The 72,089-nt window shown below is 38.3% G+C and overlaps 1 protein-coding gene and 1 non-coding gene across 2 annotated transcripts; both read right to left on the minus strand.

The window, feature by feature from the left end:
- Positions 1–3,299: 3,299 nt before the first annotated feature.
- Positions 3,300–15,452, minus strand: LOC136203781 (uncharacterized). The gene is made up of 7 exons (XM_065995009.1): positions 14,044–15,452; positions 10,846–12,208; positions 7,337–7,616; positions 6,498–6,605; positions 6,135–6,413; positions 4,659–4,802; positions 3,300–3,858 (listed from the first exon to the last, which is right to left on the minus strand). Exons 1-7 carry the CDS (start codon positions 15,131–15,133, stop codon positions 3,670–3,672), a joined length of 3,453 nt encoding a protein of 1,150 aa, XP_065851081.1. The 5' UTR covers positions 15,134–15,452; the 3' UTR covers positions 3,300–3,669.
- A 23,598-nt stretch (positions 15,453–39,050) lies between these two features.
- Positions 39,051–39,157, minus strand: LOC136204933 (small nucleolar RNA R71). The gene has a single exon (XR_010675744.1). It is a non-coding gene; the product is annotated as a small nucleolar RNA R71 (small nucleolar RNA).
- Positions 39,158–72,089: the final 32,932 nt, after the last annotated feature.

Raw genomic sequence — 72,089 nt, forward strand, 5'->3', positions numbered from 1 at the left:
TTCATTAAATAAGCTGTCAAGAATATAAGTCGTATGTGACTATTTAGATTATTAGATGACAGTTGTTTTTTTCTTTTTTGTCATTGTAATGTATTCGTATGACACTATGTAAAAAATTCTTCGTCGCATTACCCATTTTAAAATGACATTTGTTTTATATTGACACTAATTTGATATCATATTAGACGAACTATTTTTTATTTCAATGTGTCGCATATCACATGTACATATAACCTTTTTCATGAACATGTACATATAACCATTACAGTCCTAGTATAGTACTGTAAATACAACAAATCTGAAATATCGAAATAAACCTTATAGATAACCACAAATCTGTTATTTACATGAACTAAACTATATATACACCAAAATATGCACAATTTGCACTTACAACCAGTAAAACTTAATATGCATAAAGGTAGCCAATATTCACAAAACATAACCCCCATATTAATATTCATTGTACGAAACATTCAAATATGTACACTCTTCATTGTCACTTGAATCACTTTAATATCAGTACTTGCTCTACCCATTTTTTGTGGACATCATGTGTGTAACTTAATCCAACTTGTATTGCCACTACAAAATATAGCTTTTTTAATATTATGATGCATGTAATGTACGTTATCTAAAAGATGGTACCTTCTCGATGAACTTTAAGTTCTTATCAATGAGGATGTGTCGCATGTATCGCATGATCCGAAATCCACAGGTTCTTCCATTCTTTTGCTTAGATATGCTCTGTGGCACAAAATATACTAGTTAAACCAAGGTTTTCAATATCCACAACAACTATGCACTAATGGTAACTTGCAATAAAACAACATGCTAAATTATAGAGAATAAAACATCTATATCAATACACATACAAAAGCATAAAAACTCACTAGCATCAGTTTGTTGCAATATCCTCCACTGAAGCTGAATCCAGAGCTCTCACTACTGGCACGTCTGAAATGGGTTAGTTTCACATCAATGAGCTCGGATTTCCTTGTCTTGACTTCCTCGCATGTTGTGTGACAATATTTCAGCTACTTATCTTACGGTGGATCTGATCTTTCATCGTGGCAGTAAACATATTGAGATCGACTTTTTCTTTGTTCGAGATCGTGTGTCTAAGCGGTTGTTACAAGTTCAATGCATTTCTACTATTGATCAACTTGCTAATGTGGATAACCAAACAGTTGTTAAAGATAAATTTTATTTATTATGCTCCAAGTTGAGCATTTGTAATACCACTGCGCCACTTGATGAAGGGTGATAGGTTTATATATATTAGAGTTATATTTGTAATTATACACTTTAGGGTTAGGGTTGGGTTTGGCTTACACTTGTATAAATATTTATGTTTATTAATACATAAAACTCTGGCTGCAAGAGAAGATGAGTTAGACATAATAGACCAGTCCTACTTCGCTATGAGGCTTAAATTGAATTTATGGAGTTCGCGAAAACCCAAGTCTCTAAACCCTTTAGAAATAACAACTAATTTAGAAAATAACTTCAGAGATGAGAATAACAACTAATTTAGAAATATAAATAATAGAATAAATTTAAAATAAATTCTTTAAGAATTATCACAAAAATACTAAATTCGGACATCAACACTATGTATCTAGTAACACAAAAATAAGAGGGAAATTTTATTTTCTTTCTTTCTTGGTTTTTTTTTTTATAACTTTCTTTCTTGGTTACTATAGCATCAAAAGTAAATATATAGTTTGTTGATAAATATAAAGTGTGACCTTTATTCTAGAGCAGAAAATGTAGACTTTTGTAGGTTATGTTGTGAAACACTATTAGAAAGTAAAACAAACAAAAAGTGACCAAAAAGAAGTAATAATGGTAACTCCAAAAACAATAAAGATAACAAAGGTGAATACTTATTATTTAAACAAAAAGAAACTAATTTTTATAGAAGAAAAAAAGGCTTTTCTTTGAGTTGACATATGCTTTGCAAGGAAAGATCTAAAGAGGTGGGATTTGCTCTCTCTTTTTTATTTTTATTATTAATTATATCTTGATCAAGATTCATAACTATAGAATATACAATTAATTGAATTACAAAAAAGAAAAAAAAAAGGTTGGACCAACAAACCCTAATCATCAATTGGGATGTTGGGTCCCCCTTAATTTAATTTAGGCATCTTTTTCATCCACAACTTCTTAAGAAATTTCACTTAAAGTTTGAATAGTGATGGCTCAAGAAACAATCCATGTGAGGGTGAAAACTTATCTTTAAGTCCAAAAAGAGAAGTTTTCCACAAGTCAAAGAATCAAATCCAAAAGATCAAAACCCTTTTTCTCTTTATTACCAAAAATAATATTAATTAATAATTGGAATTAAATTAAATTAAACCCCATATCACATACTATGAAATTCATCTTTCTAGTAACCCATAAAACATGATGACTTCAAGTGCACAACTAAACAAACAAAAAGTGGTAATAAAATTAGTATAATATATTTCTGTAAAGTCTTCAAGTGGCCTTATTTAGGCATAGAAAAGTTTATTATAATCTAATAATCCTCCATGCTTGTAATATTGCAACCCAAACTTGCTTTGTCTAGTTGAATTTTCACCTTCCATTTATGAATCTTTAAGCTTCTCTATAAATAAATAAATAACATCAGCTTGTCTAATTAAATTGAAAATCTAACAATTTCAGAAACTTATTTCCAGTTTCTTTCTTTGTACAGTTTTTTCTTTTTTTCTTTGGTAGTACTTGTTTCAGATCAAAGCCCATCAAAAAAAAAAAAAAAAAAAAATAGTGATACAAGGATTACAATAGAATTAGAGTTATTTGATAAAAGAATTCATTTACAAATAAATTCATGGACATTTTTTAGAAATTTAATGAAACTGGGCTTTTATAATTAGATCCAAAGTTTCATACTTGCCAAAAATAAAACAGTTACAACCAAAAGGTGAAATAATAATAATAGTAATATGTACAATTTCATTACTATCTGTTTTGGTGAATTTAAGTTTTAACGAAGATCCTTGGATCCATCATATTCTTTCTGATTTTACACTTTGTGCAGAAAATGTCACAATGGCAATAATATTCATTTGTAATCAGATTTTGCTCAATCAGTAGAAAACCCCAACCTAACACAAAAACAGCAGTAACCATGAATCAATTTAATACACCATCACACTTTTGTGGTGAAAACAATCTGAATAGTAACTTGTCTTTTTTTCTGATTCAAGCAATCTACGGCTGTTTGCGTGTACATGAGCTCCACATTTTGTAAGCTTTAGCGATCACCCGAGGAAGCTTGTAACAAATATCAGAAAAGCAGGCAGCTACTTCCATATGCTATTACTAAATAACCTAAAATAACACTTATCATACTTCATTTACAACAAAGATTTCAAGGTTCCCTTCCACCGGATCAAACAGAACGGAGAAAAGAAAGAAAGAAAAAAAGCCTAAGAATAGAATGCGTGCAAAAATTACATTCTTAATTATAGCAAATTTAAAATACAACTTGGTAAATTAAGTAAAAATAAGTAATTCACCATCAAACTGAACACACCTTTCAATGTATGCAGGTCCCTTCAAGGAGCAAATACCAGTTGCTCCTTACCTAAACCAAGCATTAAAGGACCTGCAGTGCAGCATTTTTGTCTCAACCATTGAGATTCCTCAATCAGTTTAGGCTGATATTGGTTCATACGGGTATGATAGCCAAGGGTGCTTCAGCGCCTCCAATGCAGAAGGCCGTTTCTTCGGGTTTACTTCAAGCAAATGTCCAACAAAGTCAATGAAACCTTGATCCCCCATTGGCAATCGATGTCTCAATGATGTCTTTTTTGGTATTAGGTATTCTAGTCTGCTGGTCTCCTGAAGATAACGAACAACGTAACTTCAGCCATACAAATGAACACGCGAAAGTACTGAATTGTAACCATTTAGCTAAATACTTAACACCACGAAAGAGCATTTCAGCATTAGAACACACCAAATATGCCCCTTCAAAAATATGAAATAGAAATACTATGGTCTGTAAAATATTTTGTTAAATTTAATTTCTAGACAAGGCAATTGCTCATCAAGGCCACCTTAATGCTCCATTGAAACCCAAAATGTAGCTAATATGAACTAGACGAAGTTGCAAAAATGTACAGACAGGTCAAAATTGAATCATGTTAAGAATCTTGTGGTGCAGCAAACTGCCGTTCACCAATAATGAACAGAAGTAGAAACACTTGTACAGTTGAAGTAGAGGGAATTCAAGCAAAGGACAAGGAACCATAATAAAAGGAATCCGTACGGAAGAGCACAAGAAGATGCGATCAGAAAGGATTTAGCATCTTTAGATTTCTAGGGTTTAAAACTCAGGAGGTTGATTTAAGTCTGAGTAGTGTATAAAAAATGATTGCATATCACAAATATGCTTGCAACAACAATAAGAACTTCAAAGCCAAATGATGGTTGATATAAATTTTAAATCTATGCATATTTATTAGCACATTAAACTCCATCTCAGTCAAGCAATAAAACATACAATAAGAGTTGAAGTATAGCCCCAAGTAACACAATAGTAAGTTTGTTACACGATATAAGTTAAGCAGAATGAAAGAATCCAAAAGTAAAAGCATAAAAAGAAATGCAAAAGAATAAAAGGTGAAAATAAATGTTACCTGGTTCCTTTCATAAAGCATGTGATTTTTTGTAAAATACTTGTATGTATCACGTCCTTTAGCAAGCATAACTTGATCAATGGGACCAATAATTCCAATAACTCGTGCCAGTAATGTTGCTGGTGAATCATTTTGGAAGAGTACCTAAAACAGAAGTTATATTGAAGTCAAGTTCCCATGAGGATCACAAAATTGCAACTGAAATTTTTTGCATAGCTAATACTTCAAATTATATGAGAATTATTCAGTACAAAAGTCCGTGAATTACCACTAAAAATGGAATTATTATTCTATTGACACAGATCTGTCATTTCTTGAAATCTCTCTTCTGATTCAAAATCGTTCATAATCCTATTATGATTATACTAATTTCTATTACAACAAGTGATTCTGTAATTTATGATTTCACTTTTATTATAAGGCAATTAGTTAACTATATTGATTATAGATTTCACTTTTAATTGTTTTATAGTTAGTTGAAGTGTTTTTAAAGCATTGTAAAATATGAGAAAGGTTGAGAAATATATAACACTAATACTACCTACTATGTTTAACTACCTTAGTAACCACTTGAACCAATTATAAATTAAATCTAATCTGAATTTGCAGTTTAATTTGCTCTAAATCTAATGAACATTAGTCAGATCACATAAACAAATTATATTGATGTATATGATCCCAATCATGATTAACAGTTTAAATATATATGATCCCAATCATGATTAACAGTTTAAATATATATTTAGGGCCATACTTAAAGCACTTCTACTTATTCATGTGAATTTGGTGTTTGTGTGCTTATATATATATATAAATAATACAAAACAGACATATACGCATGCAATTGTGCTTGCTTCCATATATACATGTAATCCCTGTGAAGAACACATTAGGTAAAAGCTTATAAATCCAAAACGCCAAATAAAGCAGCATATGGAAAAGACATAATAGCTTTTTTATCAAAAAAAATTCTGACAAAATAAGAGGTCTGCATCATTTAGTTTCATCTTTTATACTTCAAGAAAAGTGAAACATTCAGAACAAATCACGTATTATTTATCTGGAAAATTATAAAACTTTATATTTTCAAATGATACTGCTTCTAATCTCTCCTCTACATGTTGTTCCTTTGCGGGAAAACACTAAACAACCCTTCTGCCCACCACCCAAAGAGTACTAAAACCCCATCCTCATTGTTACGTCAAAATCCTCGTTCCACAATCACAAACCTTAATCTCTAACTGATACATAAACCACAAGTGTGGACTACTTTTACTATGCCAAATTTTGGGGACGAATAGTCAGAGTTTAATAGTGGAAATGTCCAGCCAAATCATGCCATTATTGGGCAAGTAAATATAATTGCATAGTACCCAGTCTTCAAGAAGCAAACAAAAAGTATTGAAATTAAAAAGGTTACAAGTGGAAAATGCAGTTGGATAGAGCTAGGAGCAGAAAACAAATGCAAAAACTTACATTGCCTGTACATAGTTCTGCCAAGATGCAGCCAAGTGACCAAACATCTATCTTCTTATCATATGGAAGACCTAAGATAACCTCTGGTGCACGATAGGATCTCGATTGAACATAGGAGCAGAGATGATCAGTCTCAAAACAGCTACTCCCAAGGTCAATGACTTTCACCTCACATCTGCTATAGCTTTTCACTAATATATTCTCAGGCTTTAAATCACAGTGTATCAGGCCAAGACCATGCAAAAACTGAAGTGCTTCCAAACATTGAATGGTAATTGACTGCATATAAGGAATTAAAAGAATATTATGTCAGAGCAAGTATGATATATAAACATTTGATGAAGAAAATGTCAAATCACAAACCTGCAATCTTGGCATTGTAAAGTAAACCTCTCCTCCTGATTCTCTATTGAACTTATGGAACTCGTATAAATTTGCCTTGAGAAGTTCACAAACAATTAACAAATGCTCCTGCATATAAACATACACTTTATTGTAAATGTTTTAATCATAAATTAACATCATTAAATTTGAATCTTATAAGAAATTCTCTTCCTATAGGACGCTCGAATCCTCTGTTTCAAATATTTATGATGGTTTGAGGAAAGTGGTAATGTGCACAGCAAGTACCCAATCTCAGGTAAAGCCATTACCCTAAATGATTATTCCTTTTCCACCAAATGTAACCCATAAGGTTTCAGTATTTACTGTTTCATATGATGCCATATGTTTACCAGTTCATAACTATATGACAGTAGTTTAGACTATAACATTCCTAACAAGCATTCCTTTTAGTTGATGTCAAAAGCTGGTACCACGCTTACTATAGAACTGGGTACTAATAATAAACATTCCTTTTAGAAGATAATAAAAACTAGCGCCATCCCTATCTTATAAAACCAGGTAGTATATGCATAGCCATATCAAATGCTACCCCACTGCTTAGAGCCACCCAAGAGGTAAAAAGATGAAGAAAATGCATAGCAATCTGATTCCAGAGAACACTAATTTGAGACAATCAATGACTAAAAAAGTTTGAAAAGTGAAAAGCAATGATTCATCATACAACAGAAACAGTGACCCAATATAAGTAGTTACAGAACCTACAAGGGTAATATATCAATGCAGTCGGGTCATTGACGGCCATGCTAAAACCTTTATGGTAAACAAATTATCAAAATAAATAGCATCCTTCTACTTACTCGGTAATAGAAGTAATCATACAATCTGAGAAGGTGGTACTTGTCAGCAGGATCATGCTTGTTAACATACTTTAGAAGCTTTATCTCGTCAAGACTCTGATCGAAGAAGTCCTTGTTGTTTTTTATGATTTTCACACATACGTCCATTCCTGTATGCAGGTCATGGGCTTGGATAGCCTTACTGAAAGCAGCTGATCCAAGATACTCGGTAACATGATAGCGTCCAGCTAGTACAGAATTTAGAACAACATGGAAGTTTTTGTCCTCCTCAAAGCCAGTTCTGATCAACAGAAGGAAGAGTTCAGGTGAAGTCTGGTAGAATCAAGCACACATGATAAAAATCAATACAATGAAAAGAGTTAAAAGTGAGAAGCTTGCTTGATATTTGGTATTAAACATTAACCAACAAAAAATAAATGGGTGTACAACTTTTCAGTATGTCCAGGACAGAGTGGACAGCAAAGAGATAGAGGCTAGCAATGAGCTTACAGAATAACACTACATCAAACTCAAAACAACTAATCATTTCTAGTTATTTCATTACATGTCTTCTTGTACAGGAGCTCCCACTGCCATCTGTATTCTTTATAAGCATTCAGGGAAACCAAACTAGTACATTTATAATGTTAAGTTCGTTTTTCCTCACTCTCTCACTCAATGACTTCAAGGACGCGGTGCAGTGATCCCTATAGGGATGTCTGGTCTTTTAGTTGAAATGCAATATTTTTGACAAGTGAACCAGGATTCTACTTCACTGCGTTTAGGAATTCAATTACATTAAGAGAAATAAACATTATCCTTGCACATTAACTGAGGCATCGGAAAGAGATGTTTAGTCCATCAGATTCAAGGGTAGATAGATTGCAACAGGATGGAATAGAACTTTCTTCCTCTATAAGAATAAAGTTTGGTGCGAGTCAACTTAGAACATCAATGATATTGATACAGTTGGCCATTTTTATGCTATTTCAAAAAAATTAAAATAATAATAATATAAGATAAAATAAAAAAATTACTCACTCCATTCCCTTATATAAGTCATTCTAGGGTATTTCATATAAATTAAGATATACAATTAATATAGAGTCAAATTAATGAATTTACATTGGTTAACTAAAAATAAATTCTCTCTTCTGTCATGGTTGGGGAATAAGCCTTGGAATGTTAAAAAAACACATGGATCAAGACAAAAAATTTAATGATTGGACCAAAAAACTAAACTAAAAGTTCTTAGAAAAATGGAAAACTAGAATGACTTATATTTGGGGAAAAAACTAATTTGCTAGAATGACTTATATAAGGGAATGGAGGTAGTATCTTTTTTCATTCTTCTAAGCTAAGACGGCTTGTGGGGCCTGTACACTTTTACATCTATATAATGGCTAGAATGGGTGAAAAGTTAAGTGATCAAACAAAAAGAATAATGAGGCTGGTTTACAGTAGATAATAGAGGTTAGGAAACAGTATTAAGGTTTCACGCCTATTTATTTAAGGAGTGAAGAGAATTGTATTATCACACTAGTTGAAGTACAATAACCTGTCGAAAATTTTACAATTTTGATTGAAAGCTGAATAAAACATTACAAGATTATAAATATATCCTAGACTTGTAAGCACTGGACTCGTACTAATCCTAGTCCTCTTTAGGATGTAAATTAACCGAGAAAACAGTATAAAATAGGACAATGAAACAAAGACTTGCATATATACCTTAAATGATGATTTGCATAGCGAGAAATAGAAGTAACTCTTAACCTAGAACACCAACCAGCAGTTAATTGGTTAATGAAAACGGATTCTTTTTGGGTTACTCAGAGTCTGCATCAGCTTATAGAATAAAGCTGAAGTTACAGCAGTCAAACCAATTTCTGGCCCTGAAAACATAGACATGACTGAAAATCCAAAGAGCAATCAAGCATATGACCACTTGGTCGCTGAGTAAATCCTACTTTGGGTTATTATTCCCCTATTTCATGTATGTTATATCATGTGATAATCTTCAAAACATTTAAATTATTCTACTTTGGGCAATTTTCCTCCTATTACAAGCAAGGTTCTGGAAATATATATATATATCATTAATACCTATGAATCAGGGGACTTCAAGAGTCTTGAGGTATAGAATCCTTGATTTAACCTTCTTAATAATCTTAATTCTATCTTTTATTACATTAAATAACTCCAGTAACAAGGATTTGGGCAAAGTCTTCAAACTACTATATTACACGTTATGCAAAATACATATCACAAGATACCTAAGGAGGAATGGAGAGAACTACAAGAAACATCTTTGTAAGAAGAGTTCAACAACATTGATTTCTTCCTCCCTCCTCTTTATGCTCATTATCTCAAAGAGACACCACAGGAAGAAGTAAACTTGCATTACCTAGATGCATTGCCATGTTTCAGCCCATCAAAACAGCTCCTCAAAAAAATCATATGGCTGAAACAGAGTCCTAGTTCTTTATACTCAATATTTCTTATCACCTTCTTACTATTCTCGGTTTGATCATTCCAATTCTCATCCAATATTTGGCTCAAGAGCAGTGGCATAAACTCATCTTATGGACCTTCTAATTTTACCTGGATAGAATTCATTTTTATTAGAATTGGCAGAAAATTAGCAAATCTATGTTCAGAAATACTCTAGCATGATTTGCTGGCACTTCCCTAGTGCTTTCTGATTTCTGCAGGTGGACTAGTTACCGTAGTCAAATGCATGGGAAGGATTACAACCTTCAATTATGCGTCTTTTCAGGCACTTCCGAATGCAGTTACATAGCACAAAGTCTCCGTCCCTGACTTTAGGTTTTTATCGAAAGTCGTTGAGGGCCCCACACAGGTGTCGCACCTTGGCTTTGCTTGCTTTGCATTCTATTCCATAATTCATTAAATATTATTATAATATAGACTGAGAATCCCAGTTACAAGAGGGACTCACTCAACCGGGTTTTTTATCTAATTTGATAGATTTAGCCCTGTAAGCAGATCCTGAACGAGCAAAGGAGAGAGCTGGAATAGAGTATGTTCAAAGTCTGGCACAAGCACGCTGCAATAGTTGTCTGTAATAAGCCTAGAGGTTTCTTCTGTCCTACTTAGCCTGATGTCCAGCTATGATATGTACCTTCCTGTAAGAAGCATCAGCAGATCCCGCACTTCCAAGAACTCAAGGTAAATGGAGTAAGCAGGCGATTATGGGACGATCTAAGAAACAGATTTTTTTAATAGCTGTCTATGAGTGCAAAAACTGAGTCGTTTTATTCGCTCTCTAATCTATGACAGAGTCGGGAATTAGAAACTTCAAAAGAAACAATTAGAGCCTTTAATATCACCAATTGCAGATTAGAAGGCTTAGATAAACTAAGCAAAAATATGGCTAATGTGTGAATGTAGCACCACAAAGAAGACAGGACATTATGGCCATGTAAGTGAATATAAGTAAAAGTTAGCAGACCAGCAAACACCCTAATTATATAAGTTTATAATTCAAATAAGTTCAAAGGACATGCCTGTTTTTCCTGTGCACAATCTTAAGATTGAAAGTTTCAAATTCCTCCTCCTGTGACTTTATTTGCCTGACTTGCTCTTGCACAGCGGCTGCCTCTTCATCCTCAAGAGATACCCCAGGGTCCTCTTCCCTCGCACTACCTATTCTATCATTATCTTCCTTTTTGTCATGCTCTTGTTCTGCATAACCATAATTTGAAAAGGAAGAGGGAGAAGAAGCTGCAGATCTAACAGCACTAGCATTGTTTTCATCCCTGGAACTTTTGGCTGTAGAAGAATCGCTGCTTTTCTGCCTCCAGTCAGCAATCTTGTTATCCGTTGCCACTGAAGCATTCATATGGTTATCAGTTTCAACAATTGTTCTACTGTTGTTTGACCATAAAGGCTTGCTAGACTCTGCCTGGACCAGCTGGCCATCTCTCAACGGTGGGGGAAATGAAAATCCCCCATCTCTATGATCTTTCACTTGCGAAGATGAAACTTTGTCAGATCCAGGAATGTATTCATTGCATTCTTGTTTACCAGTTCTCCTTTTATCCCTGTTTTGTCTGTCAACATATTTCTTGTCTGACTCATGGTGAGAGGATCTTGACCCACCAATCCTACTGTCACGCTCGTGAAAGTACTCTATATCTCCTTCACTACTACCCCCGACCAAACTTTCCCGCACTTCACTGCCAAAATCTGCTGCATCACTATTGATACCCACACCAATTGATCTAACTGAACCATGTTGATCATCATCTGCACAAATATCATCCAGCTGCGGTCTTCTACAGTCATCCATGGCCTTCCCATCACCTAGCACTATAAGCTCATTCGTTTGGGTGACAAATCCCTGCCAAACAGGTTCTGCACGCATCAAATTTAGTTCTTCTACATCCATTAAATGTCCATCATACTGAGCTATTAAATCATTGTCATTAGTCCTCCTATACATTTCAGTCAATGAAAGCCCTATAGGATCATCTGAGGCTGCAATTGGTTCGATAGTTTTTGATTGAAAATACTGCTCCCCAGAGAAGTAGGAATCCTCCTCAGCAAAAGATTGATCATCATCCTCATCTTTGGCAGGACCTCTTTCCTGTTGGTCTGGAACACTACCATGCCGTGTCCCCTTTTCATTGTCACTTGGGTAATCAATTTCATGGGCCAGAAACCAGGCCTCATCTTCAATCGGTTGTCTCATATATCCAACATCATCATCATCATCATACTCATCAGAATCCCAATATTCATTTGGATAATCAATAGATTCACTTAATCCATCACCAACAGTAGCAAAACCAGAAACTAGATCAGATGCATCCTCAGCTATTCCTTGACTCACAGATAACCAGCTGCCTCCCGCATTTCTTTTCCCACCTAATTACCAATCCAAATATAAGATCACAACCAAAACTGTAGCAGGGAAATTTAAAAGATAAGAAACAAATGCCCTATAAAACAATAAAAAGAAAAAGAAAGCTGCTAAAATCAGAAAATCTTGAAACTCAAGGAAAAGCGAGTTAAAGAATAAAGAGATTAAACTAGAATGTCAAGACGTGTTAATAATACTTCACAATAATTCTAGATTAATGAGATTAAGAAGATGCAAGCATAAAGATTTATTATGATTCTGTTGTTTTAAAATGCAATTTTCCCTTGTTTTTCAAGATTAAAAAAAAAATCCGCATTTTATGTCTTCTAGTAATAGAAATAAATTTTACTCGTTCAACATGTTATAATATTTAACAATGCTTCTGAAATTTCCCAACTTATGGAAATGAGGAAGTAGCATGTTATGAGACACCGCCATAAGAGCTCAAGTTCTGCAACTATTTCTTATTATGGAGAAATTTGCTTTACAATATTTTTTTTCCTCCAATGTAAGGGTTACATCATCTTTTCCCTGTGGAAGAAGAAAGTAGCGGTGGGGATTAGGTATAGAATTTCAGCACAGTAGACTACTCTAGCGTTGGAAATGTGCTAATAGAAGTGGAGATGGATACTGGTGAACCAAAAAGTGAACCGCTGTAAAATCCCACAACTCCACTCAAGTAATTTATTTGTGAATTCTTCATTTTTCATTAAATAAAGTTTCTTCACCAGTATCCATCTCCACTTCTATTAGCACATTTCCAACGCTAGAGTAGTCTACTGTGCTGAAATTCTATACAGCTAATCCCCACCGCCACTTTCTTCTTTCATAGGGAAAAGATGATGTAACCCTTGCATTGGAGTAAAAAATTATTGGGCAGGTAATAGAAAGGGAAATATATTCAGTTTGGACAAATGGGGAGATGAACAAAGTATATTGGCCATGAAATAAAAAGGTTGTTCTCTTTCAAGTACTAGGAGAGGAGGTCAATACACATTTTTTCCCTCAATTAATCTTGTATACGGGAGCATACTCTTTAACTCCACTTGACCACATCTATGCCACATAATTATCTCAGTAATTTGTCTCTTTTTTGTTGCCCCTATACTTGATGTGACAAGCGATAATGTACAGGTCATTCTAGGGATTAAATTGACAACATAAATACTAGGACAATGTTAACAACATATACCTTTATTATGCCTTATGCCTGATTCAAGACATGCACCTCATAAAGAGAGCCTGCCTCTCATAAGTTGAGGCACTGACACTCCAACTTGATGACGAGGCATACTTCTTAACAACTATGCTTTAGCCAGTCACCAAATCTAAGAAATCCTAATGCAAGGTTCATCTAGGTCCAAAGGCTGCTGGGATGAATAAAAATGAAGGCCATAATTAATGCTATAATACCATATTCATTTCTCTAGCAAACACAAATTTTTCGATTTAAGTCATTAAAGCCATACTGGATTTCAGCATGGCAAAATGAGAGAAACGGGAGAATAAAGTCATGAGCATTTTGTTGAAAATGAATGTAATGTATCATTTCTTCGCAGAGGTGTGAAATGGAGCTGATTGGCGGGAAGTGGAACACCTAAATTAACATCTTAAGAAGTTGTATCAGCAACCACTACTACGAGTTGTAGTGGATGACAAACAATTTCATAATTTCCATCCTTTCTACTTTCGAAAGGATTATCCTTGAGGCAAATGAACAAATTAAAAACTCCAGAAGATGGCAATAAAGGAGCATACACATTGTCATCTTCCCAATCAGAAAACAAAACATTATATGACTTTCATTTCTGTATAGTAGGAATTCATCAAAGGAACTGACCTGAGGAGCCGATTTCTTGACCAATAGGGACATCAAGATATGATCCAATAACGAAAGCATTATCAGCACTGTTGTGCTTCTCACCAGACACATCACGCTCAAATTTCTCCTGCCAACTGACATTCAAAGGCTTGTCCTCTGACTTGAGTTTAACGGGTGGAAGCCTTGGAAACTCCTCCTTCTGATTATCAGATGCAAGAGAAAAATTTAAGCTACTTAAATTCCTCTGCTCTGAACTCCCTTGAGACTTCCCATAGTATAAGGCTCTTCCAACCTCATCTACCTGCTCTTTGATTGCAACCCTAACATCAGCCATATCTGTTTTCTTTTTCCCTTCCCTTTTGTCCAATCCAGCATTAGTATCATAACCGGTTGAGACAACCCCCTTGGCAAAAGGAAAAACAGTCTTGACAGAACAATCTTTCCACTGGGTTGTAGAGCTAGTAGGTTCCTCACTCCTAGACCACGTGTTATCTGCAGAAAATGCAACACTATTTGTAAATGGCTGCTCAAGTTCCTTCTTATCAGTTGTTTGAATTCTTTCATACTTGGGTTCAGCTTTAGCATTACTAGTACTTGTATTTCCAAGCCACAAACTTTTCTGTTCACCGGAGAAGACAATCTCTTCTCCAGATTTCGCAATTGCTCTAGAAGACAAGTTAACAATACCACCATCACTTTGGTAAGGATTGCATGAATACAAATCAAGCACAGTGTCCTCGGAATCAATTGCCACAATCGGTTCATTAGGTTTACCACTCCATTCTCCAACTAAAGACTTATTTTTCCAAGAGCTCTCCGACCCATTTATCCCCGTCCCACACTCTATCTCTTTAACAATAAGTTCATTTGAAATTTCGCTGCTATTCCTCGAACCAAGCCCTTGACTATCATTGCCTGGCTTCCTCCCATTCTCTTCCTCGAACGCCAACACCTTTCCTGTTTCCTTTTCTTCAAACGTAAGTTTATTAAGGAACCCATTCAAATCAGGGCGGTTTGTAAGCTCACTACGCAATGCTGCCTCAGCTCTGGCGAAGCGATTTCTCCGAAGAAAGTCGAGAATCACATCAACCGAGCCAGTCTCCGCCATGGCGTACTGCTAAAGATGATTCACTAGCAAGTACTAAGTTAGGGTTACAAGAAATCGCTTACCACCATGCGATCTGCGACGTGGATCGCACGATCCCAAAATGAGGATCGTTTCGCGTGCTGGAACGATGAAATCACCGTTCCAAATTGAAAACCCTAATGCTCAGAGGAAAGAAGACGGCTCCCCCCAAGCTTCGGAGGTGGAGGCTAGAATCGGAGATTGAAAACGAACGGCAGAAAGGCAGACATTACAGGCAAAAGGAAATTATGGGTGATGGACGGAGAATGACCAGCGATGAAAGAGACGAATGGGTCGGGGCGTGGGCCTGCAGAATAGGGTTTTATTATAGAGTTGTTGCAGGGTACATTTATGTGTAGTGTTGCAATTGGATCTTAACCGTTATTTTATTCACTTGAAACAAGTACAGCCGTTGATAACGCTGACCCTATAGGTACAATCATTACCTTAGTCAAAATTCGAGTACCCTCCTGCTTCCGTTATCATTTTAATTCAAAACGAAAGTACACCTTCGTATTTTTGTGAAAATTTGTATAATTATCGTAGTTCAAATTTTAGGGGAAAATAAGGTAAATTGAAATTAGGGTCATCCTTTGTCAAAAAAAAAAAATAGGGTAAATTTCAAATAAAATTCTTGTGGTTTCATTAATTTTCAGATAAAGAATTGTGGTTTACTTTTTGTTGAAACGAGAATTGAGGTTTTCAACTTTAGCAAAATAATTACTTTTCGATTGATACTATTAAAATCATCCTTGACGACTTCAAAAATGACATATTTTAAGAACTATTAATATTCTAAGCAACTTTAATTCTTCAACTTTTTTTATTTTAAGATTATTTAGATGATGTTTGGTAAAGAGAGAGAAAGTTAATGTTTAGAGAGAGAAAGTTCCAAAGAAGATGATTTTCGAAAATCGAAAATGTAGTTCCATAAAAAATATGAAATTGAACAACTTTAATTCTTGAAAATTTTCATTTTCAAGACGTTAAAAATGGTTTTAATAGCATTAATCCAAGTGCGAAACCTCAATTCTCGTTTTGACAAAAAAAGTAAACCAGTGTCCTTTATCTGAAAATTAATGAAAGCACATGGTTTTATTTGAAATTTACCCTAAAAATAATTAAAAAAAACAATAAAAAAGTTAAATTTTTTACATTTTATTTGAATAAAATTATTTTGATTAATTTTATATACAAAATTAGTCTTGCGTCATGCAGATATATAAAATATTTTTAAATAATTAAATTAATATGATATTTAATTTTGAAAAAATGTATATTTAAGTTATTGATCGATTTAATTTTTATTATTAAGTTTTTTATCTTTTAAATTAATACATTAAGCTCTGAGCAACAAAACAAAAAGAAAAAACTGCAAATTCATTTTCTTTTTCCCTTTCCAAATCAAAGTCTCGTCTAGGAGTGTTCATGGATCAATCCAATGGTTATTGGATAAAAAAAAAACCAATTCAATCCAATAAAAGAAATAATCCATCGATTGGTTGTAAATAACCAATCCAATCCATAGATATTCCATAAAGCTGGATTGAATTGATTTTGGTTTGGATTAGTTATTAACTACTAATCCAATGATCAATTTCATCCAAACTTATTTTTTAGCAAGATTAAATAATCCAATCAATTTTATTTAAATATATGTCATATTCAATTTTTTCAATAATATCATTTAGAGAAAAAAAGAGAAGAAAACGTGAAAACAGAAAAAAAAAATGTGACAAACGGAAAAAAAAAATATATGAAAAAATGAATTAGGCGGAAAACTGACAAACGAAAAAAATGGAAAACATGAAAACGGAAAAAATACGGTGTTCTAAACTCTAGTATAATATAATTGCTACTTGTACATGTTTTTTTGAACGAACTACTTGTACATGTTTGATATAATTGCACTAGTATTTTACTTTCTATAAATGACCACAATAAAAAAAAATGAGGTTGATTTCAGTTTAATTATAACAAATATATCTTTTTCTTTTTTAAATTTAGACGACTTTGACATTTAATGAGTATTTTCCTTTTCTTTTTCTTATACTAAATTTTAAATGTGTTTCAAAATTGAACAATAGTTAGTTAATTCAAATGGAAAGTTCAATTTTAATTTGAATGTGAAATAAGATAATTATTGTGTCAAACTTGATGAAAGCAACAAATTCTTGAAAAACTATGAGTTTTATGGACATAACGATTAAATTTTTAAACTGAAATAGTTGACCAACATTGTAGATTACACAAATATTTCACAACTAAGTACTCTTATTTGCATTAGTTATTTACGTTTTTCTCATTTTTCTGCTTTTTACGTGTTTCTATTTTTGCGTTTTCCACTTTTTTTCTGTTTTTTAGTTTTCTACGTTTTTCCATTTTTCACAAACTATTTATTGAGTCATTTCTCTAGCCATCAAAAGTTCACAATTTTCTTTAAGGTTTAGTTTGGATTGGTTACTAACCGGTTAATAACTGGTTAAATTAACCAATCCATATAAAATAATCTATTGGTTTGATTATAACCAATCCAATTGAACAAATAAATTAGTAAATTAGCTATTTTTAGGTTAGATTGGATTGAATTGGGTTAAACCATTGGATTAGTTAGTTTCTTAAACACCCCTAGTCTTATCTATTTCTGTCGATCTATTATGAGGAGGAAGAAGAAAGTTTGTCTTTCTTTTCCCTCCTCCCGCCAGGTTAGGTTTTGTGTTTTTTTGTTATTTTCTTTTTAATCAGTGCTTATATATTTTTCGGATCTCTCTATTTATCTGAATTGTATCTGCTCCCAATTATTCTTTTATTTATACCTTTTTCGGATTTAGCAATAGCAGAAAGGATTTATTTTATACATGGATCGATAAATCTATGTGGTTGCAACAAAAGAAATGACTCTAATCCGAATATTCGAAATGGCCTGAATGATGAAGATTGTATTGTAGTTGCTTTTCTGCGGATATGGATTTCCAAGAAGTATATGTTTCATTGTTTTCATGTTTTTTCTACCTTTTATGGTTTTTTATTGCTCTCTATAGTCGTCTTCGTCCCTTCGTGGATTTTGTAAGGTTTTATTTCTTATGGTTTTCTTATTATGGGTCTGTTTGTTTTACCTACTATTTGCTATTTGAAAATGCTACTTTTCCAAAAAAACAGAGATTCTCTACTTTTATAAAAGTCTACTTTTCAAGAATAAAAGGCAAACAGGAGGTCACTAATTAAATACCTAAAACTCTCATTTTTGAAGTGAAAATGCAAACGGGAGCATGAAAATGAGCTACCAAACACACCTTGTATTTGGACTTTTTTCATCTAATGAATATAGAAGCATTTTCATAAAAAAAAAACTTAATATATAAAGCTCTTAATCAAGTATTTTTTAACACATTGAACTCTTCTTGGACAATCAAGTTATGTGTGTTAATTAACATATAGATTTTCACGTCTATTAATGTAGCTTATAAAACAATTAAATATAGGGAAAGTACAAAAATAAACCTTGTGGTTACACCTCTTTTCAATCACAATCCACGTGGTTTAAATTTTTTCAAAATGGTACCATGTACTTCAATCTGTTAGCAAATATAAACATTCGTGTCTAACAGTGTTAAAAAAACTGAGTTGGCAGTCAAAGTCAAAAGGTTAGATTGGTATTTTTGTCCTTTCATTTATTTTATACTTCATAATTTATTGTAATTTTAAAATTTGAAGTCTCACCCAATATACAACTAACACCTCACATTTTCCATCTCTCTCTCACGTCTCTCTCCCAAGACTTCGTCTTCTACAAGCTTCTCCTGCAATGGCTATGGCAGAAGAAAACATATCCAATAGAATATTCTATTAAAATTCTTCCTCGCTAGAAAACATATCCAGCAGAATATTCTTTATCGCCAACAGATATTCAAGTATTGATAAATCATCATGTTCATATAAAACGTCCCCTACATTGACAACAACATGTCCTAGACTTCGATTCCATATTCTTCCTAGATTTTAGTGGCCGCTAAAATTTAAATTGTTTCCATTGCCTCTCTACTGCCATCGAGAAAAGGAAGAAAGCCATAATAGAACTTGAAGAAACCAACAGATAAACAATTCAAGACGCAAGCTTCCTATCACTGGTTATAACGTTTTTTCTCATCTTTTAATTTATCTGTTTTTTGTTTTTTGCTTGATGATATTTGGTTTATGAGATTGCAACCTTCCAATTTATTTGGACAATCAGATCCACTAGGAGCTGGGTTTGCTTTTGTTTTTTGTTATTAGTATATGCTTTGAGTTATCCGTTAATTTTTCATTCTTTTCGTCGTTGATTTTTTGGTTAATTATCTGTTTTTTTCTGCCATGGCCATTGTAGGAAATAATTGCTCAAATGGTTAATTATCTGTTTTTTCTGTCATGGAGTGGGAACAACTTCAGATTTTTTTGGCTGCTAAAGTGGGAATTTATTGGAAAAGTGGAATCTATGTTGGATTGATCCGAAATATGATTGATTTGATAAAAAAATGATTTGAAGATTGATTTGTTGGGTGTTTAAGTTGGTTTGGTTGGGAATGAAAGAATTGAGCTCAAGTTATAGACTTCTAAGCAACAAATTTCCTGTAAATGATCCTTAAAATTCTCCTACATTAACTTCCCACCAGTTAAGGGGAGATCATGAGTGAATTAGGAGCTAAAAAAGTGGAGTTGATGCCATGAAAAATGTTCTTGAAGGCTGCTGAATAATTCAACCCGTTGTTTCAACACCAATAAACTTTGAAAAATTCCACATGCTTCGTTACAACTCCGTTGTTTATATTATGGAAAGCTAACATCCCGAAATTTCAGAGAAAAAATTAAATTACCCCCAACAATTCCCCCCTAGTTTATGTGTAAAGGATTGGAAAAAGAATTTTGCACATAAAATAAGTCTTTGAAAATCTAACCCCCAACTTTCTAATTTCAAAATTTTTGCCCCAAACTCTCCATAATTTTCACTTAAACCTTTCCCACTCTAATTAGAATTCTTCCACCTAACTACCTCATCCCCTTCTATTTTCACTCACTACGTCTCTCTCTCTCTCTCTTCCTCTCAAACTAGAAAAATTGAAAGAATCATCTAAAAACCTCAAAGCAAGACGATTTCAAGCTTCAAGATAAAAAAAAAAAACCAATCACAAATGGGTAAGTCCTTCATCTTTCTCTTCTTCATTTACTTATTTTCCATGAAACTTCATAGCTTGAAAAGCTTGAAATTGTGAAAAGGATGGCTATGGATACCCATTTCGGGTTGTGATTATCTCTTTACTTTTCCTTGCGATTTTCTTGTGGGAATCTGGGATTATGCTTCTAAGATCATAGTGGGAAGCTAGAAATTGGATTTGCATGTGTGATTGTAGGTTTTTGGTTTCAATATTTATGAAAAAAATGTGGGTTCGAGTATGGGTATTTTAGGTTCGTGGAATCCGAATTTGAAGGTGTTAGTGGTGTTTAGGCTATGTATATGAGCTTTAGGAACTGATTTGGAGCAAAATGATTTGAAATTTTTTATCTTGCCAATTTCCGCCATTGATGGCAGAAACTCGACCATCATTCATCTGTTTTTCATTTTTTTAATCTCTCATGCTTACTTGAATCTTCTTTCGTAATGATTTTCAAACTTGGTGGTAAACATTTGGTAAAAACGCAAATGAATGAGGTTGCAAACCGAATTTTAATGAGTTCGATCGTATTCCTGACAACTTCCTCATCACATGCTTGTATGATTTTTCCCAGATCATAGCTTGGCAAGAAGATGAAGCTCATAGAGGTAAAATTCATATGAAAATTGATGTTGCAAGTTTACAAATTGTGTGATGGAAGTTTTTTGATAATATGTTGAAACTTCTTTTTCCAACTTGCAGGACATGCTCATGTCGTGTGGACCTACGGCTGAGTCTGGCGCACCACTGCCTCCCCCATTTCCACTTACAAGTGACCAGGATTTGGCTTTAAACATCAATAATCATGAGCTCCATTCAACCAAGAAGTCCCTCATTTTTCCTCGCTACTTTAAGGAATGGAATAATCTCGTTAAGAGGATCGAAGGTACCTATTCGACCACTTGGGAACGTATAGGCATATTCGGCCTTGTTTATTTATCACTTCACGAGATTACCATGGCTGCCACGGTATTGAAGGGGGCTCTGAATTTTTGGTCATCTTATTGCAACTCTTTGAGTTTATCTCTCGGGCCTATGTTTATTACTTTGAGAGATGTGGTGGTGATTACCGGGCTATCGATTTTAGGGATGAAGTTCCGAGTCGGGTTACATGTGGAGCCTTCCCGAATGTGATAGGCAAGGGTTCGAGAACTTATGTTGCCATGATAACCAATCTTGCAAATAAAGAAAATTTTGATGAAGATGATCACCTGGTTTTCATTTGGATTCTCTTGAGCCAATGTGTTTTCGAGCATATGGGATGTTCTCCGACTTTGGAAGTACTCGTGATTGCTAAGGCATTAGCGACGGGGCAGAGACTCACGTTAGGAATAATGCTACTAGCAAACACTTATCATCGTTTATCCACTGCAGTGACAGATCATCCATTTACTAAATTGAAAGACGGCTTGTGTCTCTTTGCTTATTTCCCTCACTTGTCAACAGGAAATTACAAGCCTGAGTCACAATTTATTGGGATTGACATGTGTTACCGCTCCTCTAACTTGAGTTTGAAAGAAGTGTTGCAGTATTCCTGGACTAGGATCCATTTATCTCTCAACGACTTTCTTATTTGCTCAACTCATGATGATTCGTACTTGTCCCCGTGTGTCATCACTTTTTTTCATGCTACTAGTAGAAAAGACAGCCAATGGTGGAAACTATTTTGCTTGATATGGAAGCTACATCATGGTACTTCTAAGACTCAAAGTTCAAGAACACCGACTACTAGGATGGTTTTATATGCTCCTTGTCTATAGGCTCGACAACTCGGCCTGTTTCAAAGCATTCTTAGATCCTTGCCATTTCTTTCTAGTCAATAAAGGCATGGGGCAAGTGAGAATTGTTGAAACACCTTTCCACATGATTTTGATTTGACAAAATTATTTAAGTTAATCCCATGATTAAGACAATTAAATTTAAGTGCTTTGATTTAATTGTACTAATATGTTTGTTCAATGTTGAGTATAATCATAAATGAGAACAGAAATAAAAAGTAAGATAGAACGAAGTCAGCATGAGCAACAGAAGCTGAGTAGAACACAACTCAGCATAATAGAAGAAAAGTCTTCTTCAGAACAAACGCTTGAAGACAAAGCTGACCGAAGAAGCTGAGTAGAACGTAACTCAGCCTCGCCAAAGATAAAGATCGAAGGCAACGTCTGTTGGTCCCTTATAACGTTACAAGTATAGTTCCAAGGGGGGTTAGGAACTATTTAAAAAATTTAAGCTAGGGCAGACTTCTTTTTCGTGAGAAAAAGGTTTGGACAGCGGCGCTGAGTGAATAGCAAGATACTGGCTTAGTCAACTAGTGACTAGGTCAGTTTCTTTACTTGAGTCAGGAGATAGCACTTAGAGTCTATTCCTGAGTTCAGATATTCAATGCGCACAACTTAGCTTGACCTCTTTACTTGGTCAGTTTTTGTTTAAGCAAGCAATAAATATATAAAGGAGTTAAAGGTTAGAAATATGTTACTCAGCAGATTTATCCAGGTTCGGCCTCCAAGCCTACGTCCTGTCCCCGGAACACGTTCCGAGATTTTGAATTCTCTACTGAGCTCTTTAACGGTAGAGCATCAAACCTTTTACAATCTTAGTAACTGAGTATAACAAGAGTACCTTCATCTATACCTCTACTCAATCCTAATCTCTCGCTGAGTACTATAACCGAGTACTCAGCCTCTCCTTTCTAATCTCTAGAAATGATAAGTGTTTGTCCTAAACAATGATTGCTAAGACACCTTAGATGATTGAATAATCACTCTAGACTTTTACACAAAAGATATGAAATTTAGTGTAAGATTGCTTTGCTTTTTCTTGCAGAACTTTGCGTAGAAATTTGGTCAGCGTAATGGCTTGATCAAGTTCTGTATTGAATGAAGTAACTTAAGGGCTCTATTTATAGAGATGTCTGAGGTGTCGGTCATTTCGAATTTCGAAATAACCGTTGGAGGGAAACGGCTTCCTGTCGTTGTCATCCTGTCTTGCTCAGAGCTCTCGGCCAATCAGATTTGAGTATCTTCTGTCCTCGGTCAGCTTTTAGTCAGCTCGGCAGAATGTCTCTCCATTTATGGTAAGGTCAACTGGACAGCATTCTGTGTCTTCTGAACTTTACCCAGTTGTTCTTAGGCAGCTGCTGTCTTGTACTCTTTGTCGAATCAACTCAGCAGCTTCATCCCGAAGTTGTTCCACGAAGGTCTTCTAGATCCTTCTTCTGCTGAGTTGCGTTTTGTACATAACGACAACGTTTTGACATACGCGGGCCGAGTTGCCTTAAACTGTTTGACTTGGGCTTTGACTTCCGTATTGGGCTTTGGGCCTTTTAATCTTTATGTCTTATAAACAAATTAACTCAACATTGAACAAGCACATTAGTAGAATAAATCAAAGCATTTAAACTTAGTGTGTTTAGAATATGTTTTTAATTATACTTAAACAATTTTGTCAAATCAAAATTATGTGGAAAGGTGTTTCAACAACGTCTATTAAGTCAAGTTGAGTGTTCACTAGGACAGCGCCAATGATCCGTTAACTAAAAGACAAAATCCGACAAAGATCTGCGCCAATTCAGAAGCCTTGGAATTACCCCAAGAGACCTTTTCGAGATACATGGGTCAACTGGCATTTGACTAAAAGACGAAACTGGCGCTAGAAGACGAACCTGGAGCAAGAAGACAAGCCTGACGACTGCTAATTTCAGACGACAGGATTGGCCTGCAAATCTATATGCTGACCAATGAATGACGCAAGAAGACCGTTTGAATTCAACGGATATGTCCAAATTCAAATGATTGAAGCATCAGATTTTACTATAAAAGGACAAGTTCATCACTTGGATCCTTCGCCGATTTACAAAAAGAAAAAGCAAGTACAGACAGAAAAGAAAATCATCACAAGAGTGAAAATCCAAAAGAGAAGCTGTCTGATTAGAAAAAGCAAATTTCTTATACCCAAATCCAATCTCTGTGTAAAAGTCTAGAGTGAATTTGTATTCATCTAAAGTGTTCTTCATCTAGAAAGAACAAATCTGTATCAATCGTAAAGATTGAGAGAGTGGTGCTGAGTACTCGGTTTTAGTACTCATCTGTAGAGAAAATCTGAGTGTTCGGTTATAGCGCTCAGTAGGATTGAGTAGACGAATAGAGGACGGTACTCTTGCATACTAAATTGCTTTGTAAACGGTTTGTGCTCTGCCTTTAAAGAGCTCAGTAGTGGATTGAAAAAGCCCGGAAGGATTCTAGGGACTGGACGTAGGCGGTGAGGCCGAACTAGGATAAGACTGCTGAGTAATCTCTAACTCTTTCTCTCAATATATATATATGCATGTGTTGCTTGTTTAAATTACTCAGGATATAAATTGTATAAGCTGACACTGAGTAATCAGAGTGCTGAGTTGGAAGCTGACCTTAAGTGTTAATTCCCAACTCACAAGTAAAACGGGTCTAGTCAGCATCTGACTAAAGATGTCTTACATCTCGCTCAGCCTTGCTGACCAAAACTGAGTAAGATTATTTAACAAATTAAATTAAGTCAGCATAATTAAGAGAAAAAAGTTACATTAGTTCCTAACCCCCCCTTGGAACTAATTACACGGGACCAACAAGAATGACATCTCGGCTGCTCTTGCAGAAGTTGATGCTAGTTTGGAAAGATCCCACGGGATAATTTTCCTCTATTCGGATCAACCAGCTTCGATTCTTGGTGGAGCAATCTCTTCAACTGGTGTATACCTCCCATTGGTAAAATTCTAAACTCTTGATTGCCTTTTTATTTTATTTTATTTTTTAATTTTCTCTTTTGTCATTTTTTTATTTTTATGACTTTCTTATTTTTATGACTTTCTTATTTTTTGTTTTGATTTCAGCTTCAGCTAAACTGAAAGTTTCTTTCTATTTTTCTTTTAACAGATGCAAGCGGAAGCTCGGGCGAGGAATTGAGGACTCTGAGGCATATGATAATAAAATTTCTCGATCATGTGGAACAAATTGCAAAGGCGAAATCAGGTGGACCAATTTATGATAGGAATACGAGGCGCTCGGGAAGAAACCATAGGGTTGGTCTCAGTTTTCACAACACCGACACTAATCATATCGACATGAATGAAGATGAGCCAACTTCTTAAGGTAAAGAAAAAATAGCCCATGGGACCATGATTAAAGAGGAAGAAATTTTAATTGATATCCCAATGTTTTATGCTCGTATGAATGAGGAATGTAAGGATGAAGAAGAGGTGGAAAATGATGAGCGGGTGGAAGAAGGAGCCAATGAAGGAGAGAGGATCGGAGGAGCTGACCCCGGGATTCCTGAAAAGGAAAGCGAACCAAGTGAGGATTCATTTTTGGTTTATAATGATGGGGGGGGCTCATAAAGATGTAGAAAGGAGAAAAAATAAAGACGTTGATATCAAGAGAGTCTCGAGCCTGAGTGACACCAACACATTATCAACTTCTCCGACTTTCAATTTCAATTCTACTGCTGGTGATTCCTCACTGATGCAACCCCCGACAAAGACTTTTCTTCTGAGTTCTTCTTCGCTAAATATTCTGCTCAATTCACATCCTTCATAGGTTTGTCCTTCACTTCTTTTATTGTTTCTAAATTTTTAGCTTCATCTTCTCAATCACTTCTTCTTAAGCTTCTTGGACCGCATTGTTGATCGTGTTGATTGAATTAAAAATTGATGTTGATGTTTCCTGGTGTTTCTGATTTTTAATTCAATTTTTCTTCGATTTGCTATGAAAAATACTAGAATTGACAATGTTAATGAAGCTATGCTCGTATGCTTTCGTCAGATTTTATTTGTGACACGAAAACTACCTGAACTAAGCTTGCATATGCCGAAATCTACTGCATTTTTTTATTTGTGTTGTCCCGTTTATGCGAGTTTCAGCCTAGATGAAAAATGCTCCGTGATGCTAAAATTTTGTTGATTGTACTGTGCTTATTGATGCTGAAAAATGTTTGTGTCTGATATTTGTTTTTTCGACTTGAGCTGAATTTTTCCAATCAAATTTTTGTTGCTTCAACTAAATATAGTTAGTGCCATTTTTTATTTGTGTTGAAATTTATCCTAGTTGCAAAATTGATTTGGCTCCTCCTCCCTGAAAAATAAAAATTTGCATCAAACTTGTATCCATATAAAATTGCTGCTAAAAAATTTAATTAAACCGTTGATGAATTTGTAACACCATCTTCGATGTTAATTATCTTATTGAGTTGTTAATCCTTTGAATTTAATTGAATTGCAACTCTTTTTTTCTTAAGGAATCATGCTTGACTGATATTCGTCTTGATCTGGTTGTGCTTCAAGTCGAGAATCCATTTGAGGATATGGATTTCTCCTTCATGACGGAACCTGCCCCCCGATGTCTTCGAGCTTGGGTGCCATTAGTGACGCCTACGATGTCATCTCGGATTTGATGGCGATGGGGTTAAATGATTGTACGAGGAACCAAGTGGAAAAGGCCACGACTAGCTTCTTTGTGTTGATCTCGGTGAGCACTGACCCAGCTAAGGTCGCCACTTTAACCACTCTTAAGGATAATATGATTTCCGCTTTCGGTTCTTATTCTGAGAGAATTAGGTTGGCAGCTCAATTATCTTTTCAAACTACGATTGGTTTAGCCAAAATTAATAGGTACAATGAGCGATATGCCACACTTTAAGAGGATCAAAGCAGGATCGTGAGCGTTTAGAGACTCTTCGGGTCAAAAGGGCTCAATTGGCGGAATTGGAGAAAGAAATGGTCATGGTAAGAGCTGAATATGATGAGTTGGTGAGGTTCGGGGGTGATTGTAGGAACACTTTAAGGGAAGTTCAAAGCGAAATGCAATGGGAGAAAGATCGGTTGGCTAGCCAAGTGGCTTTGATGCGGACTTGGCACGAGGAGGGCGAGGTGCACCGCCGGGTAGGTGTAGCCATTTTGTGATGAGTGGCACTGTGAGTCTCAAGTTGATATCACTTCATTGTTACCTTCTCCCCTAGCGCCTTGATTTATTTTGCTTGTTCCTGGTACATTTTCATCGCGTGCTTTAGCGATTGCATTTTTATTTTTATCTCTCACAAACTCTTTATTATTTCTATTTTTTGGGGACATGTAAACATACTTTTAATAATTTTTATTTTTATTTTCTATTTCGTTTACGTCCTTTGTCATGTTATTTTTTACACTTCCATTTTTCTCTCGAATAAATGCTTGAATTATATCCTAGTATACTAATTATGCCAATGATGATAATTAAGGTCAACAAGAAAAACTAATAGTAAAAAATGATAAAAACAAAAATAAAAGAGATTAAACGATACTTAGTACCTCATCGAATGTTAACAATCAAGCTATGTCCGGTTTCATGCATTTTTATGCGTTATTTGTTCCCAAATTCACTATGTCTCACATTGTTTGAAAATACTTTTTTCAAGTATATCCCATTGATGTATCTCCGATGAGGTTTTCCGTCTAGGTCTTTTAGCCAATACGCATTACCCGGTAAGACTTTATAAATTTGGAACGGTCCTTTCTAATTAGGCGACCACTTGCCTAATTCCAGATCTTTAGCACCAATTGGTAAAACCAATTTCCATACCAAATCACCTTCTTGGAAAGTTTTCTTTTTTACTTTTTTATTATACACATCTGAAACCTTCTTCTTTTGTACGAGAATATTGTCGAGAGCCTTTTGACGCTCGTAGTCCACATCTTCCAATTCCATAATCATAGCTTATAAATAATTATCGGCTTCGAGCTCGTGTTGTAGCATGACACACAATGAAGGCACCACAATTTCAAGTGGTAAAACTGCATCATGACCAAACGTTAGGAAAAAATGACTTACCCTGGTAGCTCGTGTTTTGGATGTTCTCATTGCCCAAAGTGTCTCGGATATAATGTTATGCCAATCTCTTGGATTCTTTTTTAGCATCCTCTCGAGAATTCCGATGAGAATTTTATTTGATGCCTCAGTTTGTCCATTTGCTTGTGCGTAGAACAGCGTCGAATGGATCAACTTAATCCCGTATTCATCCATGAAGTCTTTCAACTCTTCACCTCAAAATGCTGGTTTGACTCCAGGATCCCAAAATGGCGGGTTAAATTCTCATTGATAAAGCGAATGACATCCTTTTGATCAACTTTCTTCATCAGTAAGGCTTCGACCCACTTGGAAAAATAATTCGTTGCTACTATGATGAAGCAATGCCCTTTTGACGAAGCTAGAAATATTTTTCCGATCAAATCGATTGCCCACCTTCGAAATGGCCAAGGCTTGATTATCGAATGTTATTCTTCTGCATGAACACGTTGAACTTGGTTGTACCTTTGACATTTCTTGCAACCTTTTGCATATGTCATGCAATCTTTTAATATCGTAGGCCAAAAATAACCGTGCCTATTGATGAGCCATCTCATCCTCCTTCCTATTGATGTGCATCGTATACGTCTTCGTGGAGTTGCTTCATTACCTTTATTGATCTTGGAAATCCGAGGCATTTTAACAATATTCCATTGTAGCTATTTCAATGCAAATCACCTACCAAAAGCATATAATTATGAGCTTGAACTCGAAGTGAATACTTCACCTTGTTGGACGGGTTCTCCAGGTAGTCGATGAATGGCTTCCTTCAATCTTGAGCCAAATTAACATCAATGTTAAATGACTCAAGTTGAATCTTTCTTTTGGAGATTGACGGATGGCATTGATGCTTGATGAGAATTATTTTGTATATGGTCTCCCTCAAAATTCTCATCCCTAAAGAAATTTGAGCGATCTCGTCAGCTTCCCAATTCTTACTTCTCGGAATGTGCTCGAGTTCAACATCATGGAATTCCTCCAAAAGTTGCACCGCAAATTCAAAATATGAAGTTAATGATAAACATGCACATTTATATTCTCCGGTCAAATATCGGATCACCAATTATGAATCGCTATAAATCTTGACTTCTTTGGCTCCGAAGTCAATAAGAATCTCGAGCCTGATAATCAAGGCTTCATACTCCGCTTGATTATTTGTGCACTCGAAATCTAAGTTGACAGGCAAAATAGTTTTTACGCCGTTATGAGAAGTAATGACTACACCTGCTCCATTGGAGTTGTCCGTACTCGAACCATTGAACCTTAAGGTCCAAGGCTTACTCTGCATCATGTGAATCGGGAGCTCCATCTTTTTGGGTTATTGAAAAGTTGAGGGGTGGTCGGCTACGAAATCCGCAATCGCCTTTCCTTTTATCAACGCCTGTGGTAAATAAATTAGCGTTAGCTCCGCCAATGCTAACGACCATTTTCCAATTCTTCCAAAAAGAATAGATTGATTTAACATGTGCTTGATCAAGTCCATGCTTGCAATCACGTACAACCTCTCCTTGAGCAAATAATGACGTAATTGGTACAAGTAAAGTAAAGGGCGAGGCACGTCTTCTCGATCATGCTATAACGCGTCTCGGTGGGAAGTAGCGTCCGACTTAAATAGTATATCGCTTGCTCATACTTGTTGGAGTTGTCTTAGGCTAGTAAATAACCAATAGACTCATCGATGGTGGAAATGTATAATTTAAGCGGTGTCTCGTCCTTTGGTGGCATTAAGACTGGTGGGATGCTCAAGTAATTTTTTTATCTCCTCGAACCTCTTTTGATGCTTTTCTTTACATTTCAATTTTTCCTCGTCTTTGAGCTTTAACAACTCGAAAAACACTCTAGATTTCTTGACCAAATTTGAGATCAAGCATCTTAAATAATTTACCTGGCTGAGGAACCTTTGCAACTCCTTTTTGTTTCTTGGAGGTTGAGTTTCTCGGATGAACTTCGTGTTGTCCTCTGAACAGACTCTAGCAAGTGCACTAGACACAAGTAATAAAGTGATAAATAGAGTATCGTCTCCACAGGGATTGATGACCAAATTTTACTAGAAAAACCTTGCAGAACAGGGTGTTCGTGGTGTGTGAATTCTTGATCTTGAGATATATTGTGAAATGGTGACAAAGTCAATGGTTTAACTTATAAAGACGAGTATTTGATAATGATAAAAGGTAGAACAGGCTAAGCACAACGGAACATGTTACTTTCAGTCTCTAAACATCCTATTTATTCATGAATGAAGTAAAGTGAAGTCAAGGTTTCTGTTTTAATGCTCACTTAAGTCAACTCTCATGTGTTCTTAAGATTCTAAGACTTACTACAACCGTAAGCGTCCCTAAGGTTGGTTCTTTCTTGCATTACGATCGAAACATCATTTCAATAAAGAAAACCCTTGATACAACCTCCTAACATTCCTGCTTCGGGGTTGGACATTTGATAAAGAGTTTCGTGAAGATGCAAGCAGTTCCCTATCATGCATCTAACACTAACATACATGCATAAGCAATAGAGTGAAAGCTTTATCAAACACATCATAATGTATCAACATTCATTCATAAATAAGACAATAAAAGACTTACATAACAGGCCCTAACTGGCCGAACCGGTTCAAAATGACTACTCACTCATACTACCGAGTGAGCAGTCTGCATTGTATCTACAGGACTCCATCAATGGAGTCATCTTCTTCTTAGAGAGCTTTTCTCTCTACCAAAAACTTCTATCTTTCCTTCTCCAAAAAGGTATATCGTCCTTTCCCCCCACTACGTCTATAAATAGGAGGGAAAAACAAACGGTACTGAAAGTATTTGATAAAATATTACAAAACCAAATAAATTGTTCAATTATCCTAGATTACTAGAAGTGGTTAAGATATTTTTGACCCTTGAACACTCTTGTCATCTTATTACTTTTAGCCGCTCTTTTCCTGCCTTTCCTTCCTGCCGCTTGTCAAGTCGCTATCCGTCATCAGACACGCAGCGTTTGACCGTTGGATCATAGGTTGCTCATCTCCTCATAGTTTGTGCAAAACAGGCTGCTTACAGTCTGTTTGACTTAATCTTTTCCAATCTGCATAAAAACACGTATAAGACCTTCTTTTACGTAACATTACTCCTAGAACACCCTTAATTCATCACAAATAGCATGTTTAACTGTAGTCATTTTCATGCCTAACACTTAGCTTTATTTTTATCAATCTCAATGCCTCTTTGATGCACTAAAAATCCGAGAAAATTGCCAGCTTTGACTCCGGACGCACATTTTAAAGGATTGAGTTTCAAATTGTACCTCCGCATTCTTTTGAATGCTTTCCTCCAATGCTCGACGTGATCCCTTTCTTGTTTTGATTTTACGATGATATCATCGATGTAAACCTCTATAGAAACTCTGAGTAAATCATGGAAAATTGCGTTCATCGCTCGTTGATATGTCACCCCGACGTCCTTTAATCCAAATGGTATGACTACCCATTTGAATGTTCCGATCGATTCCGGGCAACGGAAAGCGGTCTCGAAAATGTCATCTTCGACTATAGGAATTTGATTATAGCCAGCGAAACAATCACATAGAGAAATCAACTCATTCTTCGACACAACATCCACCAATATATCCGTAATAGGCATTACATATATGTCCTTCGGGGTGGCTAAATTCAAATCATGAAAATCAATGCATACGTGCGATTTTCCATTCTTCTTCACCTCGGGAACGACATTGGAAAGCCATTCCATGTATCTCTTTGGTCGAATAAATTTGGCGTTGAGCAGTTTCTCAATCTCCTCTTTGACTTTCGCCTCCATTTCTTTGCTCATTCATCGCGTCGCTTGTTTGAAAGGTTTAAATTCGGGCTTAATTGGCAACTTGTGCTCAACCATATGCTTGTCAAGTCCGAGCATTTCATCGTAGCTCCACATGAAACAAACTTTGAACTCGTGAAGTAATTTCACAATTTCCTTCTTCAAACTAGCACTCAATAATCCGCTAACAAACGTGATACAACCATCTTCAAATCTTAGGGTTGAATTTCCTCCTCGTACAAAATTAATTCCAATGAACTCACGGGGTCACCGCTTTCCTCTATCTCCACATTGTCGACATTGCTTTCTTCGTACAATTTCTCCACTACTTGATGCATCTTTAATTTTTCTATAGCGGCTGATGCCATCACTTTGTCTTTCAATTGTGATAACATCATGGAACCTCTTTAATGATAGGCTCATTGCTAATTGGCATACGGTAAGGCATAACAGTGTTTGTCTTAAAGATGCTCTTCACTTGATTGGCGCATGACTTGTTCTTGCCTTTGGTCTCGATCTTGATTGGACCAATGCTCTCTTCGTATAACTGAGACTCTACTATATCCAAATGTGTCTCAAATGGTTTTTTGTTTGCTCGAATCACTTAAATGTCATTCCCTTTCCAAATCAGTAAAAGTTGGTGCAAGGATGACGTAATGCATGAGTTGGACTGAATCCAATCACGACCGAGTAGAGCTTGATAACTCACCATAAAGTTCACCATAGAAAATGACGATGTAGTGGTTTGGGTACCAATAGTAAGTTGCACAAGTCAACCCCCATAGGTTTTAGCAATTTCTCCAGTAAAAGCTGAGATGGAAATTTCTGATGTCATTATGTCGCCTACAGATTTCCCGAGAGCTAGTGTCATCTTTAATGGCATAATGTTAACGACTGATCTGTTATCAACTAGAACCCTCGATAAAGGCTTGCCATCAATGTGTGCTTTGACGTACAATGTCTTAATATGACGTGTCATCTCCGGAGTGGGTTTATCGAAATAAACTCGCTTCATCCGATCTTCTAATGAAACTTTTGTTGTAACACCACTTCGTCGTTCTTGTTGGACTTCGTTTCTCTCTTCCTTTGGATCTTCACTTCTGAAATTTATTGGTAAAATCAAAGAAGTGGCCGCACATCCAACTTGGATCACAAAGTCTCCGATATGAATTTCCACTTTTTATGTTCTCTTACCTTTTCTTCTGAAACGCTGCTAGAATCGACACTAGACAAATCTGTTTCATTTTTCCTTCTTTTTTCTGCGTCTCTCTTTCTTATTTTTCTTTTTGCATTTTTTGAGAGAGGTAGTGGGAATTTTTTATGTTGTTTGATGAACCATTTTTCGGTAGGAACTTGAGCCGATAGAGTGATAAAGCACGGTTAGCCTTGATTCGTGCCATTTTTATTTTCATTTTTTGGCTTTCGTTTCCTCCGGGGCTTTTATTCCTTCTCATTGACGGGTTGAAAAGTGCCTTTTGGTACCCAATTTCTCTTTGTTTTTGGGTGACCGAGGTGACTTTCATTTAGGTTCAGGGTGTTGCTATGGACATCACGTCTAGGAGGTGGCATCTCGATGGAAGTTGCATTTGTCATGGTGGCGACTGGAAATGGATCTTCATCAATCAACATGCTCTCTTTCTTTTCGGGAAACTTAAGCATGCCTTTGCTTATTCTATCTTGCACATCATTCTTAAACAACACAAGATTGCATATTCTGGCTCCAACTATCATGATATTTACAATAAGTCTTTCCATGGGTGTCATCTCTAGATGGAATAATGTGTCCATGAGTAAGGTGATAAAACCTTACTTTAGCAAATAATCAAAAAGTTCCTCAGTTTTCGAAACATCAAATGTATATTGCACATTTGTATTTCGCTAAACCACTTCGAAAGTTTTTGGACTTTTCGCTAACATTAGACAAACGCGGGGATCCTATTCTAGTTAGTTCAGCTATAGCTACCTCATGTGTTTTATTGGTTTCTATATCCTGATGGTAACTACCTACATAATTTTTCTTCCTACGATTGTCCTCACGGATTAATTCTTCATATTCCGACACTTTAGCAACAAGTTCGTAGTAATCATAAAAATCAATGGCTTGGAATTTCTTCCTATTTTCAAACTCTAAGCCACATTGAGCAATTTTAACAAACTCGATTTCAGGAATGTTATCTCGACATCTATGCCTCATTTTCTCAAAACGATTAATAAAAACTTCAACGGACTCACTTGGGCACTGAACCATGCGAGATAGTTCGGCGACACATACCTCGGGCCCAGTTCGATAGGATATGAAGTTTTTGGATTTTGGAAGCTTTATTGAAGAATTGAGAATCTTTTTTTGATCTTAGAAGAATTGAGAATCTGATTTGTAAAAATAGGCTAGAATTGACTAAATTTAAGCTAAGAGGATGAATTTGAGAGACTAAGGATCGATAATCTATATTGGATTGATCCGAAATATGATTGATTTCCTAAAAATTGATTTGAAGATTGATTTGTTGGGTGTTTGGTTTGAGTTAATTGAGGGTGAGGAATGAAGGAATTAAGCTACATTTATAGACTTTTGAGCAACAAATTTCCTATAAATGATCCTTAAAATTCTCCTCCATGATTTCCATTAACCTTTCATGAGTTAAGGGAAGATCATGAGTGAATTAGGAGCTAAAAAAGTGGACTTAAGGCCATGAAAAATGTTCTTGAAGGTTGTTGAATAGTTCAACCTGTTGTTTCAGCACTGGTGAACTTTGGAAATTCCACAGGCTTCGTTACAGCTTCGTTTTGCTCCGTCTTTGACATTCTGGAAAGCTAACATATCGATCTTTCAGAGAAAAATATTGGCAGTCCAAAATCTCACTGTTTCGGGGTCTGTTTTTATTATCGAAGTTGCTGGACGAGTTGCTGAAAAAATGTTGCAAATTTGCCCTTGGTTTTTTACTATTTCTTTTTTCTGTTTTTGTTATAATGATTTTTTGATATTATTTCTTATTTTTATCACATTTTTATTTTGTTGAAAGATGAATTTAATTAAATAAAATTAACTACGAAATAAAATTATAATCTATGCTAAAAATACAAAAATTAAATTACACCCAACACAATCAAGATGGTGATATTACCAGGATTGTAAAATGTTAAGGCATTTAGGCATTGAGGCAATTTATTATATGATTCCTCCCAATTTCCATAAATAGCCAATAATGCCTTGCTTTTTGCAAACCAAGCTTTCTTATAAGAAATTGCGAACTGAAATCGACATTTTATATCTCTAATAATTGTATTGACCTGTAATGATGGTGACTCATAGAGCATCTTCAACATGCAATCCATTATTATGCTAGCATTGAGCTTATTGTGATCATGTGTTGGAAAAGACTCGACACAAGTATGCAAATCGTCATACCTAGTGATATGCTAACAACCTAATTTTTCTTTAAGAATCATCCTCAATCTCCAATGACAATTTTCATTGATACATTTCATAATATACTTGTGCGGTTTTGATTCCAATGTTGCAAAGTTACATTTATTTTAATACAGTATCTTTTAATCGACGTTTGGATATCTTGTTTTCCAACAAAGATCATACCTAGCTTTAATTATGATACTTCATCCCATATAGCTATACCATCAATAACGTTGGATCCTCTAAAATTTATATTAGATTCTGCAAGGTTCATATTGTAACATCCAAAATTTTATCTATTATTGAAAATAATAAAAACAAATAAAACAAATAAAATTAAATAGTGTTGACCCATCAATTTTTTTAATGATATTAATAATAATATTGTTATTATTAGTAGTATTGATATTATTGTTATTAGGATGAGTTTTTAGAAAAAGATTTTCCACGAGACAATTATTTTTTTCTCGGCTTAATATCTTTCCAGCCCTTCAAGTTGTCCCAATACTGTAACTGACCTTTCGAACTTAAACTTGTGACAACTAACCCCCTCAACATGCTTATTTGGAACAAATAACTTCTCAAATTGTTCATTTGGAACAAATAACTCCTCAAGTTGCTTATTTAGAACAAATAACTCCTAAACTCAAAAAAAAAACATTCAACATAATATTACATCATAAATAAAAGATTTCAAAATATCGGTTGCTACATCTAACTAATCTACTGATACATTAACTAAAAGGAAAAAAACTCACAAAATAACTTATTTAAAAGAAAATTTACTGTGCGTCAGGTATACCACCTAAGAAAGATGAGGTGGTATGCAACATTAGACAAGTGTAATATTTAACTTAATTTAACTATAAATAAAAAGAAGAAATTAATACTTTACGCCCTTCTCCTTTGTTGAGAATTAATTCAAATTTGATTAAATCATTTTAGCAGCTGACTTAGTCTCTTAATAACTGTATTTTTTAAATATTTGTTCCTTGATTTTTTGAGCTGTAGTTCCTTAAATATCTCTCCATTAGTTGAGAGTTTTTAGCTTTTTAGTTTACTCTGTAATCCTATTTAAATGCACTTCTTTTCCTTTGATAATTAAGCAATAAAGGCATAAAGCTTCAGAATATATTCCAAGTTCCTGCATTTCTTCTTGCAATTCCTAACAAAAGTGGTATCAGAGCCACGTTCGGTTGTAACTGGGCATGCTTATGGCAAACAACAATACCCTAAACATTTCCCAACCAGCAATTCCTGTTTTCAAAGGAGATTGCTATGAATTCTAGAGCACCAAGATGAAAACCTTGTTCAGATCTCAAGACTTGTGGGATTTAGTGGAAAATGGGTGTCCTGATGAAGATGACGATGCAAAGTTAAAGGAAAACAAGAAGAAGGATGCAAAAGCCCTGTTCTTTATTTAGCAGGTTGTTCATGATTCAATCTTCACTAAAATTTCAGCAGCAAACACTGCCAAAGAAGCTTGGACAACCTTGCAGACAGCCTTCCAAGGCTCCTCGAAGGTAATCACGGTAAAACTCCATCCCTTCGTCGTGATTTTGAAACCTTACAAATGAAGAATGGAGAATCAGTATAGGACTACCTTACAAGGGTTGATGCTATTGTCAATCAAATGAGATCCTATGGAGAGGAAATTAAAGACCAAACCATTGTTGCAAAGGTGTTGAGGAGCCTGAATTCAAAGTTCGATCATTGTTAGGCATGAATTTGACTACAATTTAACATGTTATTTATAATGAATTAAAGGTGTTTTTAGGGTTAAAATACAAGAAAGAAAGTCTTATAAGTGTTTTTGTGCAGGTAAGGAAAGATTAAGTCGAACAGTCTGGAAGCAGCCTGTTTCGCACATACCATGAGGAGTTGAGCCATTCTTTGATCCAGCGGTCTAACGTTGGAACTTCTGATGACGGACAACGACAGGACAGAAGGCATGTGCGACAGGAGCAGCAGGTAGAAAGGCGGATAAGAGCAGTTCAAAAGTAGCAAGATGACATGAAAGTTCGACCCTTGAGTGTTCAAGGGTCAAAAAGATCTTAACCACTTTTAACAGTTTAGGATTTCTGAATGATTTACTTGGTTTTGTAATATTTGCTCGGATACTTTTTGTACCGGGTTGACCTTTTCTTTTCCCTTAAATAGACGTAGTGGGGAAGGCAAAAGGCATCTTTTGTTGAACTGAAAAAGAGACGTTTTTGGTAGAGAGAGAGAGCTCTCGAGGAAGATGACTCCATTGATGGAGTTCTGTAGAATGGAAGCAGACTTTTCACTCGGCAGTATGAGTGAGTAGTCATTTTGAATAGGTTCGGCCAGTTAGGGTCGGTTATGTAAGTTTCCTAATTTCTATTTATGAATGAATGTTGTTAATTTATGAAGTGTTTGATGAAGCTTTCTATTCCATTGCTTATGCATGTATGTTAGTGCTAGATGAATGATAGGGAACTGCTTTCATCTTCACCGAACTTTTCATCAAACATCCAACCTCGAAGCAGAGCTGTTAGGTGGTTGTATCAAGGGTTTTCTTTATTGAAATGTTGTTTCAGTCGTAATGCAAGAAAGAACCAACCTTAGGGACGTTTATGGTTGTAGTAAGTCTTAGAATCTTAAGTACACACGAGAGTTGACTTAAGTGAGCATTAAAGCAGAGACCTTGACTTCACTTTGTGTCATTCATGAATAAATAGGGTGTTTAGGAACTTAGGGTAACCTGTTCTGCTGTGCCTGGCCTGTTCTACCTTTTTATCATTATCAAGTAATCATTTTTATAAGCTAAATCATTGATTATGTCACTTATTCACTATATCTCTCACTATAAAGAACTCACACACCACGAACACCCTATTCTGCAACGTTTTTCTAGTAAAATTTGGTCATCAATCCCTGTGGAGACGATACTCAACTTATCATTTTATTACTTGTATCTAGTGCACTTGCTAGTGTCTGTTCGAAGGACAACAAGTTTTTGGCTCCGTTGCCGGGAATTGAAAGCAACAAAATTTATCTGAAAATTTCTGTGAAACAAGGTGTTTTTAATCTGTTTGCTAAATAGTGCAGCTAGAAGGAGTTCTCCATTTGTTTATGCACAGAGCTGGACCTCCAGTTTTTCCTATCGATCTCGAATTAGAGAGAACGTGTAGACGAAACCGAGCGAGAGCCCGACGTGCAAGACAAAGAGAGCGACAAAGAGAAAGAAGGATGGCTGGAAGAGTACCACCTGAACAACCAGTCCAACCTAATCAGGAAGAAGAATGAGAGAATAACAATCCTCCAGTTATGAGGATCAGAGACTATTCGAGGCTGACCAAGGAAGGACACTCATCGTGCATTGTGTTGCCTAACGAAGGAAACAACATGTTTGAAGTGAAAGCATCTATGATACAAATGTTGCAGGCAGCAGTACAATTCAATGGATACCAGTCAGAAGATCCAAACGGGCATATCCAGGAGTTCATCACACTGTGCAACACTTTCAGATCAAACCGCGGAGTTTCCGATGATGTGATCAGGCTAAAGCTGTTTCCTTTTTCCCTCAAAAATAAAGCAAAGAACTGGTTGAAGAACTTACAGCCAGGAACAATCACCATTTGGGAAGAAATGGCCAACGCTTTTCTGATGAAATATTTTCCACCTAGACAGGCAATTAAACTCAGAAATGAGGTATCCCATTTCGTGCAGGAAGAAGATGAATCTTTAGTCGAGGCATGGGAGAGGTACAAGGAATTATTAAGAAGGGTACCAAATCATGGCATCCCCATGTGGATGCAAGTGCAGAATTTTTACAATGGAGTCACCAACATTTATAAAATCCAGATCGAATCCATTGCCAATGGTAATCCTGAAGATCTTGAGCCACAACCTTGTACAACCTTATTGAGAGAGTCGTGAGCACGAGCTATAACTGGCACTCCGCCAGGAGTGAAGGAAAAAGAACAGGGAATGATGATGTTGTGTCGAAACTAACCACCCAGGTGGAACAGCTTGCAAAGCAGCTCAACAAGATTAATGTATCATCCATTCACAGCGAACCACCGTTCAATGACGTTTGTGATTTTTATGGAGGACCTCATTTCAACATAAATTGTCCCGGAGTCAAACAAGGGAAGGGTGAACAGGAGCAATGTGATTATGCTGGATATAATCAAAGAAACCCACCAAACCCATACTCAAATACCTATAACCCAGCCACAAGAAATCATCCGAACTTCGGATGGACAGGGCAGCCTAATCAAGAACAACCAAGGTATCAGCAGCAACAAGGTGGACAGTATCAGAGGCAACCTCAACAACACTACAAACAGCCTGTTCCACCAAAGGAAGATATAGAACCGGACATGAAGACCATGATGATGCAATTCATGAAGCAGACGCAAGCGTCGATTAAAAATCTGGAGACTCAAGTCCATCAACTAGCTGCATCTGCGTCCAAAGGAAAAGGGATAATGCCAAGTAACACCGAACCAAACCCCAAAAGAGATGTCATGGCAATCACTTTGAGATCTGGTAAGCAAACTCAACCAACTTTTTCTACTGATGAAAATGCTGAGTGTGTAGGCACCTCTCAAAATGCTGAAGATCAGGAGAAACAAACTGTCCCTAGTGAAGAAGAACTCGTCGGGGTAGAATTAACCATTGATCAATACCAGCAGGAACAAGGAAAGAGGTACAAACCACCTCCACCCTATGTTCCACCTGTACCTTATCCGACGAGGTTGATAAACAAGAAGCTTGAAGAGCAAAATTCTAAGGTGTTAGACACCTTGAGGAAGTTGCATATCAATATTCCCTTCGTGGAAGCACTTGCCCAGATGCCGACATATGCAAAATTCTTAAAAGATATATTGTCAAACAAGAAAAAGCTGGAAAACATCTCGATGATCCAACTAAACAGGGACTGTTCTTCAATACTCCAGAACAAGCAACAGCTTCCGAAAAAGCTGAAGGATCCAGGAAGTTTTTCTATTCCCTGTTCAATTGGCAAGTTAAATATTGAAAATGCACTATTTGACCTTGGAGCTAGCATAAACCTTATGCCATATTTTGTGTATGCTAAGCTAGGACTAGGAGAACCACAACCAACCAGAATGTCCATTCAGTTGGCTGACCGGTCGGTATGTTACCCTAGGGGAGTAGTGGAAGATGTATTGGTCAAAGTAAGAAAATTCATATTTCCGGTTGATTTCATCATAATGGATATTGATGAGGACCTGCATGTTCCTATTATCTTGGGGAGGAAATCATTGATAGATGTGGGAGAGGGACAACTATTTTTAAGAATTAATGGGGAGGAAATCATTTTCAAAATGAATGAGGCTATGAGACGAGCTAACACTAGTGATGACACATGTTGTTTCTTAGATGATTTCCAAAGTCTTTCCACTTTGCAGGAACAGGGACAGGACACTCTGGAGGCTCTCTTAGGAGAAGAAGTGAATTTATGTGAAGGAACAGGATATTCCATTGAGACCAACTTGCCTACACCTCTTCTAGATCCTACTGTTCCCACTCATCAAGAACCACCTGAAATACCCACTATGCCATTGACTAAACCAGAACTAAAACCTTTACCATCACACCTAGAGTATGCGTTTCTGGAACCACCTAGCGGAAGCCCGGTGATTATATCTGCAAAGCTAACCCCTGATCAGAAAGCTCAACTCATGGAGGTGTTGCGAAGGAACAAGGATGTGATTGCATGGAAAATTGATGATATCAAGGGTATTAGCCCAACAGTCTGCCTTCATAGAATTCTGATGGAGAAGGATCACAAGCCGTCTATCCAACCACAGCGCAGACTGAACCCCCACATGAAGGAGGTTGTGCGAAAAGAGGTGATCAAGCTGTTGGATGCAGGAATCATTTACCCCATTTCCGATAGTGTATGGACGAGCCCTGTTCATGTTGTGCCAAAGAAGGGAGGAACCACAGTGGTTCTCAATGAGAAAAATGAGTTGGTCCCCACGAGAACCATAACAGGATGGCGAGTTTGTGTGGACTACCGAAAGCTCAATGAGGCCACAAGGAAGGATCATTTCCCTTTACCCTTCATTGTTCAGATGCTAGAACGTTTAGCAGGGTATGCATTTTATTGTTTCCTTGACGGGTACTCGGGGTACAATCAAATTGCAATCCACAGTGAAGATCAAGAGAAGACAACTTTCATATGCCCTTACGGGACATATGCCTACAGGCGCATGCCATTTGGATTATGCAATGCCCCAGCTACGTTTCAAAGATGCATGATGTCTATATTTCATGATATGGTGGAACGGACTGTGGAAATATTCATGGACGATTTCTCTGTCTATGGAAATTCCTTTGGGAGCTGTCTGAATAACCTTGAGGTTGTGCTAGTGCGATGTAAGGAGACCCATTTAGTCTTAAATTGGGAGAAATGTCACTTCATGGTTACTGGCGGAATCATTCTCGGGCATCAAATCTCTGAAAAGGGGATGGAAGTGGACAAAGCCAAGGTGGAGGTGATAGAGAAACTTGTTGTGCCAACTAATGCCAAGGATGTGAGAAGTTTCCTCGGGCACGCAGGGTTCTACCGGAGGTTTATCAAAGATTTATCAAAGATCGCGTTGCCTTTGTCTGCCTTGCTACATAAAAATGCGGAATTCTCATTTGATACAAGCTGTTTAGAGGCATTTGAACTTTTAAAAGGCAAGCTGATCAACTCACCGATTCTGGCAGGACCCAACTGGGAACAGCCGTTTGAGATGATATGTGATGCTAGCGATACTTGTATGGGCGCTGTTCTTGGGCAAAGGATTGAAAAGAAATTCCGACCCATTTATTATGCAAGCAAAACATTAACCTAGACTCAACAGAACTACACCACTACAGAGAAGGAGCTTCTCACAGTAGTATATGCTTTTGACAAATTCCGTCCCTACTTGGTTTTGTCAAAAGTCATTGTCTACACAGACCATGCTGCGTTACGCTACCTGTTCGCAAAGAAAGATGCAAAGCCAAGGCTGATACGGTGGTTACTCTTACTTCAAGAGTTTGATCTCGAGATAAAAGACAAGAAGGGAACCGAAAATGTAGTCGCTGATCATTTGTCCAGAATTTCTCATCCGAGCAGCAAGGAACATTCAGAAATTGTCGAAATCTTTCCAGATGAGCGTCTGTATACTATACAGCCTGCTCCATGGTTTGCTGATATTGCAAATTTCCTTGCTAGTTCACTTAAACCTCATAACTTGTCCACTAACCAAAGGAAGAAGTTTTATTCAGAGATCAAATATTACTTTTGGGAGGAACCTATCTTTTCAGGTTGTGCGCCGATCAAATCATTCGCAAGTGCATCTCTCAAGAGGAAGGACAGGCTGTTTTGAGCCATTGTCATGATAGAGAAGCAGGAGGACATCATAGCGCAAGCAGAACTGCAGCCAAAGTACTTCAATCAGGTTTTTTCTGGCCGACCATTTTCAAGGATGCCAATGAGTTTGTACGCACTTGTAATGAGTGCCAACGAACAGGCAATATTTCTGCTCGAAATGCCATGCCCCTCAATAACATTGTTGTTTATGAAATATTTGATATATGGGGTATAGACTTCATGGGACCATTCCCTATATCTTTTGGGCATAAATACATCTTAGTTGCAGTCGACTATGTGAGCAAGTGGGTTGAGGCAATTGCTAGTCCCACCAATGACGCCCGTGTGGTTGTAAAATTCCTTAAAAGGCTGTTTGCCCGATTCGGTGTCCCACGAGCGATCATTAGTGATCAAGGAACCCATTTTTGCAATGCTAAATTTAAAAAGCTGATGGGAAAGCTTGGAGTCTCTCATAGAATTGCCACGCCTTACCATCCACAAACTAGTGGACAGGTAGAGATTTCAAATCGTGAAATCAAAAGAATTTTGGAAAAAACCATTGGCAATTCTAGGAAAGACTGGGCAAACAGACTTGACGATGCTTTATGGGCATACAGAACTGCATATAAGACACCCATTGGCATGTCCCCATTTAGATTGTTGTATGGAAAATCATGTCATCTTCCAGTAGAGATGGAACATAGAGCCTTTTGGGCGTTAACTTTCTTGAATTTTGAGAAACAGGCTGTAGGCGAACAAAGAAGATTGCAACTCTGTGACATGGAAGAATTCAGGTTGTTTTCCTATGAAAACGCGGTGAATTATAAAGAGAAGATCAAGAAATGGCACGACAGAAAAATCCAGGAGAAAGCTTTTCAAGCAGGACAGAGGGTCCTGTTGTACAATTCAAGGCTCAGACTATTCCCTGGAAAACTGAAATTAAGATGGTCAGGGCCGTATACGGTGAACAAAGTGTTCAGTCATGGAGCAGTAGAAATTGGCAAGGAGGGTCATGAACCTTTCAAGGTGAACAGGCAAAGGCTAAAACCTTATCTAGAGAATGATCACACAAGGAAGATTGACACTGTCCATTTCCAAGACCCCCCGAGCCAATAGAATCGAGAATAGGGTGTCCGCTGCAAACACCAATTGTAGCATAAGTAACCTTGTACTTTCATACTTTATTTTATAATTTTGAAAAAATTTAGTTAGCACTGTTTAGTCTTGTTAAGAGTCATCCTATGTCAAATAAGGGCCCGTAATTAAGTTAATCCCTTCGAACTAGCAAATATGTAAAACTTTTACCCTTCCTTATGGGAAAAGTTTTAACTTTTTACTTATTTAAAAAGGGGCGAGTGAAATAATGTTTTGAGGAAAAGACCTTGGGTAAATGAACATAGGGTTAATAAAGTGAACATCAAATCAATCTATTTGTTTGGTACTTATTATACTATTGAACCTTTCTCGGTAAAACCAAAGTGGGTAGGGTGTAGTAATTTCAAACTAAAAAAAATAACCGTTTGCTTCCCCAGGCATCCTTTCAACTGGACGCGGCTATTGCCACAACCATACTTACAGGTGGCGCTCACTGAAACGTCGTCATAATGACAGTCCTGGCAACAGGTCGTTTCACTCGCTTTTCTACTTAAGGGATTGACTACATTGCGGATCCTAGTTCAACATTGTTTTACCCTCTTTTCTTTTTCACACCGTTCCCCATATATCGTTTGATAATTATCTTTGGGTGTCCCTATTTAGTCGATATAACAGGACGAGGACTCGAGGTTCAGGGAAACAAGTAAAAGTCGAAGGCACAAAGAAAGAAAAAGGGAAGAGCAAGATGGTGGGCACAAGCGCAGTCGCGTTTGTACCAGATGAGAAACTAGTCAAGAAACTGTCTCAGTTTAAGGATGTTGCGGTGCAAAAATACTATGAGGATCTGGCTCTGCTCGCATGTGGGCCGGTACGAACTGTATGCTAGGATACGCTGAAAAAGCTCAGGCTTACAGATAGGGTAAAGAAACCCATGGAAGCGGGCCATTTTGGCTACTTCTTTGAGATGAAAGAACCAGCGTATAAGGAACTCACTTTGGAGTTTCTGGCCACTTTTAAGCATGATCCGGAGATCACCGACCCAGAGGAAGAAGGAAAGTTCAGTTTCCGACTGATGAATCATCCTCAAAGGCCATCCTTGAACACATTCAATAACCTTCTCGACGCTGCGGATGACGATGACTTGGAGTCTGAAGGGTACAAAGGGGCTTTCACTGAAACCCCGGACGAGTTTAACCCATCGACTTTTTGGCGTTCAATCTCGGGCCAGCCAAGTTACGATGGGAGCGCATCCAAGGCATCTGGTATAGAGGACTACGCCCTCCGATACTTGCATAAACTGGTCTCAAGCACCATCTTGGCGCACGAGAACCAGGCCACTATCCCTCACGCAGACCTTATGGCTCTGTGGAGTATGGTACATGGACGCAGGATGAACCTTGGCTTTTGGTTTGGGGAGTACATTAGCGTGTTTGGAAAGAAGAACTCGTCCGTCATCTGCTGTGGTAGCATTATGACTCGGATAGCGGAGGCCTTAGGGGTATTCAAGCCAGAAGACAAAAACAGGCTCACTGTGGTCAACTACCCTGACCAAATAGATGTAAAAAGCCTGTAGAGCATGTTGTTTGGAAGAATGGTGAATGGGAAGTGGGTCTGGATGTCAGACTTTGTGGAAGCCAAAAGGGTTGAAAGTATTGGTCCCGTATAACGTGACAATATTAGTTCCAGGGGGGGTTAGGAACTATTTAAAATTTTCTCTTATGGTTGACTGTTAATTTCGAACTTAGACTTTCTCGAAGTCTTTTCGCACTGTGAGACTGAGTAAGTTTTAGATGCAGACTTAGTCAACAGGTGACTAAGACTTAATCTATCATTGAGTCAGGAGATAGCACTTTGAGTCTATTCCTGAACTCAGCTTCTCAGTTCACTCAACTCAGCTTGTGTTCGTTTTAGCGTTTAACTAGGCAGTGTTATAGCAAGCAATAATTAAGGGAGATAAGGGTTAGAAGGATATTACTCAACAAACGTATCCTGGTTCGGCCTCTTCGCCTACGTCCAGTCCCCGAAAATCCTTCCGAGCTTTTTGAATCCTCTACTGAGCTCTTTAAAGGTAGAGCACAAACCTTTTACAATAGAAAGCTGAGTATACAAGAGTACCTTCCTCTATACCTCTACTCACTCCTATTTCTACCGCTGAGTACTATAACCGAGTACTCAGCTTCTCCTTTCTATTCTTCTAGAAAGGATAAGTGTTTTTGTCCTAAACAACAATTGCTAAGACACTTTAGATGATTTAGATCACTCTAGACTTTTACACAGAATTGGAATTGGTGTAAGATTTGCTTTGCTTTTCTCACAGAACTTTAAGTAACAATTTGGTCAGCGTTTCGACTTAATTGAAGATCTGCATCGAATGAAGCATTTGAGAGGCCTATTTATAGTGACACTTGAAGCACCGGTGATTTCGAATTTCGAAATAACCGTTGGAGGGAAACGGCTTCCTGTCGCTTTCACTCAATACGTGCTCAGCGTCCTCGGCCAATAATATTCTTGTATCTTCTGTCTTTGGCAGTGCTCAGCAGCTTTTCGTCAGACAAACCAGAATGTTTCCACATTTATAGTAAAGTCTTCCAGACAGCTTTCTGCGTCCTCTGAGCTTTACCCAAAGTAGAAATACGTTGTCTCTAAGTTTGTTCAGGTCAACTGCTGACTGGACTATCTTGTCGCTCAACTCAGCAGCTTCATCTTGAAGCTATTTAGACGAAGGCTTCTCGATCCTTCTCCAAGCTGGGCTTGCGTTTTACTCAGTACGACTGCGTTTTGGTCTTCTTGGGCCGTGAGGCTATGATCCATTAACTTGGGCTTGACTCTTTTTCATGGGCCTTGGGGCCATTTAACTTAATGTCTTATAAATCAAATAACTCAACATTGAACAAACACATTAGTGTGAATAAATCAAAGCATTTAAATTTAATGTGTTAGAATATTTTTTATCATTAATATGAATAATTTTGTCAAATCAAAATCATGTGGAAAAGGTGTTTCAACAAACTCCCCCATTTTGATGTTGGCAAAAATATTCAATGAGGAACTCAGTGTTGAGCTCCCCCATGATGATTGACCTATACTTAACTTCTTAAGATTCTCCCCCGTAAGGGTTGAGCCGCTGACTTAGTTTTACTTTAAACATTTTAAGGTTTAATCAAGTAAGTCTAAAGTCAGAGTTCATAGTTATGTCAGTTCTTGGACCAGGCTCATTTCACTCAGTTTCGATATTAAGTTAAGCGGAAGATTAAGTTCAAATATCAGAGTTAGCTGAGTGAGTTAATTGAGGCTGAGTAGTTCTACTCAGTGGCCAAGTACATGATTAATTCAATGTTGTCAAGCTTTAGTTACTTTGTTCAATTCGAATAAGAAGACATGTGAGACAAGTCATGAATTTAGATCAACACAGCAGATAGGCATAAAGTGAAAATCAGATAACACAGATGATTTAATGAAGATACGATTATATTTAGCACAGAACATGTCATCAGCAAATATACAAGTTTACAAATATCTATCGCTTAATGTTGACAGACACTTGGTTAGATTTGGTCTTAGTTTGCTGACTAGACTTGAGTGTATTTTGTTGCTGGGGTTGAGTGCTAGGAGGGTAAGCGGAAGTGGAACCAAGATGTCGTTTCTTTTGTTGAGTTCCAGCTGGATGTTTATCTTTCTCCCCCTTTTTGCCAGCATCAACGGGCTGAGGGACAGCAGCATAAAACTTCCATTGATCAACATCACGATTCAGGAGGGCGGAATACTGTTGGAGTTGAGCCGTACTGTGTTTAAGCTCATCAAAGACTTTGATTCCACCAGCCATATTGGACGCCGAAATATCCATATGAGAACTGATGACCCTAACTATAAATTGAAGGGACTTGCCCATCCAGCTCATGGTGTCGGTCATCATGGCGTAAGACTGATGGTACATTTTGAGCAAACCAGCATCGTAATGGTGTCGCTGGTTAGATTGATGTGTGACATGGTCATAAGTGGCCTTGGCAAGTTGAAAAATCTCAGATGACTTTGCCTGGTCAGTTTGCATCTCCTCTTTCGATAAGTTGAGCAGCCGGATGGCTTCAGCAATTTGCTCTATTGTGCATTGGGAGGAAGAAGCAACCAAGTCTCTAGTTGTAGTGAGCTCAGTACTAAGTTGAGTGAATGCTTGAGCCACTTGAGCAGACTGAGCAACACCAGAGTTTGCGACAGATAAGTCATTCAGCTTACCTTCAATAGTGTCCATGTGGTGCACCATATGCAAATGAAGGTTAGCCATCTTTGTAGCGAATTCCTGCTTTGGCTGCTGAGCAACCATATCAGTTAGCACACACAACAGCTCCTTAAGACTTTTGAGTTCAGTCAGAAGTTGCGTTATGGTGCTCAGTTGAGCAGGCTCAGCAGGATGACACTCAGCATTAGAGGCATGAGTTTGTTGTATGTCTGCAATCAGTTCTTGAGCAGCTTGGAGAATTCGCTTTCCCGACGCAGAAGAAGTAAGAAAGTTCAGCGGATTAGCTGATGGAATCTCAAGAACTGAGTTCTGGTTAGCAGCAGGTGATTGCATATGTGGTTGCTCACCAGAAATGGAGGTTCCCTCTTGAGTGGTTGAAGGTTGAGCAATTGGAGTGGCAGACTCAGTGTTGGGCCCAGCAACAGGAGCTGACTGGTTTGCTGATTGTTCAGTTAGAGGATTGGTTTGGACAGCAGCAATATCTGCCTGCTTAGTGTCAGTCTGGAGCTGAGTATTGACTTGTGGAGGAGTCAGCTCGAGATTGTCCTAAGCAGGAGTTTTCTCAGGTACTTGTTCATTTTCTTGAACAAGAGGTTCTTCGATCACTTGCTCAGTTGAGGCTTGAGCAGCGGTGTCGGCAGACTTCTGACCTTGAGGAGCGTCAGCTTCGGCATGTTCCTGACTTTTAGAAACGGAGGCTTGTTTTTCCTTGACTGGCGAGGGCTTGGCAATAGGCTTGGAGAAAAAGTTGAAGTCCAAGTCAGTCAAATTGACGATAGGTTCATGGAGAGGGGAGTCATCTAGTATATCAAACACGGGGGGTTTGTGTGACTTCTTTTTAACTCTCCTCTCGCTGCCATCTTTAGATTGTTTTGGAGACGGAGTTTGGTCAGCTTGGATGATGTTAGGGACATCCTCAGCTATTTCTTCAGCAGTTGAGTTGCTTGAGGTATGTTTCTTTGTCTTCTCAGCAGAGACAGACTTTTCTTTATCCATTTCCTGAGCTCGCAGGAAGAAGGAATCCTCTGGAACAGCAAAACCAAGAGGGATTACGTTTAGTGGTGCATCACCAGGAACCTTCTTCCTTTTTAGGGGTGGCTCAGTTTCCTCATGCACGTCCTCAGTCTCTTGGACAACAGCTGGTCATTTCTGGGAAGGCTTTGAAGGGTCAGTTTTCTTCGTAGTTGGCTCAGCTTGAGTGGGTTTGGCCATTACCACTTTAAGTCTTTTTGCAGTTTGGAGTGCCGGCATAGTTTTTGCTCCAGCAGACATGACTACCTTTCTCTTTTTCCCTTTATTGGGAAGCTCAATCTCCTCTTCTTCTTCAACTACAGGGTCCTTTCCTTTCTTTGATTTGAAAGGAAGGCTGTGTGCTAGGCCGGCAAGATTCTCAATGCTGATTTATGTTCCCAGTACGCTTTCCTCATTCTTAAAGCTGACTTTGTGGTCCTTGAGAATCTCGGTGATGAGAGATCCCATTCGAAGTGCTCCAGTACTTCGTTGCATGGCCCCGATCAGGAACACGGGCATATTTAAAGGTTTGTAGTTGAGCATGTGCCATAGGAAACACTGTTCGAAATTGGATGCAGAGGATGTGGAATTGACCTTTGGGTATAAGTAGTTGGTCAGCAGGTAGTGGGCGTGTCTTTGATGCTGAATAAGCGAGGTGCACGAGACTTCACCGACATGCCCGTCAGGTTTACAGAATGTAGAGGTGTACTTGACCTTTTTGTAATCATTGGTTTTCCTCAGCTCAGCTCCTTCGTCCTTCAAATCTAGAAGGATGGCTAGATATGAACGGTTGATGATGATTTGTTTCTTGTTGATGTATGTGACAATAAAATCAACATCGTCCGTAGCGACCAGTAGATTTGAGTAGAACTCGGTCACAAGCCTTGGGTAGGTCAACCCATTTAATGAAAATAGTTTGGTCCATCCGTTCTTGGATATCCAGTCACAGTAGGGTTTCTCAGTTTCGACAAAGCTCTTTGAGAACCATCGTGAAGCCACGACATCTAGTCCTTCAACGTCGGAGAACACAGATTGAAAGGTTCTCTCCTCATGCTCCTTTGATTTCTTACCCTTGTCCTTCTTTTTCTTTGAAGGAGTTGAGTGTTCAGTATGAGGATCGATACCGAGGATGCTGACTTCATCCATGGGTTTGTCATACTGACCATGACCAGTGTGAGCTTCATCTTCTGGAGTATCAACATACTCTTGCTCAGGTGGGGAGCCAGGATTGATGTCTGAGCGATTATCTTCATATTGGTCATCAGAGAAATTCTGGGAATCAGACATGGTGTTCTTGAGAATGTCTTTGTAGAAACTTGAAGATTAGAGGTTTAGAGAGAGAGAAGGTTCGAGTGCGAATTTCAAGCATAGAGAGTAAATAGTGAGAAATCGTTCACTATTTATAGACGATAGGTGGTGACTTGATGGGTCGGAAGAAACGGTGGGAATTTGAACCATCGATAGTCGGTTATTACTCACATTAATTGCGAGAAACGGCGCGTGCTTTTACTAATGATGATGCTTACGTCATCCTAGTGGCTATGTAACTACACGTGCAAACCCTAATAGTGCAAGTTGCTTTACTCATCAACGTAGTTACTCAGCAGTTCAAGTTCTGAGTGTATAAGGCAGTTTTAAATCATTGTATGGTAAAGACTACTCAGCATGTATGGCAATTCAGCATGTATAGCAACTCAGCATGTAATAACTCACTCAGTATGGATCATACTTAGATTTTATTAAAGAGGATTAAACATACCGATAGCTTCTCTAAGAATGTTAAATTGCTCATGAGCCAATGGCTTGGTGAAGATATCTGCAAGCTGCTCATCCGTTGGGACATAGGTCAGCTTGATCTCTCCTTTGAGTACATGGTCTCTGATAAAGTGATGTCTTATGCTGACGTGCTTCATCCTGCTGTGCTGGATTGGGTTCTTTGATAGGTCAATGGCACTCTTGTTGTCACATTTGACTTCAATTGTTTTAGTCTGAACACCATAATCTTCTAGTTGTTGCTTAATCCAGAGGACTTGAGCAACACAGCTTCCAGCAGCAATGTACTCAGCTTCAGTGGTTGACAGGGCTACTGACGACTGCTTCTTACTGAACCAAGACACAAGACAGCTTCCAAGGAAATGACATCCTCCTGAGGTGCTTTTTCGTTCAAGTTTGTCTCGTCCATAGTCAGCGTCAGTGTATCCAATAAGTGTGAAATCATAAGTATTGGGATACCATAAACCTGCATTCACTGAGCCTTGCAAATATCTAAGGATTCTTTTTACAGCTATGTAATGAGATTCCTTAGGGTTAGATTGATATCTAGCACAATAACATACTGAGAACTGAATGTCCGGTCTACTAGCAGTTAAGTAGAGTAGAGAGCCAATCATACCTCGGTACAATTTGCTGTCTACTGACTTACCATTTTCGTCAGCGCAGAGGACAGTGTCAGTGCCCATTGGGGTAGATATTGACTTGCAGTTCTCAAGTTCATACTTCTTCAATATCTCCTTAGCATACTTAGTTTGACTGATGAAGATGCCATTTTTCCCTTGTTTGATTTGAAGTCCAAGGAAGAAGTTGAGTTCTCCCATCATTGACATTTCAAACTCAGTCTGCATCTGCTTACTAAATTCCTTACACATGGATTCATTAGTGGCACCCAAAATAATGTCATCAACATATATCTGAGCCAGTAGGGTATCTTTACCCTTCCTCTTAATGAATAAGGTTGTATCAGCTTTACCTCTGACATAATTTATAGTCAGCAGGAAACTGGTCAGCCTCTCATACCAAGCACGTGGTGCTTGCTTGAGACCTTACAGAGCCTTTTTGAGCTTATAAACATGGTTTGGGAACTTGGGATCCTCAAACCTGGAGGCTGATTAACATAGACTTCCACGTTTATAACTCCATTAAGGAATGCACTCTTAACATCCATTTGAAATAACTTAAAGTTCATGTAACTAGCATATGCACATAAAATTCGTATAGCCTCTAGCCTTGCCACTGGGGCGAAGGTCTCACCGTAGTCAATACCTTCTTGCTGACTATAGCCCTGAGCTACAAGTCTTGCTTTGTTCCTGACTACGTTCCCTTGTTCATTTAGCTTGTTGCGGAATACCCATCTTGTTCCTATGGTCTTCTGGCCTTTTGGGTTTGGCACTAAGTCCCATACTTCATTTCTTCTGAACTGATCAAGTTCCTCTTGCATTGCACCCATCCAGAACTCATCGTGCTCAGCTTCAGAGAAGTTCTTTGGTTCCAGAACTGAGACGAATGCTACGTTGCTGAGGTATCTCCTGAGTTGATTTCTTGTCATCAGGGTGTTTCCAGCAGCATCAAGAATAACACTCTCTGAGTGTCCTCATGGTATTTTGATCTTTTTTGGTAGAGTGATGTCTTGAGCTGGTTGTGTTTCAACAATCTCTGCAGGTATAGATTGGTCAGTGAAAACAATTTGAGTTTCACTTTTACCTTTGGTCAGCCCTTGAGGTAGTGACTCAGTGGCTGTTTCTTGGTCAGCAGGTGCTGAGTATGGATCATCCTCAGTCAGCTGATTATCTTTTCCTGCAAGGTTAGTTTCATCGAACTCAATGTGTACGAACTCTTTTAAGACCTGAGTTCGTTTATTGAAAACGCTATATGCTTTGCTGTTTGTTGAGTAGCCTAAAAAGATAGCTTCATCAGCTTTTGAATCAAACTTAGCAAGGCTGTCTTTAGTATTTAGAATGAAACATTTACAACCGAAGGCACGAAAGTATCCAATGTTGGGTTTTCGTCCTTTCCAAAGTTCGTAGGGGGTCTTCTTTAATATAGGTCTGACTAGAGCCCTATTAAGTATGTAGCAAGCTGTGTTGACAGCTTCTCCCCAAAAGTACTTTGGAAGCCTATTCTCACTCAGCATTGTTCTGGCTATTTCAACCAAGGTTCTGTTTTTCCTCTCAACTACCCCATTCTATTGAGGCGTTCTAGGAGTAGAAAAGTTATGGTCAATGCCGCTGGCTTCACAGAATTCAACAAACTGTTGGGTTTTGAATTCTCCACCATTATCACTTCGGATGTGAGCTAACTTTAGGTCTTTATCATTTTCAAGTTTTCTTACTAATGTTGAAAACGTCTCAAAGGTTTCATCCTTGCTGCTCAGCAAGATGATCCAAGTGTACCGAGAAAAGTCATCTACAATGACCAAGGAAAATCTCCTACCACCCAAGATCAGCGGTTGGACTGGTCCGAAGAGATCCAAGTGTAGCAACTCAAGTGGACGCTTAGTTAAGACGATGTTTTTACTATGAAAAGATTTTTTAGTTTGTTTTCCATACTGACAAGCATTGCATAATTGATCCTTTTCGAACTTAAGTTCTGACAGTCCCTCAACTAATTGCTTTCTTGCTAATTTGGACAGGAGGTCCATGCTTACATGACCAAGTCTCCTGTGCCATAGCCAGGAATTTTCTTCCTTTGACACTAAGCATATATTTTTTGAAAATTTCTTTTCCAAATTCAGGATAAAGACATTATCAACACGAGGGGCAGTTAAAATTAATTCATTTGTTTTTCCCTCGAGTATTTTACATCCAGTGTCATCAAATATAACTTTTCTACCGTTGTCACACAGCTGAGCTACGCTCAGTAAGTTATATTTAAGTCCGCTGACTAGGGAGACTGACTCAATAGTAGGATTACCACCAACGGTTCCTGACCCTACTATCTTACCCTTTTTGTTGTCTCCGAAACTTACGCTTCCACCTCGTTTACGCACAAGTGTGATGAACTGAGTTTCATCACCAGTCATATGCCTCGAGCATGCGCTGTCAATGTACCACATCTTTGACTTCTCAGCACACCTCAGGCTTACCTGCAATATAGCTAGTTATCTTTAGGTACCTAAGTCTTTTTGGGTCCTTGTTTGTTAGGCTTAGCAGGTAAAGCATCATATTTCATCTTATGACGACACACTTGGACAGTGTGTCCATTTTTCCCACAGAAGTCACAGCTGACCTTCCGTTTGGGATATCTCACTGACTAGTCAGCACCCCAGTGCTGAGCATGCCAACACACCTTTGTGGTGTGTCCTTTCTTCCCACAGAAGTCACAGTGGACATTCCGCTGAGGATTCCATCTCTGCTGACTAGTATTTCGGTACTGAGTGTTCAGAGGGATATTTCTTTTATTCGGAACCATGAATTGGTTCTGAATAGATGTGATGTCCTTTCTCAGTTTCTTAGAATCTGATTTGACCTCAGAGACAAACTTGTGCATAATTTGCATGTTGTCATGCAAAGTTGAGTTGTCTTGGAGAAGATATCGAAGGTCACTGAGTTTGACCTCTTCAATCTCATCACATCGCCTGCTGAGTGCTCTAACCTTCTTGTTACACTTTTTGATAAGTGTGTAGAGGTCACTCAGGGCATTTATCAGTTCATTTCTGGGCAGGGGTAGTGACATTACCTCAGTTGAGTGTTCCTCATTGTCAGATGCAATGGAGGGGTCAGCATGCTCAGAAACACAAGGCTCAGCAAGCTCATCAGCCATGAAGCAGATCTTTGCTGACTCGGTGGCATCAGCTTCTGATGATGATGACTCATCACTGTCACTCCAGGTGGCCACCATTGCCTTCTTGCTGTTCTTCCTTTCTTTCTTCAGGGAAGGACAGCTTGATTTGATATGGCCAGTTTGATGGCATTCAAAGCATGTGATGGGCTTTGAACTGTCCTTTTTGTACTTACTGTCGCTGGACTCAGCTTTGTACTTATCAAACTTCTTGTAAGGCTTCTTGGAATATTTATCATTTTTTCTGAACAGCCTTTTCATTTTTCTAGTGAATATGGCCATTTCTTCATCGTCTGTTGAGCTCCCATCAGTGGAGTCAGCTTTCATGACAAGAGACTTTTGCTTTTTGTCCTCAAACTTCTCCTTCACCTCAAAGTTCTTCATTGAGATCTCATGGGTCAGCAGAGATCCAATGAGTTCATCATACTTGTAGGTGGTCAAGTCTTGAGCTTCCTCAACAGCAGTTTTCTTGGCTTGCCAGCTTTTGGGAAGACTCCTCAGTATCTTCTTGACTTGCTCTTCCTCAGTAAAGATCTTGCCAAGTCTTTTAAGCTCGTTGATTATGTTGGTGAATCTTGAGTTCATTTCAGAGATTCCTTCACCATCATTCATTTCAAACAGCTCGTATAACCTCGTGTGCTGGTTTACCTTGGACTCCTTAACTTTGCTGGTTCCTTCATAGGTGACCTCTAGTTTCTTCCAGATTTCCTGTGCTGACTCACAACCTGAAATTTTGTTGTACTCTGCAGCATCCAACGCACAGTGAAGCATGTTTATAGCAGCGGCATGATTTTGCAGTTTCTTGAGGTCATCCTCTGACCACTTAGCCTCAACTTTGACAGATGTTTGTCCGTCAACAGTTTCAACAGGAACAAACGGGCCTTGGACTATTGAAAGCCATGCACTTATGTTTGTTGCCTGAATGAAGTTTTTCATTCTGTTCTTCCAAAAGGTATAGTTAGACCCGAAGAACAGAGGAGCCCTAGTAATCGACAGTCCCTCAGGAAGAATCTGAGTTGTCTGATTTCCTGGGAGGAAACGAGTGCTGTTCTCAGCCATTGTGGGGATTAGCTCAAGATAGTTATATCTTGTTCAGTGAGCTGTTAAGCTTTGATACCACTTGTTGGTCCCGTATAACGTGACAATATTAGTTCTAGGGGGGGGGGGGGTTAGGAACTATTTAAAATTTTCTCTTATGGCTGACTGTTAATTTCGAACTTAGACTTTCTCGAAGTCTTTTCGCACTGTGAGACTGAGTAAGTTTTAGATGCAGACTTAGTCAATAGGTGACTAAGACTTAATCTATCATTGAGTCAGGAGATAGCACTTTGAGTCTATTCCTGAACTCAGCTTCTCAGTTCACTCAACTCAGCTTATGTTCATTTTAGCGTTTAACTAGGCAGTGTTACAGCAAGCAATAATTAAGGGAGATAAGGGTTAGAAGGATATTACTCAGCAGACGTATCCTGGTTCGGCCTCTTCGCCTACGTCTAGTCCTAGGAAATCCTTCCGAGCTTTTTGAATCCTCTACTGAGCTCTTTAAAGGTAGAGCACAAACCTTTTACAATAGAAAGCTGAGTATACAAGAGTACCTTCCTCTATACCTCTACTCACTCCTATTTCTACCGCTGAGTACTATAACCGAGTACTCAGCTTCTCCTTTCTATTCTTCTAGAAATGATAAGTGTTTTTGTCCTAAACAACAATTGCTAAGACACTTTAGATGATTTAGATCACTCTAGACTTTTACACAGAATTGGAATTGGTGTAAGATTTGCTTTGCTTTTCTCACAGAACTTCAAGTAACAATTTGGTCAGCGTTTCGACTTAATTGAAGATTTGCATTGAATGAAGCATTTGAGAGGCCTATTTATAGTGACACTTGAAGCACCGGTGATTTTGAATTTCGAAATAACCGTTGGAGGGAAACGGCTTCCTGTCGCTTTCACTCAGTACGTGCTCAGCGTCCTCGGCCAATAATATTCTTGTATCTTCTGTCTTCGGCAGCGCTCAGCAGCTTTTCGTCAGACAAACCAGAATGTTTCCATATTTATAGTAAAGTCTTCCAGACAGCTTTCTGCGTCCTCTGAGCTTTACCCAAAGTAGAAATACTTTGTCTCTAAGTTTGTTCAGGTCAACTGCTGACTGGACTATCTTGTCGCTCAACTCAGCAGCTTCATCTTGAAGCTATTTAGACGAAGGCTTCTCGATCCTTCTCCAAGCTGGGCTTGCGTTTAACTCAGTACGACTGCGTTTTGGTCTTCTTGGGTCGTGAGGCTATGATCCATTGACTTGGGCTTGACTTTTTTTCATGGGCTTTGGGGCCATTTAACTTAGTGTCTTATAAATCAAATAACTCAACATTGAACAAACACATTAGTGTGAATAAATCAAAGCATTTAAATTTAATGTGTTAGAATATTTTTTATCATTAATATGAATAATTTTGTCAAATCAAAATCATGTGGAAAGGTGTTTCAACAAACTCCCCCATTTTGATGTTAGCAAAAATATTCAATGAGGAACTCAGTGTTGAGCTCCCCCATGATGATTGACCTATACTTAACTTCTTAAGATTCTCCCCCGTAAGGGTTGAGCCGCTGACTTAGTTTTACTTTAAATATTTTAAGGTTTAATCAAGTAAGTCTAAAGTCAGAGTTCATAGTTAGGTCAGTTCTTGGACCAGGCTCATTTCACTCAGTTTTGATATTAAGTTAAGCGGAAGATTAAGTTCAAATATCAGAGTTAGCTGAGTGAGTTAATTGAGGCTGAGTAGTTCTACTCAGTGGCCAAGTACATGATTAATTCAATGTTGTCAAGCTTTAGTTACTTTGTTCAATTCGAATAAGAAGACATGTGAGACAAGTCATGAATTTAGATCAACACAGCAGATAGGCATAAAGTGAAAATCAGATAACACAGATGATTTAATGAAGATACGATTATATTTAGCACAGAACATGTCATCAGCAAATATACAAGTTTACAAATATCTATCGCTTAATGTTGACAGACACTTGGTTAGATTTGGTCTTAGTTTGCTGACTAGACTTGAGTGTATTTTGTTGCTAGGGTTGAGTGCTAGGAGGGTCAGCGGAAGTGGAACCAAGATGTTATTTCTTTTGTTGAGTTCCAGCTGAATGTTTATCTTTCTCCCCCTTTTTGCCAGCATCAACGGGTTGAGGGACAGCAGCATAAAACTTCCCTTGATCAACATCACGATTCAGGAGGGCAGAATACTGTTGGAGTTGAGCCGTACTGTATTTAAGCTCATCAAAGACTTTGATTCCACCAGCCATATTGGACGCTGGAATGTCCATATGAGAACTGATGATGCTGAGTATAAATTGAAGGGACTTGCCCATCCAGCTCATGGTGTCAGTCATCATGGCGTAAGACTGATGGTACATTTTGAGCAAACCAGCGTCGTAATGGTGTCGCTGGTTAGATTGATGTGTGACATGGTCATAAGTGGCCTTGGCAAGTTGAAAAATCTCAGATGACTTTGCCTGGTCAGTTTGCATCTCCTCTTTCGATAAGTTGAGCAGCCGGATGGCTTCAGCAATTTGCTCTATTGTGCATTGGGAGGAAGAAGCAACCAAGTCTCTAGTTGTAGTGAGCTCAGTACTAAGTTGAGTGAATGCTTGAGCCACTTGAGCAGACTGAGCAACACCAGAGTTTGCGACAGATAAGTCATTCAGCTTACCTTCAATAGTGTCCATGTGGTGCACCATATGCAAATGAAGGTTAGCCATCTTTGTAGCGAATTCCTGCTTTGGCTGCTGAGCAACCATATCAGTTAGCACACACAACAGCTCCTTAAGACTTTTGAGTTCAGTCAGAAGTTGCGTTATGGTGCTCAGTTGAGCAGGCTCAGCAGGATGACACTCAGCATTAGAGGCATGAGTTTGTTGTATGTCTGCAATCAGTTCTTGAGCAGCTTGGAGAATTCGCTTTCCCGACGCAGAAGAAGTAAGAAAGTTCAGCGGATTAGCTGATGGAATCTCAAGAACTGAGTTCTGGTTAGCAGCAGGTGATTGCATATGTGGTTGCTCACCAGAAATGGAGGTTCCCTCTTGAGTGGTTGAAGGTTGAGCAATTGGAGTGGCAGACTCAGTGTTGGGCCCAGCAACAGGAGCTGACTGGTTTGCTGATTGTTCAGTTAGAGGATTGGTTTGGACAGCAGCAATATCTGCCTGCTTAGTGTCAGTCTGGAGCTGAGTATTGACTTGTGGAGGAGTCAGCTCGAGATTGTCCTAAGCAGGAGTTTTCTCAGGTACTTGTTCATTTTCTTGAACAAGAGGTTCTTCGATCACTTGCTCAGTTGAGGCTTGAGCAGCGGTGTCGGCAGACTTCTGACCTTGAGGAGCGTCAGCTTCGGCATGTTCCTGACTTTTAGAAACGGAGGCTTGTTTTTCCTTGACTGGCGAGGGCTTGGCAATAGGCTTGGAGAAAAAGTTGAAGTCCAAGTCAGTCAAATTGACGATAGGTTCATGGAGAGGGGAGTCATCTAGTATATCAAACACGGGGGGTTTGTGTGACTTCTTTTTAACTCTCCTCTCGCTGCCATCTTTAGATTGTTTTGGAGACGGAGTTTGGTCAGCTTGGATGATGTTAGGGACATCCTCAGCTATTTCTTCAGCAGTTGAGTTGCTTGAGGTATGTTTCTTTGTCTTCTCAGCAGAGACAGACTTTTCTTTATCCATTTCCTGAGCTCGCAGGAAGAAGGAATCCTCTGGAACAGCAAAACCAAGAGGGATTACGTTTAGTGGTGCATCACCAGGAACCTTCTTCCTTTTTAGGGGTGGCTCAGTTTCCTCATGCACGTCCTCAGTCTCTTGGACAACAGCTGGTCATTTCTGGGAAGGCTTTGAAGGGTCAGTTTTCTTCGTAGTTGGCTCAGCTTGAGTGGGTTTGGCCATTACCACTTTAAGTCTTTTTGCAGTTTGGAGTGCCGGCATAGTTTTTGCTCCAGCAGACATGACTACCTTTCTCTTTTTCCCTTTATTGGGAAGCTCAATCTCCTCTTCTTCTTCAACTACAGGGTCCTTTCCTTTCTTTGATTTGAAAGGAAGGCTGTGTGCTAGGCCGGCAAGATTCTCAATGCTGATTTATGTTCCCAGTACGCTTTCCTCATTCTTAAAGCTGACTTTGTGGTCCTTGAGAATCTCGGTGATGAGAGATCCCATTCGAAGTGCTCCAGTACTTCGTTGCATGGCCCCGATCAGGAACACGGGCATATTTAAAGGTTTGTAGTTGAGCATGTGCCATAGGAAACACTGTTCGAAATTGGATGCAGAGGATGTGGAATTGACCTTTGGGTATAAGTAGTTGGTCAGCAGGTAGTGGGCGTGTCTTTGATGCTGAGTAAGCGAGGTGCACGAGACTTTGCCGACATGTCCGTCAGGTTTACAGAATGTAGAGGTGTACTTGACCTTTTTGTAATCATTGGTTTTCCTCAGCTCAGCTCCTTCGTCCTTCAAATCTAGAAGGATGGCTAGATATGAACGGTTGATGATGATTTGTTTCTTGTTGATGTATATGACCATAAAATCAACATCGTCCGTAGCGACCAGTAGATTTGAGTAGAACTCGGTCACAAGCCTTGGGTAGGTCAGCCCATTTAATGAAAATAGTTTGGTCCATCCGTTCTTGGATATCCAGTCACAGTAGGGTTTCTCAGTTTCGACAAAGCTCTTTGAGAACCATCGTGAAGCCACGACATCTAGTCCTTCAACGTCGGAGAACACAGATTGAAAGGTTCTCTCCTCATGCTCCTTTGATTTCTTACCCTTGTCCTTCTTTTTCTTTGAAGGAGTTGAGTGTTCAGTATGAGGATCGATACCGAGGATGCTGACTTCATCCATGGGTTTGTCATGCTGACCATGACCAGTGTGAGCCTCATCTTCTGGAGTATCAACATACTCTTGCTCAGGTGGGGAGCCAGGATTGATGTCTGAGCGATTATCTTCATATTGGTCATTAGAGAAATTCTGGGAATCAGACATGGTGTTCTTGAGAATGTCTTTGCAGAAACTTGAAGATTAGAGGTTTAGAGAGAGAGAAGGTTCGAGTGCGAATTTCAAGCGTAGAGAGTAAATAGTGAGAAATCGTTCACTATTTATAGACGATAGGTGGTGACTTGATGGGTCGGAAGGAATGGTGGGAATTTGAACCATCGATAGTCGGTTATTACTCACATTAATTGCGAGAAACGGCACGTGCTTTTACTAATGATGACGCTTACGTCATCCTAGTGGCTATGTAACTACACGTGCAAACCCTAATAGTGCAAGTTGCTTTACTCATCAACGTAGTTACTCAGCAGTTCAAGTTCTGAGTGTATAAGGCAGTTTTAAATCATTGTATGGTAAAGACTACTCAGCATGTATGGCAATTCAGCATGTATAGCAACTCAGCATGTAATAACTCACTCAGTATGGATCATACTTAGATTTTATTGAAGAGGATTAAACATACCGATAGCTTCTCTAAGAATGTTAAATTGCTCACGAGCCAGTGGTTTGGTGAAGATATCTGCAAGCTGCTCAACCGTTGGGACATAGGTCAGCTTGATCTCTCCTTTGAGTACATGGTCTCTGATGAAGTGATGTCTTATGCTGACGTGCTTCATCCTACTGTGCAAGGTACATGGTACAACTAGTAGAGATAAACAAGTATGTATAAGCATGACTCAGAATATGAACAAACATACATATAAGACTGAACAAGTATAAAAGGTATAGATGAATTTAACAAGTATAGATACACGTTTGTATAAACAAGTATAAATAAGAATAGGTATGAACAACTACGCATGTTATGAGAGAACATGGTAGATATAAACAAGTATAGAAAGGTCATATGTACTTCTAGGTATAAACGAACAAACAAGTATACGTAAGTATGAATATAAACAAGTATAAATGATATAAACAAGTATAGATGATATAAACAAAGGATATTTACAATGAATGCCTAAACTAACAAATCGACCTTTGGTTCGATATTGTAGAAGAAATAAATCCCCGGCAACGGCGCCAAAAACTTGATGCGCCTTCGGTAAAGAAGACTCACTAAGGGATAAGTGTACCTCGTCGCTATCAAGTAATAAAATTCTGGAAAGTCCAGGTATCGTCCACAGGATTTATTTCTGCAAGTATCGAGTTACTTGGTTTCAGGTGTTATCTAGGCTTAGGGGGTTTTGAGTTGGTTTTTCTTAAGTTAATCTACTCCTAGGTTGAATTATACTACTCCTAGCTAAGTTATCTGATTCTAACTAAGTTATTCTATGCCTAATTAAGTTACTCTACCCCTAATTAAGTTAAACTACTCCTAAGTGATCTTTTACCAGTGCAATTATCCGAAGGAACATGAAGGGATACGATGATAATGAAAATAGATTGTTTAAGCAATTGAATTAAAACCTAAGTCACTTGTGTCCGAGGCGATTAACCCGACCTATCCTCCTAAAGTCCCTAGTTCGTGATTCCCTTGTAAGGTCGAAACTAGCTCTAAGGCTCAGCAATTTGGGCTTAATCTTCTATAGGGTCGTCAATCCTATAGGCACTAACTAGGTCAGATTCAGCTCGCAATATGTGCCAACTTAATTTTGGGATTATCGAATGAGTTAAACCAATCAGACAAAGCGTAAGACAAAGATTGAAGCAATAAAACAATTGAAGAAACAAAACTATAATATATATCAAAGATAAAAAGTATTGTCACGAAGTTACAATGAGCATAGGATTCATAACATGTAGCAGAGGCTAGACAGAATATAAAAGAAGAAAAATCCCTTTCAGGGAACCTGTCTACCAATACAGGCGTCTTCCTAGGACTTAAGGATGGAGCTTGAGCAATCCTCGGTGAGCGGAGCTTCGGAGGTGTCTTCAATGGAGGTTTGAAGGATATGGAGGAGGTGGAGAGGATTTCTCAAGATGAAAAGCTAAGAAAATTACAAAAGATAAAAGATGCCTAATTACATTGGAAAAAATCCTATTTATAGGCGTGGCTCGGGCCCTTTTCTTGACCTATTTCATGTCCTTATGCAGGTAGGAAGTCGTGGGGTCCATCGTGGCATCGTGGGGGCAGAATTGGTCTTTTTGACCAATTCCCGCCGGTCTGCTCGTCGAGCAGGGCGAGCTGCTCGGCGAGCAGGCCTCCAAGGGGCCTGCTCGGCGAGTATGCATAGCCTGCTCGGTGAGCTGTCCTAAAATAGGTCAGTTCGTCGAGCAGTCTAGCCCGATGCGCCCCCGCGCGGTTGCCGAATACCAATAACGTGTTTTCCGCCCGAACTTATCCCTGCGCATGCACAAAAACTCCAGATAACATTAGTCCAAAGGCTAAATTGACCCGCCATTCGCTTATTTGAGCAAACGCTTCGTTTGGTGCGACTTTTGACGGATCAATTAGCTTTAAAAGGTAACGGAATTATAATATGCATGCCATTTTGGCCGTATTTGCCTAAATTGATCATAAAACGAGCCTAAACAACGAAAAGTAAATAAAACATTTCCAATTTCTAACTAACTCACACAAAAGCATTTAAATGCGAGAATTGCTCGCTTTATTAACTAAATAACGCTCAAACCTCCTCGCACTTAAAACTTTACTTGTCCCCAAGTAAACTAAAAAACTAAACCCGCAATCACAAGCAAGCTAGAAAACCTCCCGGTTTGACTAGGTGCTTGACACAATTTCGAGCATCTGTAATTACATGCATTCGGAAATACAAAGTAGAGACACGATATCCAAAAACCGCATTTCAATTATCATAGGTCATATGTTTTAAGACAAAGGACACATGTTCAATTAAACGAGCTTGAGGGGATTGCTAAGTAAAACACCTCACCATAGGTAGTTCACTCATTTCACACAATTTTGGTGGCTAAAGTGTTTACTCTCGGCTTATGTTCTTGCTTAGGATTACGTTGATTCTGCACGTTCATCCGAGTTCCTCTACTATGCTATATGACTCCGATGATATCAAAAACAGCCTCGAATTGGGTTTGTAATGTGGTTAGAGGGTTAAAGGTACAACAAGGGTTAATAGTTCTAGCGCTAGAAAAACAAAGTTCAAATGGCTTTAGCAAAAATGAAGTGACTGAGCTTTTTATTCATTCATTATTCACTTTTGAAGACGTTTTCTTGAGACGTTTTGATTTTAAGAACTGGGGAATGAAGTTCTCCCCTTTTTGTTCGTCTCTTTTCTTTTTTTTTCTGTTTTTTGTCTTTTTTTTTTCTTTTTGGGATAGCGATGCTCATTCACTTTTTAGCCTTTTGGATTGCTACTATGATGCCATAAACAAAGATAAAGCGCTAGAAACGACAAAGGCTCGATATGAGCTTTGCAAAAACTTAGGGTTAAGTAGCAAACCAAATGATGGTTTGCAAAAAAAATTGGGTTAGAACGAAAGAAAAATCTATAAACTACAAAAATATAGGCTCAAAGGGGCTTCCTAGAGTGGATGAAAAAGAGAAAATAAGGTAAAGAAAAGGGTTAATTCTAATGAGGCTGATTCATCGTTTACCATCTAAAATCATTGCATGTAGGTTCAACACAGTATTAGGTGCAAAATCTGTAATCTTTCCACAAGTCAAAGCATTCACACAAAAAATGTCAAGAAAAAGAGCTTTTTGATGTTCGCTCTTAGGCTCAAATTCAACTCACAATTCTTTGGGTTTCAATTTTGTGTTTACTAGTTTTTCCCAAACTCAAGTTTAACATCACATGCCTTCAATTCTTAAGTTATCTACTTAAGTAATGATTTTAGCATTTCTTCAAAAGTAGGGTCTAAATGCAAACTTTAGCTCATGCTTTTACAAATACAAGGATTGTGTCCTACACCTAAACTAGTTGTCATGCAATCTTAGATTCGGTTCCCAGCCCTCAAGGACAAATAACGAAGTTTAGATTCGAAGGAGGTTCACGGTTTTAGGTCCTAAACATGCAAAACATAAATAAAACCCGAAAAACGCAAAACTAAAGTAGACACGACGCAACAAAAATTTAAAAATTATACAATTTTTGTAAGTTTGTCTACCCCTCTTCCTCACACTAAAAATATGCAATAAGTTCCAACATTGTATCACAAATCATAAAGAACAAGTGTAAAAAGTTAGGGTGGAGAAGACAACTTACTGATCGGCCGGGGGAGGTGGCCACTGCATGTTATAGCGCTCACAGTAGTCAGCCGCTACGTATTCAAGGCCCGTGAGCCTTTGGTCCATGTTCTATTCGAAGTTAGTGAACCGTTGGTCCATTTTTTGAACAGTATTGAAGATCCGAAGGTTAAGGTCTCTCATTTCTGCCATCATGGTGTTAATGGCATGGAATTGGGCCTCCGTCCCCGGCCCTTGGTGTTCCGTTTGGTCATCTGCTGCTGCAGCTTTTTCTTCCTCAGGTTCGTCGTGCTCTCCCTCTCTTAGTTGTGGTAGGTTTCTTACCCGTTTTCTTGCTCTCCCACTTGAGCTTGCCCCTCCAGATGAGTTCCTATTCAAAACTGAATGGAAAGTAGATTTTCCCAAAAATGCGGAGTTAAGCAAGGTGGGGTGGAAACCATCTTCCTGAATGTCCAAATCTTTGAATTGGTTATCAAGGAAGTTGGTAACCAAATGTCCAAGGCCAATGGTGTTGAAACACCTTTCCACAGGATTTTGATTTGACAAAATTAATTAAGTGAGATTAAATATTCTATAACACATTAAGTTTAAATGCTTTGATTTATTGTTACTAATGTGTTTGTTCAATGTTAAGTTTATAATTGTTATAAGACATAAAGATCATAAGGCCCAAGCCCTATATGGAAGTCAAAGCCCAAGTCAAACAAGGCCAAGGCCACTCAGCCCGCGTGTTTCAAAACGCTGCCATTGAATATTGAAACGCAGCTCACCAATGAAGGATCGAGAAGATCCACGTAGACAACTTCGGTATGAAGCTGCTGAGCTGTCTCGACAAAACGTACAAGACAGCCGCTGACTACAAAGCAACTTCCGGACCAAGTATTTCCTCTGTTGGTAAAGAACAGAAGACGCAGGAAGCTGTCTGTTTGACATTACCCGATTTGGAGGAACATACTGCCACACTGACCGAAGAACAGAAGATGCTGGAATCTGATTGGCTAAGAGAATACTGAACAGACTGAGTGAAAGCGACATGAAGCCGTTTTCCTCCAACGGTTATTTCGAAATTCGAAATAACCAGAAGCTCTCACAGCTCTCTATAAATAGAGCATTCAGAATCCACATTCAACAAAAGAACTTTGAGCAAAAGCCGTTACGCTGATCAAACGTGTACAAAAGTTCTTCATCAAAAGCAAAGCAAATTCTTACACCACAAGCTTATTCATTTGTGTAAAAGTCTAGAGTGATTGATCCTCAATCATCTAAGGTGTTCTAGCAATTGTTGTTTAGGACAAATCTTAATCATTTCTAGGAATAGAAAGGAGAGGCTGAGTACTCGGTTTTAAGTACTCAGCGGAGAGATTAGGATTGAGTAGAAGTATAGAGGAAGGTACTCTTGTCATACTCAATTGCTGATATTGTAAAAGGTTTGAGGCTCTACCTTTAAAGAGCTCAGTAGAGGATTTGAAATCTCGGAAGTGTTCCGGGGACAGGACATAGGCTTAGAAGAAGCTGAACCTGGATAAATCTGCTGAGTGAAGTATTTCTAAACCTTAACTCCTTATTTATATTGCTTGCTTAAAACAAACTAAAACTGACCAAGTAAAAGAGGTCAAGCTGAGTTGTGCGCTGCCAACGAATTAGTTCAGGAATAGACTCTAAGTGCTATTTCCTGACCTAAGCAACGGAACTGACCTAGTCACTAGTTGACTAAGCCAGAGTCTTGTCGATTGATCAGCGCCGCTGTCATAAAATCTTTTCTTAAGAAAAAGAAATTTGCCCTAATCATTAAAAAAGGTCAAATAGTTCCTAACCCCCCCCTTGGAACTATATTTGCAACCTTACAAGGGACCAACAAGTGGTATCAGAGCTTAAAAGCTCATTACTAAAGGTCTAACAACCTTGAGTTGATCCATACCATGGGTGAAAACAGCACTCGGTTTCTCCCTGGAAACCAGACAACTCAGATATTACCTGAGGGGCTGTCCATTCCAAGGCCTCCCCTATTCTTCGGGTCAAACTATACCTTTTGGAAGAATAGGATGAAGAACTTCATTCAAGCTACAAACATGAGTGCCTGGCTATCTATAGTCCAAGGCCCGTTTGTACCTGTGAAAGTTGTTGCTGGCCAGTCAGTTGTTAAAGCTGAGGTTGAATGGACAGAGGATGATCTCAAGAAGCTACAAAATCATGCTTCGGCTATCAATATGCTTCACTGTGCGCTCGATGCTGCAGAATATAACAAAATCTCAGGTTGTGAGTCGGCACAAGAGATCTGGAAGAAGCTGGAAGTCACCTACGAGGGAACAAACAAAGTAAAAGAATCCAAGGTGAATCAGCAGATGAGACTGTACGAGCTGTTCGAGATGAACAATGATGAGGGCATCTCAGACATGAACGCAAGGTTCACCAACATCATTAATGAGCTCAAGAGACTTGGGAAAATCTTCACTGAGGAAGAACAAGTCAAAAAGATACTCAGGAGTCTTCCAAAAGACTGGCAAGCAAAGAAGACATCAGTAGAGGAAGCTCAGGATTTAACCACCTACAAATATGACGAACTCATCGGTTCATTGCTGACCCTTGAGATATCCATGAAAAACTTTGAGGTGAAGGAAAAATCTGATGACAAGAAGCAGAAGTCACTTGTCATGAAGGCTGACTCCACTGACGGGAGTTCAACTGATGATGAGGAGATGGCCATGTTCACAAGAAAGATGAAGAGGCTGTTCAGGAAGAACGACAAATACTCTAAAAAGCCTTACAAAAAGTTTGATAAGTATAAGGCTGACTCAAGTGACAGCAAATACAGAAAGGAAAGCTCAAAGCCCATTACATGCTTTGAGTGCCATCAAGATGGCCATATTAAGTCAAACTGCCCCACGCTGAGGAAAGACAAGAAAAGTGGGAAGAAGGCAATGGTGGCTACTTGGAGTGACAGTGATGAATCTTCATCAACAGAAACTGAGGCCACCGAGTCAGCAAAGATATGCTTTATGGCTGACGAACTTGCTGAGCCATGCATTTCTGAGCATGCTGACCAATCTGATGAGTCAGATAATGAAGAGCAATCTAATGAGGTAATCTCACTCTCTCAACTCAGAAATGAAATGGGTAACGCCCTAAGTGATCTCTATACACTTGTTAAAAAGTGTAACAGGAAGATTAAAGCACTCAGCCGGCGCTGTGATGAAGTAGAAGAGGTCAAACTGAGTGACCTCAGATATCTTCTTCAGGACAACTCAGTTTTGTATGAAAATATGAAAACCATTCATGAGTCTGTCTCTGAAGTCCAGTCAGTTTCAAAGAAACTGAGGAAGGATGTCACAACCATTCAGAACCAATTAAAGGTTCCAAACAAAAACAATTTTCCGCTGAGAACTCAGTATCAAGGTACACAGTACCAAGGTACTCAGCAGAGACGAAATCCCCAGCGAAGAGTCCAATGTGACTTTTGTGGGAAGTTAGGACACACTACTAAAGTGTGCTAGCACGCTCAGCACTGGGGTGCTGACAAGTCAGTAAAAAATCCTAAACAGAAGGTCAGTTGTGACTTCTGTGGAAAGAATGGCCATACTGTCCATGTATGTCGCCATAAAATAAAATATGATGCTATACCTGTTGCACCTAACAAGTCAGGACCCAAAAAGAATTGGGTACCTAAAAGTAACTAGTTACAATGCAGGTAAGCCTGAGATATGCCGAGAAGTCAAAGATGTGGTATATTGACAGCGCATGCTCAAGGCATATGACGGGTGATGAAACTCAGTTCATCACGTTTGAACGTAAACGAGGAGGGAGTGTAAGTTTTGGAGACAACAAGAAGGGTAAGATAGTAGGCTCAGGAATCATCGGAGGTAACCCTACTATTGAATCTGTCTCCCTAGTCAGCGGACTCAAATATAACTTACTCAGTGTAGCTCAGCTATGTGACAATGGGAGAAAAGTTATATTTGATGCTACTGGATGTAAAATATACGAGGGTAAAACTAATGAGTTAATTTTAACTGCCCCTCGGATAGATAATGTCTTCATGCTGAACCTAGAAAAGAAGTTTTCAAAAACTGTATGCTTAGTCACAAAGGAAGAAAATTCCTGGCTATGGCACATGAGACTTGGTCATGTAAGCATGGACCTCCTGGCCAAATTAGCAAGAAAGCAATTGGTTGAGGGACTGCCTGAACTTAAATTTCAAAAAGACCAACTATGCCACGCTTGCCAAGCTGGAAAACAAACCAAACAATCTTTTCATAGTAAAAACATTGTCTCAACTAAACATCCGTTAGAGTTACTACACTTGGATCTCTTTGGTCCAGTCCAGCCGCTGAGTCTGGGTGGAAGAAGATTTTCCTTGGTCATTGTAGATGACTTCTCTCGGTATACGTGGGTTATCTTGCTGACCAGCAAGGATGAGACCTTTGAGACATTTTCAAACTTGGTTAGAAAAATTGAAAATGAAAAAGACCTAAAAATAGCTCATATCCGTAGTGATAACGGTGGAGAATTCAAAAACCAAAAGTTTGTTGAATTCTGTGAAGCCAGAGGCATTGACCACAATTTCTCCGCTCCTAGAACGCCTCAACAAAATGGGGTTGTTGAAAGGAAGAACAGGACTTTGGTTGAAATAGCCAGGACAATGCTGGATGAGCATAGGCTTCCAAAGTATTTTTGGGGAGAAGCTGTTAACACAGCATGCTATATTCTAAATAGGGCTCTAGTCAGACCTATACTTAAGAAAACCCCTTATGAACTTTGGAAAGGACGAAAGCCCAACATTGGATACTTTCGTGCCTTTGGCTGTAGATGTTTTATTTTAAATACCAAAGATAGCTTAGCCAAATTTGATTCAAAAGCTGATGAGGCTATCTTTCTAGGCTACTCAACAAACAGCAAAGCATACAGAGTTTTTAATAAGAGAACCCAAGTATTAGAAGAATCTATACATGTGCAATTCGATGAAACTGACCCTGCAGGAAGATACCAGCCGCTGATAGAAGATGAACCAAACTCAGCACCTGCTGATCAAGGACCAGCTACTGAGTCCTTCACTAAACGGCTGACCAAGAGTAAGAGTGAACCTAAAATTACTTTCACTGACCAATCTACTTCTGCAGAGAATGTTGAAACACGAGTAGAACAAGACATGAATCTACCCAATGAGATAAGAGTCCCAAGAGGGCATTCAGAAAATGCAATTCTTGACTCAGCTGGAAATACGCTGATGACAAGGAATCAACTAAGGAAGTATCTTGGCAATGTAGCTTTCGTCTCAGTTCAGGAGCCGAAGAACTTTGCCGGAGCTGAGCATGACGAATTCTGGATGAATGCCATGCAAGAGGAACTCGACCAATTCAGGAGGAACAATGTATGGGAGCTAGTGCCACATCCAAGGAGCCAAAAGACCATTGGAATGAGATGGGTCTTCAGGAACAAACTGGATGAACAAGGAAACGTAGTCAGAAACAAGGCAAGACTTGTAGCTCAGGGCTACAGTCAGCAAGAAGGTATTGACTATGGTGAGATCTTTGCCCCAGTGGCAAGGCTAGAAGCAATTAGGATTTTATGTGCATATGCATCTTACATGAATTTTAAACTGTTTCAAATGGATGTTAAGAGTGCATTTCTTAATGGAGTAATAAACGAGGAGGTCTATGTAAATCAGCCTCCAGAGTTTGAGGATCCTAAGTTCCCAAACCACGTTTACAAACTCAAAAAGGCTCTGTATGGCCTCAAGCAAGCACCACGTGCTTGGTATGAGAGGCTGACCAACTTTTTACTGACTAGAAACTATGTCAGGGGTCAAGCTGATACAACCTTATTCATTAAGAGAAAGGGTAAAGATACCCTGCTGGCTCAAATATATGTAGATGACATTATATTTGGTGCTACTAATGAATCTATGTGCAAGGAATTTAGCAAGCAAATGCAGACTGAATTCGAAATGTCAATGATGGGAGAACTCAACTTCTTCCTTGGACTTCAAATTAAGCAAGGAAAGAATGGCATATTCATCAGTCAAGCTAAATATGCCAAGGAGATATTGAAGAAATATGAACTAGAACATTGTAAGCCAATATCCACTCCTATGGGCACTGACACTGTCCTCTGTGCTGATGAAAATGGTAAGTCGGTAGACAGCAAGTTGTACCGAGGATCCTTAGATATTTGCAAAGCTCAGTTAATGCAGGTTTGTGGTATCCAAATACTCATGACTTTACACTCATTGGATACACTGACGCTGACTATGGCCGAGACAAGCTGGAAAGAAAAAGCACCTCTGGAGGATGCCATTTCCTAGGAAGCTGTCTTGTATCTTGGTTCAGCAAGAAGCATGCGTCAGTAGCCCTGTCCACAACTGAAGCTGAGTACATTGCTGCTGGAAGCTGTGTTGCGCAAATCCTATGGATTAAGCAACAGCTTGAAGATTATGGTGTTCAAACAAAGACAATTGAAGTTAAATGCGACAACAAAAGTGCAATTGACCTCTCAAAGAACCCAATCCAGCACAGCAGAATGAAGCATGTCAGCATAAGACATCACTTCATCAGAGATCATGTACTCAAGGAAGAAATCAAGCTGACTTATGTACCAACAGATGAGCAGCTCGCTGATATCTTTACAAAGCCTCTAGCACGAGAGCAATTCAGCATACTGAGAGAAGCCATTGGTATGTTTAATCCACTGTCTTAAATTCCTAAGTAAAAATGTGATATGATGCATGCTGAATGAATGTTAACATGCTGAGTGTTTTAAAGAGTATCTGTCAAAATCACATGCCCAGAAATAAATGCACACTGAGTGAGTTATCTCATGCCGAGTAACTAACCTCTATAACTATCCGTTGAACAAAACTGACTACTCAGAATATGAAACGTTTATATCAACAAACGCTGAGTAAAAGTAATTATTAGCATTTAATACCACCACACGCGTAATGACACCTGTACTGCGCATGCGCCGAATACGTCTTAAAGTGTCATAAATGTCAGATTTTCTGCCGATTGGACAACCCAAGGGCAAAACCGACCAAAATTCAAATGGAAATCCAAGTTAAAAATCTATAAATAGTGGATATTAACCCACTACCTTCTCTTCATGCGCACTGAACTTTAGAAAGCTTCAGAATTTTCCTTAAGCACTTAAGAGCTTCAGAACTTCAAAAAATGTCCTTAAACAAAAGTACCTTCTCTCCAACCCTCAAATCCACTGATCAGGCTGGTCCTTCAACTAGCATGGTAAGAAGGATGATCAAGGTACACTCTTGGGCCAAGAATCAAGAAGTACTAAGGAGTCGATACTTTCACTCTGGTTTCGTCTCTTCTGAGAAACCATTCTGTGA

The sequence above is a fragment of the Euphorbia lathyris genome, chromosome 8, assembly GCF_963576675.1.
Source record: "Euphorbia lathyris chromosome 8, ddEupLath1.1, whole genome shotgun sequence".
Classification (NCBI taxonomy): domain Eukaryota; kingdom Viridiplantae; phylum Streptophyta; class Magnoliopsida; order Malpighiales; family Euphorbiaceae; genus Euphorbia; species Euphorbia lathyris.

Excerpts from the sequence above, each read along its gene's own strand:
- LOC136203781 (XM_065995009.1), bottom strand. The coding sequence starts at position 15,133 with ATGGCGGAGACTGGCTCGGTTGATGTGATTCTCGACTTTCTTCGGAGA. Across the intron at positions 6,606-7,336 it reads ATGATTACTTCTATTACCGA|GAGCATTTGTTAATTGTTTG; the intron begins GTAAGTAGAAGG and ends GTTTATATGCAG. Across the intron at positions 3,859-4,658 it reads TGCTTTATGAAAGGAACCAG|GAGACCAGCAGACTAGAATA; the intron begins GTAACATTTATT and ends CGTTATCTTCAG.